At 33.7% G+C, this 72,089-nt stretch overlaps 5 protein-coding genes and 1 pseudogene across 9 annotated transcripts in view; 2 read left to right on the top strand and 4 right to left on the bottom strand.

Annotated features, from left to right (window-relative positions):
• LOC144559230 (nuclear receptor coactivator) overlaps nt 1-3,139 on the bottom strand; it is a 7,952-nt gene extending 4,813 nt beyond the window's left edge. Inside the window, exons 1-8 of one of the 3 annotated variants that reach the window (XM_078308230.1) lie at nt 2,852-3,139; nt 2,075-2,153; nt 1,908-1,972; nt 1,756-1,821; nt 1,555-1,635; nt 1,270-1,407; nt 1,072-1,170; nt 1-974 (exon numbers count right to left, since the gene is read on the bottom strand). The exon at nt 1-974 is cut by the window's left edge and continues 207 nt beyond it. In XM_078308230.1, coding sequence (XP_078164356.1) covers nt 1-974; nt 1,072-1,170; nt 1,270-1,407; nt 1,555-1,635; nt 1,756-1,821; nt 1,908-1,972; nt 2,075-2,153; nt 2,852-2,959 — 1,610 coding nt within the window. In that variant the 5' untranslated portion in view covers nt 2,960-3,139. Of the gene's footprint in view, nt 975-1,071; nt 1,171-1,269; nt 1,408-1,554; nt 1,636-1,755; nt 1,822-1,907; nt 1,973-2,074; nt 2,154-2,782 lie in introns of all 3 variants that reach the window. The other 2 variants (XM_078308229.1, XM_078308231.1) reach the window with 2 other exon arrangements.
• Nucleotides 3,140-32,393: 29,254 nt separating this feature from the next.
• LOC144559231 (Phosphoinositide phosphatase family protein) lies at nt 32,394-39,921 on the top strand. Of its 2 annotated transcripts, XM_078308232.1 has the most exons (15): nt 32,394-32,788; nt 33,127-33,331; nt 33,700-33,865; nt 34,474-34,696; nt 35,067-35,143; nt 35,569-35,756; nt 36,049-36,143; nt 36,336-36,469; nt 36,551-36,658; nt 36,796-37,180; nt 37,404-37,525; nt 37,975-38,088; nt 38,209-38,388; nt 39,010-39,229; nt 39,319-39,921. In XM_078308232.1, the coding sequence occupies exons 1-15, from the start codon at nt 32,738-32,740 to the stop codon at nt 39,436-39,438; spliced, it is 2,388 nt and encodes a 795-aa protein (XP_078164358.1). In that variant the 5' UTR covers nt 32,394-32,737; the 3' UTR covers nt 39,439-39,921. The 2 variants fall into 2 exon arrangements, with proteins under 2 accessions (XP_078164358.1, XP_078164359.1); XM_078308233.1 differs by lacking the exons at nt 32,394-32,788; nt 33,127-33,331; nt 33,700-33,865 and adding an exon at nt 34,071-34,245.
• A 2,498-nt stretch (nt 39,922-42,419) lies between these two features.
• Nucleotides 42,420-44,657, bottom strand: P40 (40s ribosomal protein SA). The gene is made up of 5 exons (XM_078308234.1): nt 44,371-44,657; nt 43,654-43,916; nt 43,248-43,445; nt 42,942-43,152; nt 42,420-42,806 (listed from the first exon to the last, which is right to left on the bottom strand). Exons 1-5 carry the CDS (start codon nt 44,504-44,506, stop codon nt 42,679-42,681), a joined length of 936 nt encoding a protein of 311 aa, XP_078164360.1. The 5' UTR covers nt 44,507-44,657; the 3' UTR covers nt 42,420-42,678.
• Nucleotides 44,658-46,346: 1,689 nt separating this feature from the next.
• EIF3K (eukaryotic translation initiation factor 3K) lies at nt 46,347-49,752 on the bottom strand. Its single transcript, XM_078308235.1, has 8 exons — nt 49,516-49,752; nt 49,163-49,219; nt 49,019-49,069; nt 48,868-48,930; nt 48,573-48,623; nt 48,405-48,471; nt 48,237-48,319; nt 46,347-46,705 (listed from the first exon to the last, which is right to left on the bottom strand). Exons 1-8 carry the CDS (start codon nt 49,624-49,626, stop codon nt 46,502-46,504), a joined length of 687 nt encoding a protein of 228 aa, XP_078164361.1. The 5' UTR covers nt 49,627-49,752; the 3' UTR covers nt 46,347-46,501.
• Nucleotides 49,753-55,534: 5,782 nt separating this feature from the next.
• Nucleotides 55,535-56,868, top strand: LOC144559918 (exopolygalacturonase pseudogene; annotated as a pseudogene). The gene is made up of 3 exons (XR_013513292.1): nt 55,535-55,714; nt 55,869-56,390; nt 56,644-56,868. The product of XR_013513292.1 is annotated as an exopolygalacturonase pseudogene (transcript).
• Nucleotides 56,869-60,438: 3,570 nt separating this feature from the next.
• On the bottom strand, nt 60,439-64,649 carry LOC144559917 (uncharacterized). Its single transcript, XM_078309086.1, has 5 exons — nt 64,512-64,649; nt 62,798-64,148; nt 62,234-62,671; nt 61,933-62,127; nt 60,439-60,447 (listed from the first exon to the last, which is right to left on the bottom strand). The coding sequence occupies exons 2-5, from the start codon at nt 63,833-63,835 to the stop codon at nt 60,439-60,441; spliced, it is 1,680 nt and encodes a 559-aa protein (XP_078165212.1). The 5' UTR covers nt 63,836-64,148; nt 64,512-64,649.
• Between the last annotated feature and the right edge of the window lie 7,440 nt (nt 64,650-72,089).

The raw sequence follows: 72,089 nt of genomic DNA, 5'->3' as shown, positions 1-72,089 counted from the left end.
ACAGACTTCCGCTTCGGGGCTGTTCCTGTACCGGTGTTCTGACTGGCTGTCATCTTCGCATCCTTCTGTTGCGTCATAGCATTAACATTAGCCATGCCAAGAGCTGTGCCAAACTGGTTGCCTCCCATCGAACCCCCACTTGAGAGCTCTCCAACTGACTTGGAGGAGACTGGAGACTGTGGAACTCGTGGGCTGTTGGTCATCTTCCTTTTCGGGACAGCATTTGGCTGCCACTGCAAGCTGGCAAGGTTACTCATGGGGCCTGAGTTGGGGTCCTGGTTGAATTGTTCATCCTTTGTAACACTGGCTCCACCATATCTCATTCCCTGGATGTAGTGTTGGCCAGGCAAAGAGGACATCCCAGAGGTGGGACTTGGATCCTGATTCGGGAAGCGTTGGCTGCTCAAAGCAGCAGCATAATGTTGTAACTGCGGGTTGAGGCCTGCCATTTGAGTTGCCCTGATTTGGTGCTGTTGTTGTGATATATCATCCATTCCAATTGACTGTCTTATTTTCTTCATATCAGGACCAGGCATCTGAGATTCTATCATCTCTCTCTTGATAGTTAGTGGAGCATTGAACCCGCTTACTGAATCTAGATAGCCGCCTTGTGAGTTCTGACCGAAATTGGAAGAAGGACCCTGATAATTCATCGTCTGTTGAGAGTTGTTCATCGGTTGAGAAGAGAGACGAGGCAGTCCCACTCTTGCGGGCTCTTGAGAGACATTGCTGCTCTGTCTGAACATGTGTGCACCACCAGGCATTGGTATATTGTTCTGCGTAATATTATTGTTGTCTTGAGGTATTGGAGCTGTTGCCATGCTACCTGGTACATTTTGGGGTTGCATAGCAGGATGGTGCTCAGGTATAGCTCTGTCAATGCATATCTTCTTCCCATGGGACTTATTGTTGGTGGTCACTATCAATTCAGGCCCATCTTGTGACCTTCTCTTCCTACCTAACCCTAGATCGAGCTGCCAAAAGAACAGAGAAAATAAGCCTTAGTTTTATTTATATGTAAATCCACTTAACATGCAAAAAGAAGCAAATGCAAATGATGAACAGGTTTACCTTATTAGGTATGGGGTCAGTACAGAGGCGATCCAGCTTGGGAGAAGGGTCAAGGCATAGTCCTGGTTTCATGGCTTTCACAATGCGTGACTCCATTTCCTGTACAACCAAACAATAATTCAATATAGTTTCATTAAAGAATAAAGAGGCATAGATTGCTCATTTAATTTAAATCTGTGTATAGAGATAAATGCTGACCAATATATTACTGTATGTCCAAGAGTCATCAGAGATAACGTTTATGTCTTTCACAACATTTTCTAGATGCATCCTTAGCCGCACTTTATGTATCGTGGGGGCAGATCCTTGCTCAGTTACACTCCTATAATCCTTCACCTACAAATCATTAAATCAAATACAATATAAGGAGAATATAGAGGAAAAAAACTCTTTATTTATTTCACTTGCTTGACATGTTCATTGTTGGGCGGCTGTTATTATGACAACAAAAATTGAAGTACCATAAAATAATATATTGCTAACCTCACAGATAACAGAGCCATTGTAATACTTGCTAGGTATATCATCTAGTACATCTCCTGGCAACCACCCATCCTCAATTGCCTTGTTTAAACAATAATTGCAACAAGATAAAAAATTATGACAGATCTATGATATAAACATCAATGCTCAAAAGTGCTTCACAAACTAGTACATGCAAAATATTTGACAATTAATACTTACAGAAAATAATTTCCTTGATTCCCTATCATAAGGGTGCAAGCTTCTCCCATTCCGGCCACTATCCAGCTACATAATTTTCATATTGCACTCAATTTTACAAATTTTAAACTGCAGAAACATATATAACAACAAAAGAGCATTAACATATATACCTCATTAGGCTTCCCTATAAGATATCCATCACGGAAAATGCTCAGCGAAAAAGACACCTCCATATCTGTCACAAATTCACACAGTAGAGAAATATCAGGTAACAAATCTAGTTTAAATCTACAAAATTCTTATTAAGTGTAAAATTTACCGTAAGTTATGTACGTACCTTCTGATATGGAAGCTGCAGAACTGTTAGATGGAATTGAGATGCCGGCTCGACTTTCTTTGGCCATGCCATCCTGCTCCTGCATCAAAAAATAAAGGCTTTATTTACACTCCCAAATATATATCTTGTTCTATAATAAACAACCTATGGGATATAAAATTTTGCACCATCAGTAAGTTCTGCAGATTGTACTGCAAGAGAAAACCTAAATCGATCAAATATTCAAAATCCATGTAATAACTGAGAAACAAAGGCACAAACTTTACAGTAACCAATCAATGAAATTATAACCTTCTTTGAATTTATATTTAAATCATACCCAATTATACAAAAAGAGAAGACCTCTTTTAACCAAAACAACAAAATTTATAATAACTAGTATTTACTTGCACTTGCACCTATACCCACAATTACAACCTCAAGCAACAGAGTAAATTATTTGAAAGCTAACCATGAAGATCACAGAATATATACATAAACAAAGAAAAAGACCAAAGATACCATCCTTTGTTGTTAGGGTTAGTGAAAACAAGGTCTTTGGAGCTTCGAATTATATAAATCTAAACCAAGCAAGAGCTGCGGTAACAAAAAGCCTTAAACCCCACCAGTAGCTGCTTGATTATTAAAATAAGCACTAATAAAACAAAACAAAAAAAATCCAATTGAAAGCAATTACATCGTTAATGTCAACCGCAAACAAAAACGTACAAAGATTCCCAATACACGCAAAGCACAGGGTGTCTTTTCGAACAAAATTCGAAGTTCGAGAGGACTCACCATCGACTCCTGCCCTGTTGGACCGGACTCGTCGTCTTCCTCTGACAGTGGGACCGGCTTGGGCCGGTACCGCGTGCCGATCTTGGAGACTTTAAACGAAACCCCCATTTTTTAGCTATTGGTCTATTGTGATTCGAAGTATGAACCGATCCTACCGATCTCCAACCTTACTTCGAGGGGAAATTAGGGCTTTCTTGCTTCTCCTCTCTCTCTCTCTCTCTCTCTCTCTCCGGAGAAGTAGAGAGCGCTCAGCAGGATGACGTTTTCCTATTTTCGACACTGGAGTCCGGACCTACGCGAAATACCAAACCTAGTTTTTCTATTGTGTTCGATTTTTGCACAAATGACCCTATCATTTCGTAATCATTATAAAAACGGACACATCTAGGTTAAAATTTGGGAAGCGTATCCTCTGCGGAGTCGTTCCGTGCGGAGCTGTGCGGAGCTGTGCGGAGCTGTGCGGAGCTGTGCGGAGCTGTGCGGAGCTGTGCGGAGCTTTTAATTTGGTCTGTTCGTTTCGGATCAGATTAAAAGCTCCGCAAATTTTGAGAAATTTTTTTTCAATTCGGGCAAGATCTGATCTGTTCAGTCCGATCTGAAACTAACAGACCAGATTAAAAGCTCCACAGGGAACGACTCCGCAAAGATACTATTCCTAAAATTTGCTCTGTCTGGATTAACCTTAGTTCCTTAATTCAACCAAACACTATTTTCTTAGTCCGGACTCCGGATTAAAATTTATTCTGTCTGAATTAAGTTATTTTGTTCATATTCTTAAGGCATTAATTATATTAGATGAAACCTCTTTAGCATTTTTTCTTGTCTTTTTAGCATATTTTCTTAATCCGACTTTATCAAACAAGTACTCCTTAGCTCCACTTTAAAATTAATCTCACCGCATGTGTCAAACACCCCCTTACAGTTTCTGAAATTCGGTCTCCTATTGCATTTCCCGTTTCTTACATTGGAATTGGAATGATGAATTTTTGCATAAGCTAGTTGAGGTTGAAGATTGTTATTATCTTCTTAAAAGAATGTTCTTATTATTTATAAGGGATGTTCTTACTATCATTAGTTTGGAATATTAATGTTCAATTAACATCATCCTAGTACCTTTCAGTGCCGGTTTACAACGATGGTTATTGAGAAAAAATTAAAATGCTAGGAGGCATCGGAAAAAAATTCCGCTCTGTATTCTATATTCATGTGCATTTTATTAACAGAATCAATTGCTCGGAAGCATCGAAAACAAATTCTGCTCTATATTCATGTGCACTTTATTAACATAATTAATTGTTGGATCGATCTGTTCATCTTTTGCACCAAGGACCTCGATCTTTTTAGTAATATGAGGTTAAGATGGATGTCATAAGTCATTGTTTGGTTGTCAAGTCAAAATCTCTAATATTGGCCTATAGGCATTGTTTCTCTATACTTTGGGAAATAGATGCATGATTTTAGAAATTGATTAAAGAAATATGCTCTTAATGAGCGACGTCGTAAGTCATCGACCTAATAAATTACATTTTTCTTCGATTAATTTCCAAAATCAAGTGTAAAACTTGTTTTAAAGTGCAACGGTATGATACCTATAGAAAAATAATTTGGTGAATAGCATCATAACGAAATTCGACTAAATTATTTTGGTAAATAATAAAATGGCACTGTTAAAATTGTTTGGTAAAAAATTTCATCAAAATATTTGTACAATCTCTGTTATGTATGCCTCTTATAGTCTCATCTCATCATATATTTTCATCAGGCTTAATATAGCAGGATGTTAGGAATAGTAGGCCATGTTTGACAGGCTATATTAAGGAGGAAGAATTAGTATTTTAGTATAGGGTATTTTAGGATATGTCATTTATAATAGAGAAGGGTTCAAATGCCTCCATTTTTTGTGCCTCTATCATGCCTCCATTTTTAAAAACTTTAATAACTCAAAATTTAAATCTTAAAATTCAAAATAAAACTGTCAGATATAAAATATTGTTGGGGTTTCACGGTGCTAACCAAAACTCGTTTAGGCTTAAGTTGCGGAATGACCGTAGAACAAAAATTTCTACGGCCAACTTAAGCTCAGGATTAAACGGGGTATGTCAGGAAACTTTCCAAGGCGGTCCACCTTCAGTATTCCTTTGGCATCAAAACCCAATTTAATCCTTTTACAGATCTACTCCATGATTGATTTCTAAAACTTTAATCTACTTACCAATTAAATAGATTAATATAGCATATTTATACCTTGTTTCCAAATCACAGTTGGAATGCAGACCGAGCGAGTAGAGCCTCACCAGGGAAGGAATCGACTCGGAGTATCACACGTGTGATACCTCTATCGGTTATCCACCAGGACTAACCGGAGAGCGGTTTATTTCTTCTGCCAGAAATACCGTAAACCGCGAAATTCTGCAAAAACACTATTCACGGGGAAAAGACGAAAACCCGTAAACACGAATTTTCGATTGCTCAGTTTCATCAATATGCAAAACTGACATACCACTAAATTCGGTAAAACACTATTCATCAATCCCGTAAATATATTCTACAACAACCCGCAAGATTATACGTCAAGTACGTATAACTTTCTTTTCTCAACCGAAACACTATTTGGGAGAGAAACCGAGAAAGAGAGAAAATACCGATCCGTTTCGACACGAAACGGTACGAATGAATTAGCGATTTTTCTCTCTACATGCACCCCTCTATTTATAGGCTTTTGAGGAGGTTCGCAAAAGACCGAAATACCCCTCAACATATGTCTATTTACAAGATATGCCATTGAATGGATAAGGATGACATGTCATGTGGATAAGATCGATGACGTGTCATGTGGATAGGATCGATGACGTGTCATCTGGATAGGATCGATGACATGTCATGCGGATAAGCACGAATCTGAAAAAGACCCGAATGCCCTCGGCCCGAATACAAATAATATTCGTATAATTATTCTGAACAATTATATATATTTTTCTTGCGGTTGTTATTTCGGTAATTTATACAACGTGTCCTGCACATTTATAAATTAACCGGTTAACTTTTATACAACGTGTCACACACATTTATAAATTAACCAATGTTTTTGCTTGTTATTTTTACATAACATTTATAATTTAATTATAACACGTATAATTAATTATAACCATCTTACTATTGATCATAACCAATTTATAATCAATCACAATAAGATTCTCCGATTAACTCCTATATGGTGTGACCCAATAGGATCTGTGTTATGTTGGTAAATAGAGTTAAAACTGTTTTAACTTCTATAATCATGGGTGGCATCTGGCAACACATCATGACCATCCAATTACACAGATGATGCTGTACAGTACAATATCACGATCCAGTAAACAATTTACTTATGTATGTTCTTCTGTCTCATAGCTATCAGATTAGTTTCAAGATAGATGTGTGTCATCCTTGCTAACTGAATCTTTTCTTGATCTTGAGCAGATTATCAAATATAATTACTCTTGTAATTATACCGCTAGCAGATAATCTTACTCTATCAAGGGGCCCAGTGATGCCATAGCTCGTATAGAGATACGAGGGACAAATAGTATTCTTGGTAAAATATCACTTCCTCAGCTAAGCTATACATATGGAAAAGCTACCGTTATGACTGCTTTTTACGGACAACGGTAGATAACAATCACACATACATATTTCTCAGTGGGAACGATAAATACCTCATACTGTAGAACGTGACACTAAATGAAAACATAAATGACACGAACACAATTCTATTTAATGTTTCATTCGGGGTCTGTCAAATACCATGTTCCTATAACATGTATCTATGTGATTAAAATGACATCTCGTGTCAGGTGGTTTGTAAAACTTAACCATCTTTTAATCCACATACTAACCTTATCGCGGTAATTAGTGTTCCTGCTAATTACCTTGGTCAGTGACTTTTTAAGAGTATATATTATCTATATTATGGAGTTTCACAATTTCAGTCATGAACTCGAAATGATCCATAAATTCAATAATACTCAAGGCAACAAAATGATATTAATCATCCAATTCATGAACAAAGCTTTATGATAAATTATCGTATTATTGACTTCTAGATTATTACACTAACAAATACATCATTTTATCTATGCACGTGTAAAAAATTATGGTATTTCAACTTTGTTTTGGTTGTCATCTTGAGCTTGTAAAAATGTATACTAATGTGGATAATTTCTATACGTTGATTTTTTAATTTATTGATTCACATAAAAGCAAAATCAAAATGTGATAATTTTTTATGGGCACATAGATCACATCTAACGGTTTTATTTTGACGTTTAAGTTTTAAACTTTGAGTTATTTAAGTTTTTTTAAAAATAAAGGTATGATGGAGGCACAAAAATTGGAGGTATTTGAACCCTCCTCTTTATAATATCTCTTTTTAGAGATTTATGTTGTTATAAATTATGTCATTTATATTCTATGTAAGAATAAAGTTTAAAAAATATAATTAAACTTTCTCATAATATTATTTCTCTTGTTTCTTTTAACTCTCCTCCGTAGAAACAATCTCGTTACTATGCAATTTCATTATTGTGCCATTTGGCATTGTTGTTTGCACCTTTACCAAGCTACTCTAAATAGGCCCAGTTTTTATAGGTCGCTTTGCCTGAAGTTATACAATAAATGAGACCCTGTCAATTCCGGGCTAAAATTGCTATCACTGGGCCATGAAATAACGGTCAATTAGACCCAACTCAACAGCCTTTTGTTATCTTTTTATAGCCTACAATGAAAAAAATGCAGGCTTCTATCTCTTTTATAATTATAATTTTTTTATTTAATCCTGAGAACATGATTTCAATATTAATAGCTGTAGCCAATATTAATTACACTCACGCACAAATGATTGGAGGTAAAATCTTAGTAAGAAATGATTGACTTGGCCTGATTTGAGGTAGCAACCCCCCCCCCCTCCCATCCTCTCTATCCTCTCGACTCCAATCGATTGCATAAATTGAAAATGACTCAAACCAGAAAGTTTTTTTTTTTTGGAAAAAAGGTCGAAAAACCCGTTTTATGTTAATGAAACAAAATTTAAATTATAGTAGCGGAAATGTTTGTTTTAGAGATGTTAAGTGCGAAAGATTGCCCACTTAACACCATTACTGTTGTCTCCAAACATAGACCAAAATGACAGCAACACAAAAACAGTATTAGTTCTAACCAACAAAAGAGGAAATGCTAGCACTAAGTTTTTATGTAAGAGAGCTGGAGGTATATCTATTATAGCAAAATGTAATTTGTTAATTGTCTTCATGAGGCTTGACTTTATCCCTCTTCTTCTGGAGCTGCATATCCTTCTGGCAAGGGTAACTCTTCTCCAGGAGACACTGAGCAAAGTGGGATCTCATCCAAATGCGTAGCTTCTTTAACCTTCTTGGAAAAAAAAAAGATTATGAGTAAAATAAAATTCCTTGATGTTTTAAAAAACTGGAGAGACTAATCAGCATCAAAACTGAAAACACACAAAAATGCACTCACTACAGCTACTTTGTGTGGCTCTTCAAATCACCAAGGGGCATCTTGGGCCCTTCCAAATCAACCTTTATAGGCCTATCCAGTTTTGGGCCGAATGTTATGTAAGTCTTCTCCAGTTGTTTACAACTGGATTTGTCCATTACCTCCAGCAACTAAACAGTTTTGCTCTATTTGATGATTGACTGTAGATTTGGATAAAACTTTAAGAGAGAATGGAGGTGGTCATCAACTGATCATGAAATCAGGCAAGTGGTGCAGTAGTACCTACATCAACCTGTGATCGGGTCGTTATCGAATCCAAACACCACACATACTATTCAACTTTTTGTTTGTTTCAGGTGGAACCTGTATCTTTCACAACTTAACGAGATTGATGCCATGAATATGTGGTTGAAGACTTGAGGCGATGAGTTTGAGACACGTAACTTGATCAGGACTAAGAAATGTGTTTATCAGGAGGAAAAGGTTTAGCATGTCAGCACTCAATTTTTTGAGCTTTAGATAATGCATGTGCTACCAAATTTCCTTTTAAAAAAAAAATAAAAAAAGACATTTTTTTAAGGCCTTACATTTCACCAAGTAATATATTTCCTAAATATATTAAAAGGCATTTATATGTCATTCAATAAAACTGGATCACGATTATTAGATGGCAGGAAAACTAAAAGGAACTAAGTTTGTTGTCAGGTAATATTTCTTAAGGTTGATAAGCGATCAGTTCCTGCCAATAATATAATGATAAAATTCGTACGAATGCCTCTGGGTTACATGGAAATGGTAATATTGAAAAGAAAATAAAATATGCACTAACAAGCCAAATGCTTAGAAGCCATAATATTTTTAAAAAAGTAGTAATTTTGGATTTATTTCTTGCTTTCTCCGCCTCTTCCATCATCAGATTACTAATTGACTTAAAACGTAAGGAGAAAAATGACAATTGTATATTTGTTAGCATTAGCAAGCTTCGCATGCCACGGCAGATATTAATTTTGCCCATCAGAGAAATTTAATGAACTGATTTCAATTAAAACTATAGTGATTAAAATCAGAAATATAAGTGATAATTAATTTTCAAGGTTATTCACAGTACAAACCTTCGCAATGAAATCTGTTTCGGATCTGGAACACAGTCTAATACGAAAAGGACATTAAAGTGCCAAACACGTTTGATTATTTTATTTATAAATTTGTTATTTTTTTTCTTACTATTTATTCAAGTCAATTTTAGGTTGCTTTCCAACGATCAAGGAAAGGATAAGCATCACTCCGAACACCAATTCAATTTTTTGTCCCTACCCGTGTGATACCACCAAGTAATTAACTAGAAATTGATTTTAAATTATTCTTGGCCTTGCAAAATTCTCGCAAGTCATTATGGCGCGGATTTTAACTTTTATTGCATATCGTAGTCAACTATTTTTTTTTTTTTTTGTTGGTGAGAGAATTGAGATCATAGGAAGCCGCCTACTCGTTACACGAGTTACTTCGCTATATATATATATATATATATTTTTATGATGTGCCATTTTTTCTATACATATGAAAATAATTGTGATATATTAATTTTGTTTGATTGTTATTGAGAGGTTACAAAATAGACTGTAGATAATTTTATAATGTTGTTTTTTAAATTTATTAATTCGTATAAAAAATGTAACAAGTTTTTATATGTATATAGAGAAAATAATAAAATTACATATATAACAGTTATATTTTGACACTTAAGTTTTGAAATTCTTTATTAGTAGAAAAATAAATAATAGAGATATGATGAAGGCACAAAAAAACAAAAATGTTTGAATTCTTTTTAAATGATGATGAAACTTTATATATTTTAAAAAAAAATGTGATTTTTTAGTACACAATTGCACATAAAACACGGTTTTGTTGTATTTGGGAAAGTAATTAATACTTCCATATATTTAAAAAATGTGATTCTTCAGTGCACATAAAACACAACTTTGTTGTATGATTTGTATCTGAGAAAGCAAGTATTTCCGTATATTAAAAAAAAAGGTGATTCGTTAGTGCACTTAAAACACAGCTTTGTTGTATTTGAGAAAGTAAACATTTATGTATATTTAAAAGAAGTGTAATTTTTTAGTGCACATAAAACACAGCTTTGCGGGTTGGGAAAATAAATATTTCGCCAGCCCCGGTTTTCATCTTCCTAATTTTATAACTTGTTTTCGTTGCTTGTTTTTTCACATTACTCAGTAATAAAAAAATTATGTACTAGAAAATATACATAAAAGTTTATATAAAATTTTATTAATTTTAGAAATGAGGACTGTCTGCTTACAATTTCTCTTCTTCTCACTAAGTGAAAGGGCAATTCAAAAATAGGATATATTTTTTTATTCTTAGGCAATATATTCAATCATCTGTGAATATTGGTGTATTGTATTTCAAATCCAAGACATTGTTGGCAAACTAAAAAGGTTTCACAGACATTGATTCCGGTTTTTCTAATATTGCAACTAAATTTTGGATTTCATTTTAATTTTATCATTTTTGTATTACTAAATTAAAGAAATTTTGCCTTCTTGTCATGTCATTTTCATTAAATTCTTCTTGCAACATTTTGAAAGTGTTTAGTTTTATTTTCTAGGGCAACGTGGTTCTTGCTTTAATTAAGTGAAAGAGATTTTTTTCCCACTTTATCCTATTTTATGAATAGGTATTGGGTTTTCATCTTTTATCTCAGAGGCATAATTATTGTTTGTTTGGTACTTTGGTTGAACGATTTTGACAATTATCTCCAGTTTTATGTTAAGTTTTTTGGAAAACCTTTGCTGATCGAGGTTGCGAAGTCACAATGAGGAATTGAACTCTTGATCTTTAAGTAATCAACAGCTCTAGAATTTTTTTCTAGCCAACTACGCTACCTCTCTTTTCTCTTTATGTTACTTAAAGATGCTTAGAGAATTTGTTATTGAGGTTTGCCATTTGAAAAGTTTGTCAGCAGACATTGGTGGCGCCATTTTCCGGCCCCGGGATTTGAATTCATATCATCTCCGCTAACATAATATTTCTTTTTGAATCCAAATTGTCCAATCAGAATTCACACGAATATTGAAGAAGTTTTGTGCAATTCACTTCGGATCAAATTTGCCCAAATACTGATCAGACGGTCTAGATCTAAATAGAAATATCATGTTACCTCAGAGAATATGGACTCCCATGATTGTAGGAAAAGGAGTTTTGGACCGTCAGATTTGAATTGTATGGATCGGATGGGTTTTCATGGGTGATCTAGATTTAAAAGAACGTTCTATGAGCTAACATCAGTGATGAAAAAATGAATGTCTCGTCGAATTTTCATGACATCAAATTTGAATAACAAGATGTCAAGATCCTCTAATTTCGAATGCATATATAAATAAATTTACAAATTATAAATTATAAATAAATTTTCATGACATCAAGTACTAGGCAGGAAACAATTGATTTACAAATTTCGAATCTGCTACTAGAAAACAATAAATAAATCTTACAATTACAAATTTTTTATTTTAACGAGGTTTTAATATATCTTAAATTTACCGATTGAGTTTTAAAATTAATATTTGAAACTGTAACACCGATTAATACTATAACACTAGCTTAACTCTAGTGGGATTTTTGTTAGAGAGATTCAACATTTATAAAAGATCTCTAAACACGGAAGACATTGTATTTTTTTTTTATTATTCAAAGCCCGTAGGCGATATTATTTCATGAAAGCAATTACATTGGTTCCTATTTTGTCTAATTTACATTGTATTTTGCCGCTTGATCAGAGATTGATCCTTACCTCTAGTGTATTGTGTAAACTTAATTTACAGTGCTTGATCATTTTATTGATGAAACTTAACTAAAGATGATTAATTACAAAAAATGCACAATTACTTTCGTTTTCAGTTATTTTAACTATGCAATTTTTTCCTGTGACTGAAGCTCTAATTGAGAATGTTTAAATAAAACTTTTTTATGTTTGAGTAAAGATTAGAGGTCAAACTATCTAATTATTTAATATCTACAATAATTTTTTTTCATTTGCTTTCGAATCTGTGATCTTTCACACACAGAGTATTGCTCTTGCTACTAGACAAAAGGTTGATTCTATGCTTGAATGGAATTTCGAATTTGGAAAGGCAATTTTCTTTTTAGTTCAGAATTTTTCTTTAGTTTGATGTTTTGTCAAACTGATGATTTTGACACAACAAATATGCAAATATTTATGTATTTGCACTGCTCTTTCAAAGATTACGTGTTTTGCGCGTAAGAATGTAGCTAGGGATTTATTAATCGATGAATTAGAATTTAAATCATGCGTGGAACATCAATTTATAAAATAGGGGCTTCACCCCTATTATTATTTCAGAAAAATCATGCGTCGAACTGAGGCCAAATCAAAACGTGTCATATACTCACATATACAACCATGTACCGCAAACATTTTTTGATTTGTAAGATGGTGGAGGGTTTGATGGAATTTTTGAATAAGCTATATATGATGTGTACGTATACGTTAGAACGATCTGGCTATCTTTATTATATTTTATACGATATAAAAAAGAGAAGGGTCAAATGATTTTTTTTACCTTCGTCATGCTTCTATTTAAAAATAAATGACAAAAATTATAAATTTATATGTTATCATACATAATATTGTTAGATGTGATATGTATTATTTTCTCTATATACACATAAAATATTATCACTTTTGATTAGGGGCAGATCTACTGTAGCATAGGGGGGGCAACCGCCCTCCTGGATTTCGAGTTTTAGTGGTGATCTATTGGTACTGATTGACTTTGTCCCTCTCTGGATTTTTTTGCCCCTCCCCCCCGGATGTTCAAATTGTAATTTGAATTAAATTTAGTGTTAAAATCAAAATAAATTTCTTGAATTATGATTGGTAATATTAATTATAAGTTATAGGATCATAAATTATAAGTTAGAGTGTTGAAAAATATAAGTTAAAATATTATTTTTTTATCGAGTACCCAATTAGTTAATGGGTTTAAACCCGATTCGATATTTTCTTTTACCCCCCTGACGAAAATTCTAGATCCGCCCTTGCTTTTGATTTTGAGTTTATATGAATCAATAAGTTGAAAAATCAAAGTTCAAAATTTATTCACATCGCTGTATTTTGGCAAATTCTTAAAACTAATTAAAACAAAGTTGAAATGTCACAATCTTTTACGTATACATAGTGAAAATGATGTTGATCATATTTAACAGTTTCATTTTGATATTTTAAGCTTTAAATTTTAAATTTTAAGTTATTGTAGTTCTAAACTTGAAAACATAATGTAGACACAAAAAATAAAAATATTTAAACACTCCTCTATACAAAATAACGACACACACTCTAAAATTCCTAAGATATAACAAACTAATTATATATATGTATATTTTATTATTTTAATCTTTTGATTAAATACGATAGGTTCAAATCTATATATAGCTTTTTACTCTTAAAAGAACAACAGTAGACCAAAGTTAGAAAATTATATATTCTTAATGTAACTTATATTTTTGAAAAAGAATATGCATATATAAGAATTCAATAATTACAATATTATATGTATTATGGATAGTGAGTACATACAAAATAACAAAATCTTTTAAGCCATCTGTATGTGAACACGCATAAATATTTATATGGTTGTGCATTTTATTAATCAAATCTTTTTTTAAACAAGAAGAGAATTTAAATACTTTCATTTTAATCCTTCGTTAAATATTTACTTTTTACATCCTGTTTCAGAGTAAAGGAATGGAAGGTAAAGAATAGAAGGGAATAAAATGAAATAGAAAGGAAGATTAACATATTTAACTTTTTCGTGTTTGGATGATTAATGAGAGAAAATAAATTTAATTTTCCTTTCCGTCTTATTTCTTGTTTGGTTGATTAAAATTTAGAAGGTTAATGAGAAATTCGGTGACTGTTGTAGATTTGAGGAAAAAAATATTTTATGAGAATTATATATGTAAGATGTAGGATTGGACATTTGTGTTATTTTTTCTAAAAATATCAATGTTATCAGAATCGGACCGGATGTCGACCCGAAAAATCTTCGGTTTCACGGTTCACTAGTTGGACAGGTGGGTCGGTCGGTTAGACCGCTGGTATTTTAAATATTTATATATTATACGATATATGTACTATTTTAAATATAAGCAGGTTTCATATAATGAAAATTCAAACATACACATTAACGTACTATAAATTTTTTTTTATCAAAAATAAAGTAATTTTTTTAAGAAGAGAAAATACAGCAGTCCATTCTAAATTTATTTGATAAGTTTACTAAAACTAATAAGATATATAAATTTAGGATTTTAGTATCACATTTTATAAAAATATATAAATATATTTAGAGAAGTTTAAATTTATATATAATCTTAAATAAGTTCATGTTTTTCAATAAAAAAAAATTTAGTGCTTTGAAGAACAAATCTCATAAAATATAAATAATAAAATTAATAATCATTATTTCAAGGTATATTTATATTATTATATGTATATGAATAATTACAGGGCCTTTGTATTTCATTAGGATTTTATAATATTTAAAACATAAAGGACCTATTAGAGAGAAAAAAAAAATATGCTGTTGGAACCTATTAGAGATGATAAAAAAAAAATTACTCTTATTTTCACACTTTTAGTCTTGGGAACACGTAACTTTATGAGTCCTAGAAATATGTGACTTAAAAAGTTACTTTCACACTCACATGACCTCTTTCTCATTGGATGCACGTGAAAAAAAATGTACAAGTGTAAACCGGTTTTTTTTTAACAAATTGGTTTGCGGTTTCCAATAAAAACCGGTTAATTAAGCTAGTTTTTTCGGTTCAACTACATAAACGATCCAACAACAGAATCAAACCGGACATGTGATCGGTTCCGGGTTTTTTCGGTTAAACCGTTGGTCCGGTCCGGTTCTGATAACACTGAAAAATATTCATAACAAAATTTCTTTCCATCCGTTACACTCCAATTTGAGAGGAAAACCGATTCTATTAATTATAATGATACAAAATTAAACATTTCACCTCCGACATAACTTTATCAACCAAACATGATTCTACGAAAAGTTTTTATTCCTTTCCATTCCCTCCCTCCCTCTACTCTCCATCCAAACAAGGTGTTAAAGTCTTTATAACAAAAAAAATTAATAATACAAAAAAAAACTATGAAATATGATTTATTTTACTTTTCACATGTATTTCAAAAGATATTATATTGTAGTTTTGATTTGATAGAATCAGGCTTCTAAATAGCTAGCTATAGCGGCGCTATAGCTTTTCCGGACCATAAACGCTAAGATATGAGATAAAATTGCGCTAACTCAGCTACGGCCGCTATAGCTATAATAGCTGACCGCTATTACCGCTATATGAGACCCGCTATAGCTACCGCTATGCTACAAGGTTTTTTTTTTGGAATTTATATGGACTTCTGTACTTCTATTTTTATTTCTAATGCTACATGGTCTTCTACGATAAGTATACTAAACCAAACTATATGCTTCTATTTTTATTTGTGATTTATTCTATCATTCTATATTGAGAAATATTCAAATACTAATTCTTCATTTTGATTACTCTTTTTATAGTATTCATTTGTAAAATTATTATCGTTCGTTTCAATTGAAAGCTGATTTTGATTATTATTATAATTATAAAATGTTTAAATATGTATATTGACTTCATTTACCTTATAAAATTAATTGCTCTTTGTCTATTATAATATGTAATACCATGAAGTATAAACTATTAAATAATGTTACTTTTTAGATTTTTTTTCCTTCTTATTTGTGTAATTGATAAAAAATATAGACTTAGATTAGTTGTCATTTAGTTGTTACATCAATTCTCTAATATTGATTATGTTGATAATTAGTAGAAATATAGAATATAAAGTTTGAAAAGGAAAATCGCTATGTGTGATAGCTTCCGCTATAGCTACGCTATTCGCAATAACTTTTTTTTTTGTCTCCCCGCTATGCCGCTATAATCGATATTTAGAACCTTGGATAGAATCAAGAACTTGAAAATTCAACATCGCAACAATAGGTTTTTACTAACTCTTGATAATTAAAATTTATTAAAGAAAATGTATTTTTTCCTGTATTTAAAAAAAAAAGTAATATTGATCCGATATAATAATTTTATTTTAATATATAAGTTTTAATTTGGAGTTATTAATATTTAAAAAAATTTAAAAAAAATGAACAAGAAAGAAATGATTTTTTTTTAGAATAATTATATAAAACCCCTCACTCTCATCCCTCATCTCTTAAACAGATTTTAACTTCCATAAACTAACTTAACTAATTAGTTTAATTAAATTTATTCAAAACACTATAGTCTTCCAAGTTTAATTAAATTCATAGGTATAAATACTTGGAAGATAATAAATTAATACTTGCATGTCCAACTTGATATGACTATATGGGAGGACCACTCAAACTACAAGGGGGGAGAAGAATCATGCACGTTTTTAGAGGTGGATTTTTTTTTCAATGTCGTTCACATTTCTCATGATGTATGAGAAATTGTGCGAATCTAAAACCACGAACGTATTCTACGCAATTTTATCTTTCAAATGAGATCCATGATGACATACTTTCGGGTTCATCGTCACACAAGTATTTATACCTCATCGTGCAACTATTTATACCTATACTTTAAGTATTTATCCCCAATCGTGGACCCCGCATCTCCGCATCAATACTCGTAAATACTTGTAATACTTGATATTAATACTTTTAAATGTCAGCAGTGTCATATATATGGAAAATACTAGGTATAAATACTTAAATGACGAGGTATAAATACTTGTGTGACGATGAGCTCAAAAGTATGTCATCATGGATCTCATTTGAAAGATAAAATTGCGTAGAAGACGTTCATGGTTTTAGATTCACAAAATTTCTTACAGATCGTGAAAAATATGAACAAGATTGAACAAATAAAATTGGAGGATAATGAGAAGATGAGAGTGGGGAACAATTATCAGAGTCCTTTTTTTAATCTTTCTCTTTAAACAATTATATACGTTTGACACGTATTGGATGAGTACAAGTATTATTATTAGATAAGTATTAGATAATTGATAAAATTGTCTTAGAAAAGTATGCATAACAGATAAGTATTCGATATGAGTGAGTCTATGGTACTATGCATATTACGGGTTGTTATTATGCTACGGCTCTATATTCTAGTTTTCAAAACTTAACGGTCGATCCGAACCGTTCATCTTGTTCTCCGTATTAATATGTGTTTGGAGACCAAATTTTACATTTTTTGAAATTTTTTTACTATTTTTTTAGATATTTAGAAAATCACTTGCTCTGAAAATTCTGGACCATCCAAAAACAGTGATTTTCAATAAATCTAAAAAAATAGTAAAAAAATTTCAAAAAATGTAAAATTTGGTCTCCAAACACATATTAATACGGAGAACAAGATGAACGGTTCGGATCGACCGTTAAGTTTTGAAAACTAGAATATAGAGCCGTAGTACGGTGCCAAATCATAATATGCATAGTACCATATACTCACTCATTCGATATAGATAAATTTGTCTTAGAAAAGTATTGTTAATAGCAATAGGCTGAAAGCCTCAATTTGACAGGTCAAATCCAACAAAAAAAAAAATTGAATCGTTATTAAGTGTTTCTGGATAAAAATTTGGAATGCTTATCCAACCTCGTTGGACTGGATATATTTTTTGTATAAAAAATTATTATTTTTATTAGGAGCAAGGAAGTTTTCCTCTTCTTGTAATTTTAATTTTTAAACAATCCAAACTCAAATATCTGGCAGTGGGGCCCGGAAATTACCGCCATATAACCTAGCAGCGGGACCTACAGACTTTCCGCATATTGCGTTTACGAGGTGGATAGCATTTGACAGTCAGCGATGGCTGAGCATCCCGTTTCAATCGAATCTGATTTCCCATTTCAGTTTTTATCCTTTTTTATAACTATTCGCGGTTCATTGAAATTTCCTCCAGCTGTGAAGCAAAAACCTTAAACGAACAAATTTTACGAATGTGCTTTGGCGGCCGTATATTCCTTGGGACGACGGAATCGTTTCCCCATTCCCCCAACTGATATATAAAATATTATTTGTTTGCATCATTGATCATTGCATGACAGAATAGTCTGCATTATTGGATTTCAAGGCTGCGAATCTGCGATTAGATTTTGTGGTATTGCTAGGGAGGCCAAATCTTTGCACCTGAACTGAAGCTGTTAAACTGCAAACCATTTTTTTTTTTTAAATTCCGGTTTAAATAACTTTTGTCTTTTTTAAGCATCCAACGAGAAAGAAGATCACATTCTCTGATTCTCACCTAAAACCTAGTGCCTAAACAGATGAATAGAATGTAACTTTTTAGATCTCATGCCTTCATTATCCAATTTATTTTCACTCCCACTGTACGAAAACCTTTTTCATTTTATTATTTTGAACTACACTATATCTAATTAACTTAGTTAATAAAGTAACACCTCAGATTTAAAATTAAAAAAATTAAAAAAATGTAATTTTTATTGAAGAACTTAGAACTTAATTGAGTTTTTATATGAACTTAAACTTATCTATATTTGCATTTTTTTTTTTTTTTTGGAATTTGCTATTGGAAGCTCTCAATTTCTATACTTTCAAAATTGCAGTAAACTTATCATATAAAAATTTAAAATGTTGGGACGTTATATTTTTCTCTTCTTAAAGCAAATATTTTATCATTTCTTGATAAAATAAGTAGTTTCATTATATTTGGATGAGAAAATTTTATTAATCTATACATTTTTTTTTTATAGTGTGATATGTACTAAAGAATTTTCACCATTTGAAAACATGATTATTTTTATAATAATAAACACATTTCATAAATATAAGTATTTAAAAAATCAGCGGTCGCGGTTGACTTATCGGTTCGACCAGTGAACCGTTGATCCGAAACTTTATCGATTCAATGTCCGGTCTGATTCTGATAACATTGGTTTAAATTATATTCATATTGTTATTTGTATCTGCAAATATTTGTATGTTAGATATATTTCAAAATTCGATTACGAATTAGATATTAATCGAATAAATTTATTACTGTATTTTGCGCCTACTACTTGGAAAACGAAAGTCAATATATAATTTTAATTTAAAACTAATTGTTACAAATACGCGTATTTAAATCAGATATTTGTTGGTCATACTCGATGACTTGTTTCATTCCAACTCTCGTCTTTCTCTGAAGCTTCAAGATTAAATATAGGCAAAGGCTCCGATTTTTTTATTTTTATCCAAAATTTAAATTAAATTTTAAAAATTAACCGAACCGCCTTTCAAATTTTAAAACTACCCAAACCGCTAAACGGTTAACCGGACCCTAGGTTCGGTTAACGGTTTAGCGGACCAAGGGTTCGGTTAACCGTTTAGCGGACCAAGGGTTCGGTTAACCGTTTAGCGGACCAAGGGTTTGGGTTCGGTTAACCGTTTAGCGGACCAAGGGTTCGGTTAACAGTTTAGCGGACCAACAGTATGGGTTCGGTTAGCCGTGAAGCGGAAATATTTGAACATCTGCTCTATAAATACCAGTCCGACGGAGAGATGAAACCTAAAAAAAAAAGTTTTGTTTGAGAGACGAACGGAAGAAAAGGAAAAAAAAAAAAACCGCTGTTTGAGATACGAACGGAAGAAAAGAAGAAAAAAGAAGGTAATTTTTTTTTATAATTAATTTGTAAATTATATAAGTTAATTTTTTAACTATCGATTTTTGAAATTTCGTCTGCTGGAGAAGAAGAAATTAAAATATGATCTCCAACCAAAATACAACATATTATAACCGTAATATTTGCATATATTATTGTTATTCAATATGTACCACAATTTTTTTTTTGACCAACTTGTGATAAATAAAATAAATTGGCAAATTGTTCATTATTGTTATAAAAAATATAAATCAAAAGTAATGGAGAAAGAATGTTACTTATTATTTAATTTATTATTTAATTTAATAACAAATTACGGATTCTTTTTTTTTTGAAAACTTGGTAGTAGCTACCAAGGTTCCAAAATAGTTTAGAATATGACAAAAAAATTCTAAAATGATTTAGAATTGTTTTAGGAATCCTTACGGAGCTCTGACTGTCTGATCAATCGGCTCTTCGATTCAGGTATTTTTTGTTTTTTATTTATTTTAATTGATAATATAATTAATTAGTTCATTTTAAACGGTTCAGAATATTGTCGAAATAATTTAGAATTTTTTAGAACATTCCAAAACGGTGTAGAATAATTTAGGAATATCCAAAATGGTCTAGAATAATTTAGAAAAATGTAAAATGATATAGAATAATTTTTAGAGGTCCAGACAAGTTTTAATTACTTATATGTTGTTATTTTTTAAATTGTAAAATGTAAAATGTAAAATGTAAAATGATATATTTTGTAAAATGATAAAGAACATCTTGACGCCGTGCGCCAACTCTCCAATCCCAGTCAATGCCTATACACAAACAGTTTCAATTTTAGCAATTAGGAGTCTTAAATAACTGAATCAACGAGGATAGCAATTAAAAATATTTACAGTTCGAGTGACAAGTGGTCCGTTGGGAATGTATCCACTCGGCCCGTGCTCTGCTCTGGGGAGCCAATTCGTACGATCCATTCCTTCCACGTGCTGACTAAACAGATAGACAGATGCCATACATCCCTTCTGGTACCACTTGCGATAACGCGGAAGGTCGTTTTGGTCAAACGAGCGACCTTCTCTGATTACTTGCGCCTCATATGCAGTAGCCAACTGAACATATTCCACGTGTCTTGTGGCCCAGGACTCGTTCTTCTTTGAGCCCAACATCAACCTGTTCATAATTTTATAAGAACTTAACACCCAAAGATAAGTAACATAAATAAGGAAATTGACGGTGAGTAAACCTTACTTGTGCAACTCAACATGCGTGTGCCTATTCAATGGTTCTGGCACCGGAATCTCTTGAAACAATCCGAATTGGCGCATGCAGCGATCCGGATAGGTATGCTCAACGATCCAATAAAATAACAGTGGACCGCGATACAAGTAGTAGGGCTGATAAATTTATCAAGAATGTGAGTTATAATTTATAAATACGGTAACACATAACTAAATAAATAACTAGATTGAAACATACCCTTCCCTGCTGGGTCACTGTCGGAAGCTTGCTGTAGACCCTCCCATACGGCTCCCAATTCATATGATCCTCCGTCAAACTCTGAAACTGGCCCCGCGGGATACGTGCACCCTGGGTCTTGTAGTGGGAGGATGACACGTATTTGTGCGGACAACACCATTTGTACGCAAAAGATGCGCATGTATCAAGCGATGGAGCGCCCCAGGTAGGTTCCCAGTTTTTAGTTTGAGGCTCAGGCCGGAGAACTGGAAAGCGGGTCCACGACCAGTGCTGGAGAAGCATCACTGGACCATACATAGATCCTCTCCCGGGCTCGGTAGCGATACATAGATGCCGATACAGATATGCAAGAACTGCTCCACCCCAATTGTACTGTACCGGCGTGTCCAAATCCACAATTAGATCAAGATACCACAACGGTATCCCGTCCCCGCCACTGTCTGGGTACAAACTGGACGACATCAGGTCCAAGATATATGCACGGACATACCTAGCAAAATTCAAGACAAGGTGAGTACATTATTGATAGGCTAAAGAACGGATAAATTGATATATATATATACTTACCACTTCAGCGTCTGCTCGTCGCGTTCTACTGGTAGATTCTCAAATAGTTCACGAAACTTAGATTTGAGGAAAGTCAACTCCATGCTTTTTTCATTTCTCTCAGACCCCCGTTTTTTCAAAAGATCACTCTGCTCATGCTCTTTGATTCCTAACAATTCGAAGAGCCTGCCTTTTGCATTCCTCCCGTCTGTAGTCCCCGTCACTGGGACTCCCGTAATGGGCAAACCCCATAAACAGCTGACGTCCTCCAAAGTAACTGTAATTTATCAAATTAAAAAATATAAATTTCTTCATTTGAATTGTCAGTAAATTATCAAAAAGAACAGATTTATTTGAAATGGTTTCGAAGTTAATACCTGTCATCTCTCCGAAGGGAAGATGAAAGGTGTGTGTCTCGGGACGCCACCGCTCCACAAGTCCGTGTATCAGCGCCGCATCGATTTTTTTGTGAGGCATGCATGCGATCTGGTATAAACCCAATCGAATCAAGAATGGCGCGTATGCAGCGTGGTACGCGGTCATGCAACGGTAGTGCTTCACGTTTATAACCTCCTTTTTCTACATTACCGAAAATAAAAATTAGAAATTAAAACAAGATATTTCTGAACAAGTCAGAAAAAAAGAAATAAGTAATTGCTTACCTCCTCAGAAGCCTGACACACCCTGTGACTGGTATGCGGTATCCACAACAGATCACTAAAAGTATCCCGCGCCATAGGTACTTCATCATTGATTTCGTCTGCCATGCTACAAAATTAATTCAAAGTTAATTCATTATTTTCAAAAATTTTAAACTAATCTAAACCGTTTTGGATGTTTCTAATTATTTCTAAACTAATTTGGATTACCTAAATTTTCTAAACTATTTTACACTATTTTAAAATTTTCTAAATTATTCTAGACCGTTTTTGAACTTTTCTAAATTATTATCGACTATTTTGGAACTTTCTAAATTATTCGGGCACCACTTTAAAATTTTCTAAATTATTCTACACTATTTTACAACTTCCTAATTTATTTTTCACCATTTTGGTATTTTACAAATTACTCTAAACTATTTTGGAACTTTTCTAAATTATTCTACACTATTTTGGAAGTTTCTAAATTATTTTTCACCATTTTGGAATTTTACAAATTACTCTAAACCATTTTGGAAGTTTTCTAAATTATTCTAAACTATTTTGAATTTTCTAAATTATTTTTCACCATTTTGGAATTTTACAAATTACTCTATTTTGGAACTTTCTAATTTATTTTTCACCATTTTGGTATTTTACAAATTACTCTAAACTATTTTGGAACTTTTCTAAATTATTCTACACTATTTTGGAAGTTTCTAAGTTATTCGGGCAACACTTTAAAATTTTCTAAATTAATCTACACTATTTTGGAACTTCCTAAATTATTCTACACTATTTTGGAACTTTTCTAAATTATTCTACACTATTTTGCAACTTTCTAAATTATTCAGGCAACTATTTTAATTTTTTCTAAACGGAACTAAACCATTTCATAATAATCAAAATAATATTCCAAATAATATTCCAAACAAATTCTAAACAATCTTCAATATTCCAAACAATATTCCAAACAATCTTAAACAATATTTCAAATAATCTTAAACAATATTCCAAATAATTTCAAACAATCTAAACAATATTTCAAATAATTCTAAACAATCTAAACAATCCAAACAATATTCCAAATAATTCTAAACAATCTAAACAATCCAAACAATATTCCATGATTCTAAACAATCTAATCAATATTCTAAACTATTCTAATTAATATCATAAACTATTTTAATATTTTAAAAAAAAAAAAACCTGATTAGTCTCTGAAACTTCTTCTCTGCTCTTCTTCCCGCACTGATGCAACTCAGAAATGTTCTTCCCAAATGCAACACTCAACACTTAAATTCAAACTTAAATTCAGCAGCTCCACGTGTCGTCACCCCAGCACCCCAGCCTGCATGACCCCCACGTATAAAAAAAAAGAAAAAAAAAAACGTGGGTTCGGTTAACCAATAACCGGACCGACAATTTACAGCCACGTGGCGACACACCCTACATGACCCCCACGCGTCTAATCTAAAAAAAAAAAAAGGCTGGGTTCGGTTAACCAATAACCGGACCAGTCTTTCCGGTTGATAGCTAACCGAACCAAGCCAATCCGGTTCACAGTTAACCGAACCCGTCTTCATCTTTCCGCTAAACAGATAACCGGGTTTTTTGTGCTGGTCCGGTTAACCGTTAACCGGAAATTTGGTCCGGTTAACGGTTAACCGGTTTGGGTAGATTTCGAATTTCACCCCCAAACCGGTTGATTTTTGAAATTCAATTTAATTTTTGGATAAAAATAAAAAAATCGGCAAAGGCTTCTATGGACATAAGTACCTATTTGTAAAATGAACATATTTTTATTTTCAAAGTTCAAACAGTCGATCCAAACCGTTCATCTTGTTCTCCATATTAATATGTGCTTGGAGACCAAATTTTACATTTTTTTGATTTTTTTTTACTATTTATTAAGATGGGTACAAAATTCAATGGTCTGAATTTGATATTTTTTGTACCCATCATAATAAATAGTAAAAAAATTCAGAAAAATGTAAAATTTGGTCTCCAAGCACATATTAATATGTAGAACAAGATGAACGGTTCGGATCGACTGTTTGAACTTTGAAAATAAAAAGAGTGTTCATTTTACAAATAGGTTCTTATGTCCATAGAAGCATCACTCTTAAATATAAGATGCCTACGGCCCCTTTGCCAATATATATATATAGACACACACATTATATTTAAACAGAAGATGGCAACATCAAATATTTGTAATATAGACTGTTTTTAGAATATGCATTCAACCACAGCTATAAACTATAATAAGTTACAGACTAAAATAAAGTACAAATAATATAAGAAATATCTATTTTGAAGAGGTTCGAGCAGGGTGGAACATTGACATTGGAGAATTTTTTATTTATATAAAATATTATAAAGCAATAGAGAGAGAAAAAAAGTATACGAAAAAATTTGAGAAATTCTTTTGTATTCAAACTTAGGACCAGAAGAATTTCTCTCGATCCAAAGATTTCTTTTTTGATCAGGTTGTCTTGGATTCTCTATGAATCAGAAAAACTTTGGGCCTTCAATAAAAATATTGCCTTTAAATTCCTTGTTGTGATTGCCACAAAAAATCTCAGACAGCTTATTTTAAAAAAATATATATATATATCTTTTGAACCGGAATTTTGTTTGAGGAGGGTTCAAATGCCTCCATGTTTTTGTGCCTCCATCATGCCTCCATCTCTCTCCATTATTTTCAAAGTTCAAACAGTCGATCCGAACCGTTCAACCTAACCTCCATACTAAAATATGTTTGGAGACCAAATTTTATATTTTTAGGAATTTTTTTACTATTTTTTTGGATAGGTACAAAAATACTGTTTTTAGATGGTTCAGATTTACTGATTTTGTACCTATCTAAAAAAATAGTAAAAAAATTCCTAAAAATATAAAATTTGGTCTCCAAATATATTTTAGTATGGAGGTTAAGTTGAGCGGTTCGGATCGACTGTTTGAACTTTGAAAATAATGGAGAGAGATGGAGGCACAAAAACATGGAGGCATTTGAACCCTCCTCATTTTGTTTTGGTCCAAAGTTTAAAGGCAAAAAAATTACATCACTAGTGGACTAGTGGTACGAAATCAATCTCCCCGTACAAATTTTGGGAGATAAGGGCATTTTTGTAATTTTCTGGTATATCATTATATAAAAACCAGGTCATGTCAGACAGCGATTTATATAGTAAAGTTCTAATAATGTGCGATTTGAGGACACTTTAAATCTACACAGAATGAATGTGAAGTTTATGAACAATATATGAATGTAGAGCGGCGCTTTAGATTTTGCTTTAGAATATAAGAGAGGAAGAATGTAAATATTAGAGGAGAATAGTATTTATCTCTGTTCCTTGTTTTACTTCTATTTAAAAAGTACTTAATAATCTTCTTCTTCAAAAAAAAAAAGTACTTCATAAATAATTTTAAACGAGGAGGGATACACTTACAATATTCTATAGCTACAATATGTTATGATATAATTTTTCAAAGTTCAAACAGTTGATCCAAATTGTTAAACATGATCTATGTATTAAATTGTGCTTGGAGATCAATAAAAAGATTCAATAAAAAATGTAAAATTTGATCTCCAAACACATTTTAATGTAAAGATCACGTTGAATGGTTTATATTGACTATTTCGACTTTGAAAAATTATATTATAAAATATTGTAAGTGGATTCCTTTCTCTGTTTAAATATATATACTTAGCTAGTTTCTTTTAAGATACAATTATTGTCTTTTACACTTATATGATTACAATTGTCAAAGACAAGTCCATTGATTGCAAGTATGATATAGTTGGTGACGAGTCCACTTCGTACAATTACTAGGCACGACTTAAAATTTGTGATTATACAAGTGTTAAGAAAATACTCAAAGTATTTACATGAACAATAGTTTTGTTAAGAAAGAGAATTAGCTTTTGATCTAGTTAAAAAGACAATGCTTTCTGTATGGAATGTCGCATGTTTCAAATTCAAAAAGAACATTTTTTTGTAAATATTAAATAATTTAGTAACCTGATCTCCAATTTTTACTCAAAGAAAATATATATTTTTGCTAAAACACATTCACACGGTCACATTTTTTATGACTAAATGTTAAAAATAATTTAGTATTAAAAATTACTAACGCATGCATATTTACAAATACAACGTTTTTGTTAATTAAGAAAACTAACTAATAATCACCTATGCTGTTGTGTTCTCTTGGGTTTGAAAAAGACCCAAAAAAAAGGATGTTACTTTTGAGTTTGACATAGGTTTGTCCGTTTCTAATGCCTTTTGACATTGATGCCTGATGCCTCAAATCATAAATAATTTCCTTGTGTTTCATGAAACACATGAAACACACCTATGAACTGGTATAGAATGTGTGTTATATACCTCCAATCACAATCCTCATTTTGGCAACGCTCTAAGTGGCTGGCCTATCATATTAATAGCTTGATGATAATTTATTTTAATCCGGGCATGGGGTGAACATTAATTGCGAGAAAGTTGGGGGTTGTGTGCAAACTGCACGCATCAAGCGAATTGTGTTTGTATTAAAAAATAACTTCCTTACGTACATTATTTAAAAATCTGTTTGTATTGTGTTTTCACTTTTAAAATTTTAAAAGAAAACTATTAGATATGATTTATATTATTTTTTCTATGCTTGTATAAAAGATTATGAGATTTTAACTTTGTTTTGATTGAACATTTGAAAAAAAAAATTAGTATAAATAATTTTTGAACGTTGATTTTTTCACTATTGATTCATATAAAAGGAAAACTAAAAATTGACAATTCATTATGTACATATGATGAAAATAATATAAATCACATCTGTACGCTTTCATATTGGCATATAAGTTATAAAATTTTTGTTATTAGAATATAAAAAAATTAAGTCATAATAGAAACACCAAAAACGAAGGTATTAGAATCCTCTATTCAAAATATGACGAACTGTTTGAAATACGCATGAAGTTAATCACTATACCGTGTATAAGCGGTATTTGAATGCATTTGCATCCCTAAATTGTGAAATATTTCACGACCATTCATCATACTAGGAGACATATTACGCCCTTTTGAACATTATTATTTTCAATGTCCTTGTTAGTTTCGTAAATTTTATAGTATAAATTTGGTGTTTTCAAATAATTTCTATTTTCTTATTAATAATTTAATTTTGAATTTTTTTTTATGTCGGCAAATTGGTGATCTTGTTCTGTATCACAAGCAATGCATATGCATAATAATCACAAATTTTAGAATATTTTATAAAGATAAAAAATAAAATAATCAATGGTCGGTTGGGATTAATATTGTGCGTTGTTTTTTCCACTTGTTGATCTTGTCAAACATACTATAAACTTAATATAAATTTGGTAAAAATAACATATTTTAGATTTTTCTATAAAGATAAAAATAATATTATCAATGGTCGGTTGGGATTAACATTGCGCATCTGTTGTTTTCACTTGTTGAACTTGTCAAAATACTATATACTTAATATAAATTTGGTAAAAATAACATATTTTAGATTTTTCTATAAAGATAAAAATAAAATTATCAATGGTTGGTTAGGATTAATGTTGTGCATTGTTTTTTTTTTTTTTTCACTTGTTGGTCTTGTCAAACATACTATAAACTTAATATAAATTTGGTAAAAATAATATATATTAGATTTTTCTATAAAGATGAAAATAAAATAATCAATGGTCGGTTGGGATTAATACATACTTATTGAGGAAGTATTGTGTTTGTCAAATAAAATAACATCAATATTTCAATTTGACATGTGATATTTCAATCGTTGACAAAAAATATATTCGATTCCGCATATTTTCTGACCATCTCGTTTCGATTTAATTTGTGCCTTTTATACGACCTCTTCTGTAAATCTGAGATGCTCGGCTTTAATTCTTAAACATAGAGGCATTTCTAAAATTGAGGAGGGATCGGATTACACTATTTTTTTTGGTGACACCGGTTACACCCTATGTTTAGGAAGTTCAAACAGTCGATCCAAACCGTTCAACTTGTTGGATATGTTAAAATGTGCTTGCAGATCAAATTTTACATTGTTCTGAATTTTTTTACTATTTATTAAGATGGGTACAAAAATTCAACGGTCTGAATATAGCAATTTTTTTAAATACTTAATAAATAGTAAAAAAATTTCAAAAAATGTAAAATTTGATCTGCAATCACATTTTAACATATCCAACAAGTTGAACGGTTTGGATCAACTGTTTAGATTTTGAAAACTTTGAAAATGGAGAGTGTAACCGGTGTCACCAAAAAAATGGTGTAATCGGATCCCTCCTCTCTAAAATTTTCATTTATACGAAATTTGTTGCTTATTTTGTAACTTAAACTATCGCTTCTTTTACTATATTAATGTCATATTGAAAAATAAAAATTAATAATTGGGGGGGGGGGGTGTAAAATAACCTTTTTGTCAATTACGATTTTACATTTTTACTAATTAGAAATTCGACAGATAATAAATCAGTCGGTGTAATATATTAATATACAAGTATATATCTAACAATATTTTATAAAGACACAAAAATATGGTATAGCACTTGTGACCTGTTCTAATAAAAAAAATATCCGGGATATATAAATCATTATATTAAATAAATTCAACTTTGGAACCAGCAAATTGCGTAGATATTCAGCTAAAACAGATATTTGCGATTAATATTATTTTAATACATGCATGTACCAAATTAAAACCACTGGCGTATTAGAAACATTGAATAATTCCATTAATCGGCTTGAAAGCGCTCTCCGTACCAACATCGAGATTAAAAAAATTGGCGTAAGAAAGTTCAGAGACTCCATTTCAGTATTTCACCGGGATCCAATTATTCGGCTAAAAAAATGAAAATTGTGTTTAACGGGTCTAACTCAGGGTCTCAGGCAGGAAATTATCCTTCTGGTTCTAATTGGGGGTGTTTATTGGATCTGATTTTATAGATTTAAACTCGAACCGAGAAAAATCAGATTACAACGGTTTGGTTTTTCTGGTTAAATGGATTAATTCGGTTTGTTTTTTAAAAACTGATTTAATTATTTGGTTCGGTTTAGAATTTTTAAAATTAATTTGATCGAACCAATCAAAATTTTTTAACCCGTTAACCATCCAAATCAAATATTAAAATAATTCAAAGTCTACAACATAATATATAATGCTTGGTTTGATTTAAAACCCGTTAAATCGAATCAAACAAAACTTTCAAATCCATCGTAAAAGGTATCCAAGAAATTAACAAAAATAATTTATTTTTATAATTAATTTTGTATTTTGTTTCAACCGAATGAACTTAAATTTAGTTTGGTTTATTTGGTTCGATTTTAATTCGGTTGATAGGTTTCTTCAGTTATATTTTTGAAAACGGGATAAGATTTTAGTTTGCCTATTTTATGCCACGTGTACAAGATAAGTTACCCGGAATGTGGTGTAAAATTTTATGTAGCGGGTAAAATGATATATCTATCTCGTGACCCGGTACGCGAGATACTACATAATAGCAGTATTGGAGTACGGTAGAACCGAATTGGTTGTGTGCTGACATTAAAAAATTTGGGTTCTCTTCTTGAAACATTGCTTCCCAGAAAGCGCCCATTTGTTTGCACTTGCCGTTAGTAAAATCATGTGATTACAGTGGGCAATTGGCCACCAGTTATTCTAAAAATAAGAAATACCATGTGATAAACACACCAGAACTTTTTACAAAATGCGCCTTGCGCACTATAATGATTTTGGACGAATCTCAATGCAAATCTGACGCTCAAGTATGATTTTGGATGACCGTTTGACAAAATCCAATTCCTTCTCTTTATTTAAAAAAAGGCGTACAAAATTATAAAAAATTCGGGTGCGTTTGGATGCTCAAAGAATAGAGCTATTCTCAGAATAGCGGAGCTATTCTTAGAAGAGAGTCATCCAAACGTGAAACGAAGATTAAGAATAGCTCCGGATTAGCTCTATTCCGCTATTCCGTGAAAACGTTGGGTTAGCGATTTAGCACCCGCAAGAATAGCGATTTAGCACCCGCAAGAATAGCGATTTAGCACCCGCTGGCCTTTGCTATTCCTAACATACAATCCAAACAACATTTCTACAAATCCGGAATAGCCAAAGTTAGTGCTATTCTTGAATTTCTTGGGTTAGCACTATTCTCAATCACTAATCCAAAAATCGCTATTCTTGAGCTATTCCTTGCACGATCCAAACGTACCCGCGCATGCAGCATGTAAGAGTTAGTTGCTAGGCGATGTTTGGTTGAGGCTTAAAATTTAGGAAGTCTGAATTAGTTATTTTCATTTAGACCAACTTAAACTATTCATGTTTGATTGAAGTTTAAAGCTATATTATGTTTTAAACTATTTTTGTTTCGTTAGATTTTAGTTGCTTAAAGTATGGTTTGAATCGTTTTTGTGTTGTTTTTACTTCCATCAGTGATAGAAAAATTATATAGGTCTAGCAGCCTTTTTTTTAGCTTATCATATCCATTAATTTTTTTTTTGGATTTTTTTTTTAATTTTTGACTTACTGTACTGTACTTGATTGTCCTGCAAAAATTGAACAAAGAAAACTGAAATAACCAGATTGCAAAACAAAATATATAAAACTGATACCAGTTCAAACAAGCACTGACTGTACCAGCTTATAATTGCAATATAGTAGTATAAACTTACAAGTTTCATTGTTAATGCGAGGAATGAGAAATATAATTTAGCTTTATAAAATATTATATTCTAACTGCTCGTACGCACGCACATATAAAAAAACCATTGCCAGTTTTCCTATGATCAGTAAATAGATTCTCAACTTGCTTAATTTTCCTTTATCTCAACGATCAATTTGTTTTTTTTTATTATTAGAGATAAATTTTTCATTGAGATATAATATTAGTAAATAATCAAAGGATGTGATATTATCACCCACAACAATAAAAATATTCATAACATATATGTAATTTCTATTTTAGACGATAAATATATAAAATTATATCTATATATAGCGCGTCTGTAAATAAAATATAAATTAATAAAAATGTATGAGGTGACTTTATCGTTTAAATTGATTATCATTTTTAGCACTTCTATTTTTTCAATTATATAAATTAAAGATTTAAATAGTGTTTATTGTGTCATAGCGAAATGGCTAAAAAAGCAACGCTATTGTCATATTGTACCGCTATAGCGCCATAGCTTTTATGATTCGAAAGTGCTACGCTATAGCACGCTATTTAGAACACTGATATAAACCAATCTCTCAAAACATTTTCAAATAAACCCTGAATTAAGAGAAAATAGCATCTATCATTTTGTAAATGTAACAAAATTCAATCTACCTGCTAAGTGCTAATATCCATCAACTGTAGAATTTACCTATTTTGTTTGTATTTACGTTAAAAAAATAAAAAATTAACGGAAAGAACAGCTATTCCAGGGCCTCCCAACCGTCTGTTTGGTTGAAGCCTTCAAGGATTCCGTTCACAATTTCGCTTTATTCCGAGGCTGTTAACGGAAAGAACAGCTGTGAGACCTTGTCAAATTATTAGTTGCTAAAATCGTCTAATTTGAGCACCAAGATTATAAAACTGTAACAAAAAATGATTTAATAATTTAGAAAATCAGAATAAGTCTCTATTCTCCGTTGCGTGGGGTTTTTGTGGTCTCAAGGCCAAGGGTAGACTCAAAACGCCTGTGGTCTCTTTCACCATATCATTTCCGTATTTAGTTTCCCATTTTTATGCCTACACTATTTATATTGTCCTCCTCCCATTAAAATTTCCCCCATTTAAACAAAGAACAGAGAGAGAACGAGAGTATCAATTTGAATTCCCGATTTGGTTTCTCTTTAATTTTGAAAACGGAAAGGCGGTGAGAGTATTGAATAATCGTCTTTGATTTGATTTGGGCAGAGAGCACTACGCCGCCTGCTGCTTTGGCTGAAACCTTCGAATTTTGATTTTTTTGGATCTGACAAGGATGGCGTGCGACGAAATTCTCCAGAAATTCAAGCTGTATGAAACTCGATCGGTAAGAATTAAGTTTGATTTAACTGGTGGATTTCATTGTGTTTTTGTTTTATCTGGTTGAGCATTGCTAAACAGATCGTTAGCACAGAAGCTGAATTCTATTACTTTATTTTTATAGAACGGGTTTTAATCTGTTTTTAGCACACACATTCACCTCATCTCTCTTGAGAAAAAGTTTCGCAGGTTGTATCCGTTGATTGACCTTTGCAATTAAACTGGTGGCAATAATTTGTTTCTCAAACTCGTAGACTGCTTATAGTTTGTTGCTTCTCAAAATTATTTTTGGCAATTGATTTTACAAATCTCATGACCATCTTTTATTCTATATTCTCTGTGCAGAATTTTTATTTGGTGGGATGTAACAAAGCTAGAACCATATGGCGTGTATTAAAAATAGACAGGCTTGAAGCTCATGAGCTGAGCATATATGAAGATAAAACAGTCTATTCCGAGGCCGAGTGCTATGAGTTGTTGAAGCGAATTCATGACGGTAATAAGCCGACTGGGGGTCTGAAATTCGTCACAAAATGCTACGGAATTGTTGGTTAGTATTCTTTTTTTTCGAAAAAATAATCATGAAAGTCAAACCTGACAGGGAATGCATGAACTGTCCCCAGGTTGTGATTTATCGAAATGACTACTTGTCATCCTTTTGCAATGTTGGCAACTTACATATTATTCTTTTTTACCAATTTTATATTCCAACATTGTGTTGTCTGAGTTTTGTTGGGTGTGAGTGTCTCAAAATAAAATTCTGCAGCTCAACAAGTATGGATTAATTGAGCGCTTCTTTTATATTGCAGCTCCTAATCTGTGCCGGTTTCCTTTAATAAAACCAATAAATTAGAAATAAAGCTCCAAAAGAGACTCTTATTGTAAGACTATTAAGACTTTCTATTTTCCTTCTTACAGGATTTGTGAGATTTTTGGGTCCGTACTACATGCTGTTAATTACAAAAAGGAGACAAGTCGGTAAAATATGTGGCCATACTGTGTATGCAGTTTCGAAGAGTGAAATAATTACACTGCCAAGCCCGATAGTGCGATCCAATATGGCTTATTCTAAGGATGAAAACAGGTCTTTTTTCATTTTTTCATGTATCAAGAGAAATGTCTGTGTACAATTTTTTGTGCTTGTAGCAGTAGTCTTATATATCAATTGCAAAGTAAATCATTTGTTGGCTTTTTGTATAGAGAGGTCTTATAGTAAAATTCAACTTTCTCATGAGCATGAGCATAATTTTTTAGCTTCCATCCTTATTCCTTTTGTATTTTCCTTTTGTTTCCTTTACTCGAAGTGTTGGTCTCTTGATTTTGTCTAGAAAATATATGTGGGTTAAATTTGTGCTCTGTTTGTTCATTGTAAGTATAAATATATATAGAGTGTAGATAAAATTTATGAAATTCAAACAGTTGTGGGGCCGACATGACAAGATTGGTAACTTCCATTGTACCGAGGTACAATCTTTAGATTAATTTTTTAATGCTCATTTTTCATTTTGTTAAGCCGCTACACCAGAGGTATACCCTTGTTAGTTCCTTTCAATTTGTTTTGATTGATAAATTGCATCTACTTATTTTGTTTGCTTATATTATTATATTACAGTTTCTATAGTTTTCAGTAAAACATATACAAAGAGCCAATCTTATGTCCCTTTTTTCTTTTTACAAAAATAAAATAAACAGATACAAGAGGCTTCTATGTACAGTGGATCTCACAAAAGACTTCTTCTTCAGCTACTCGTACAACATAATGCGAAGTTTGCAAAAAAACATATGTGAAGAAAGATCAGGACAGGTTTTGTACGAGACCATGTTTGTTTGGAATGAGTTCTTATCGAGAAGCATCCGACATCTTCTAAAAAATACAACATGGACTGTTGCTTTGGTTCATGGTTTTTTCAAACAGGTATTACTTTAAATTTAATGTTTTTGTTTATATTTCCTCCCTATCTTTGAGGAAATACTATATATGGAATTAATATCACAAAAAGGAGTTTATAAGCTGTAGCAAAGCCATACTGAATAACAATTATAAAAGTAGGAGCTCTAGATAAACAATAAAAAAATTATGTTGCTACGAGGGCAGCTGGTTATGAATGGACCATGCTGGTAGAACTTTGGTAGATTATGAGATACATATTATATGTATTGTTTGTACAATTTTTGCATTGTTGATGTTGTCTTTTGATGCAATACTGCATTTGCGTCTCTTCAATTATTACTTTTTGCTTGGTTGCAGTTTTGAGGACTTAATACTTGAATGTTGTTATTTTCAGTCAAATTTTTCAGTATCGGGGAAGAATTTCAGGTTAACACTTATTGCTCGGCGGTCGCGCCATTTTGCTGGAACCAGGTTTGTATCTTAGTTATTTTACTATATTGAGAAGTAAAATTATCCAATCACCCCTTAAACCCTAGTATTCTAAGCCCTGTTAAATACAAACTTTCTGTTTGAGGATACACCTCTAAAGTATTACATGGAAGTTTGCAATGTCCTGTAGGGACAAAAGTGGAAGATTGTTGGTTCTGCTGTATTAAATACAACAACAACAAAGCCTTTAGTCCCAAACAAGTTGGGGTAGGTTAGAAATGAAACCCAAACTGTGAGGTTTCATTTCCATTAAAAAGCTGCTTTTTTTATGTTGGCTCGCCACACTTATCACAACCCTTCTCCTTTTCCCTGGCTTGGGACAGGCTCTGTAGAAACTACATAGGCGGAGTTTTCTACTGTATTAAATGCTAGCTAATATTTATAATGTTTTTACTATTAAAATCTAGGTATCTCAAACGCGGGGTAAATGAGAAAGGACGGGTGGCAAATGATGTGGAGACAGAGCAGATAGTTTTTGAGGATACACTTGATGAGATCCCGACGCAGATAACGTCTGTTGTACAAAATCGGGGATCTATACCGTTAATGTGGTCCCAAGAAACATCCAAACTCAACATTCGACCTGATATAATTTGTAAGTTTATTTTTTGTTCTCAGATGTTAACTTAAGTTTACGCCTTGGTTATTACTTGTTGTACCAGTATATGCTATCAAATGTTAGCGCAGATTGGAAAACCTCAAGGTGAATGGGTTGAAATACTGAAGAAATAAGAAAAAAGGAAACCAAAAGATCACTTTTCACATAATCCAAAGTTGGGTTGGAATGAAGCTTTTATATATGGTAGTAGAGTAATATACAGATCTACTCATGCATCCTGTCATCTCCTTTTTCTTTTATAAAAATAAAAATAAAAACTGTATTTCAGTGCAAAAGGACAGTGAATACAAAGCGATGCGACTTCATTTTGACAACCTTGTTATGAGATACGGACGGCCAATAATTATTCTGAACTTGATCAAGGTTAGCTGATTTTACTGCTATATCCTTGTTTTGAATGCCTTTGATGTGTATAATTGATTTACTTTTGGCATGCCTGCACTTTAAAGATGAAATATTGTGTTGAGCGTCCAATTTTTTGTTCTTCTGTCACTTCAACTGATGATACTGAAATCTTTCCCTTATTTCTTCCTTTCCATTTTTTATAATTTTTAGACAAAAGAGAAGAAACCGCGTGAATCATTACTTAGAGCTGAGTTTGCAAAGTCAATTCATGTGATAAACAAGGATTTACCTGAAGAAGAACGTTTACGCTTCTTGCACTGGGATCTATCCAAGCATGCTAGGAGGTAGGTTATGATTGTTTTCATTTTAAAATATTTCTCAGAAAAATTACATCTGAAAAGTTTATGTCATCTGTTGATTTTTAGAGAAGGGAATGCATTGGCGGCATTGGAAAGGGTGGCGAGTAATGCTTTAGATTTGACAGGCATCTTCCATTGTGAGATAACCCCTGAAGCACCTACCCCTGATTCAAGGTACATTTCTTTCCACCATTTGGATAATAATAGTGAAGGGTACTGGAATACAAAAGCACGTTTTATGTCTTTTTTTTTATATTTTTTCACGTACAGTTTCTCAAACTTTTCATATTATAATAATAATTTGTATGCAGTGATCAAACTTTTGGGGAGTCATCTGGAGACAATAAGACATCTACTGATGCCACAGTCCCCACTGTCAATAACTGCACAGAAATCAAGACCGAGAACACTGAAGAATCTGAGGCTGGATCTTCTGGAAGCAAACTTGTCATGAAGCCTATTAAACGCCAGAAAGGAGTACTTCGTACCAACTGCATTGACTGTCTCGACCGCACCAATGTGGCCCAATATGCATATGGCCTTATTGCATTGGGACGCCAACTTCATTTCTTGGGGCTAATTGATGACCCCCGAGTCGACCTAGATGCACCACTTGCAAACTATTTAATGGATTTTTATGAGAAAATGGGTGATACCCTTGCTTTTCAATACGGTGGGTCTGCCGCTCATAATAAGGTATGAATCTATATCAGACGAATGGTATTGTTAAACTAGCCCCTGATATTTGTAATATGTTAAGCCCCATTCACTTGAGCTCCTATGGTTCTCTTGGGCTTTTGGTAATGTTTATTTTTTGTTGATGGTAAAACTAAGGCTTAATTTTGACCAGATCACCAAATTATAAAAAAACTGAAATCTAGATTACAAGTTTAAAGAATTTGTTAAATTATGAAAATAGATATTTTGTGAAAGGAGAGGTCAGTGGAGACCGGCAACTCAGTCTCAGGAGTTTCTCCGAACCATCCAGCGATACTACAGTAATGCATACTTAGATTTTGAGAAGCAAGATGCCATTAATGTGTAAGTTATCTTTATTTAGGTTCTGATTAATTACCTTAGGTTTTGCAAACTGTATCTAATGTTTCCTTGTATTTTAAACTCCTACTTCCTTCGGGAAGCTTTGCAAAATAACTGCAGTCTTGAAATTAATATATGGGTATTTTTTGCTATGTATTTTTTAATTAATTCAAGTATGTTGGACAGCATAACAATTCAGCTTGATTAACTTTAGGAAGCTTTGCAGGGCATGCTGGAAAACACAGCACTTTGTTCAAGTAACTTTAGAAAAGACGCGGACATTTTTTGCTTATTTAATATTGATTTACTGTCAGGCATTAATTTTAATATATTGAAAAATATATAAATATGATAAGATATTGCTTGTACTTTCAAAGAAGGACCCTACTTTTGTAGCGCTGCAATTATATAACTAATGCAATATGTAAATATGTTTATTAATAAAATTGCAGCTTCTTGGGGCACTTCCTGCCACAACAAGGTAAACCGGCATTATGGGAGCTTGATTCAGACCAACATTATAATCTTGGCCGACGTGGGCATTCTTTTACTGATGAATTTGTCAGGTTGTCCATGTAATAGAAATTCCGAAATTACTGTTTGCCTCTTGCAATTTTCAATATCTTTCAGTAGATAACTTGCATCGAATTTCGTGCTATTTACGCTCTTTTTTTGGTCTTTAACAGATCGTTTATCAAAAGGTCCCTTTCAGACGGTAATATTTTGACTGAGGATAGTGAGCCTGTCTCCACAAACAATGGAGGAGGGACTGAGAATGTTGTCATAGGGTTGCATCATCTACCGAGTGAAGAAATATCTGAGTCTGCCCCTGAAATTGATACTGAAAATGAGCTATCTTACTCTAGGTTTGTTTTTGCATTATCTATTACCATTACAACAACAACAACAACAACATCAACCAAGCCTTTAGTCCCAAACAAGTTGGGGTAGACTAGAAATGAAACCCAATTGTAGTCACAAGGTGAAGTATGTAGTAATAAAATAATAATAAAAATAATAATAGTAGTAGAAGTAATACTAATAGTAATAATACTAGTAATATACTAATTATATTATGCCTACACTATAGATCGTAGGGTGCCAAAGTCCTCATTATCTATTACCATTCATTGAAATTATTTTTTATGTTTTCTTTTCCTCATTTGGTTCTATTAATTTTCTTTATGATATTGGCTTGTGATAGATTTTGCCAAAGCATGTCTTCCGAACCTCAAACCCTGCTCCTGAACCTAGAAAAAATGGTAGTAGAAGAGATGGTCAAATTTCTATTTTCTTTTTTCAACTGATCTCCTAAGTTACTATTTGGATATGGTTGGATCCAGATTTACCCTCTTTCATGCTGTACTAGCATTGATGTAATTTTAAAATATGGGTGGCTATTTTTGGTTTCCTGAGTTTGAAGCCTTATATTTTTGACATGCCTTCTCACATATTTTTTTTATTTTTTTTATCAAATATGCTTTTAGGTTCTACCCGACATTGCCAGGTAGGCAGCTATTCCCAGAGAGTGGGCATGTATTACTGAACGGGCCAAGTCTTGATGAATCGCACGCGTCAAATTTCTTGGACCTCGACTGGCTCTCCTCCTCTGGCAACTCCTGCGAAGATGAGTTTTGTGAAAGATCCTCGATAATAAATTCCACTCCAGGGACTACCTCCATGGATAATGTAGTTGTCACAGATACGGTAAGTTAAAACCATGATTATTACTGTACCACTCCTTACTCTTATTTTGTTGGTTTTACTTCAACTGTCGTTTTTACTTTATTTAACAGGAAAAGGATGAAGCCAGCTCGGACCAGTTGCAAAATAGTTCTAGAAGTTTGAATCCAGTTGATGAATTTTCCCACAGCTTTGGACGGTGGGTTGCTGGTGGTGGCTTATTATGCTTCTGATGCTGGTGGGCGATTAATTTATTCCCAACCAAACCGAAACTCACAAGCAACAAGAAGTCGTGAAAATAGGTTTTTCAAAACAAAGGAGCTAGAAAAAAAAGAAAGCAAAACAAAGAAAGATGCGATGAAAGGACTGATGACATTCTGCGTAAGCAGTGACAACCTCTGTCAATGTCATCATAATCTGAAAAAAAAAAAAAGAGATTTCAATACCTATGGTACTAATGTGACCATAGTCGTGATAATATATAGAAAGGGTATAGAAATGAGATTTGATTCTTTTTAGCCTGGTTCCATTTTTCCAGTATTTTTTTCCCACTCAAATAAAACTAATATAACCCCTGTAAATATTAGTGTATTTATACATAGTAAGTTGGTTGGTTGATGATTTGTGAAGAGATTTTTTTTTTTACTAAGATTATTTCTCGAGCTGTCTCAGAAATATAAATGTGTTGTAGAATATTTAATCGGTCTTTATTGATTGTACAATTTATTTTATAATTTTTATATTTGTCTGGGCTTAGTAAAAAAAATATCAAAAGATTATTGACATTATCACAAAATCTGTTTAAGATTGTGTTTGTGTTGTTTGTAAAGACGAGAAGAATATTTTGACAATATTAATAACATAATTTAAAATTTCCAACAGGCATCAAAGGCAGATCGGTTTGATCTTTTATGATTAATAAAATTAATAGAGGTCAATATGTAAAAGTGATGAATAAATAAGAGTAAGGTTTGGGTGCTATAGATAGTATGAGATCATTTGTGTTATTGCTTCAAAATTCTATTGTATAAACTTCAAACTTCGATTTAAGTAGCTCGATAAATTGGTTATATAATGAATGTGTCGAATACCAATTTTTACTATTTTTGAGATTTTTTTTACTATTTTTTATGATTTATGAAATATGACAAAAAATAACTTAAAAAATAAAAGGAACTTGTCAATATTTTAGGCTAATATTTTTCATCTTTCATAAATCATAAAAAATAGTAAAAAATGGTATTCTACAAGTTTGTTATATAATCAATTTACTGAGCTAATTAAATCGAAGTTTGAAATTTATACGATAGATTTTTGAGACCGTAGCACGGATGGCCTTATGCTGTCCCATAGCACACAAGCCTTAATAAGAATAATAAGTCATGAGCTTATAGTAAATAATTAGCACTTATGTAGTTCTTCTATTGTAATAGAATACGAGTGAGTCTATGGTACTATGCATATTACGATTTGGCACCATACTACGGCTTTATATTTGAGTTTTCAAATCCTAACGGTCGATCCGAACCGTTCATCTTGTTCTCCATATTAATATGTGTTTGGAGACCAAATTTTACATTTTTTGAAATTTTTTTACTATTTTTTAGATTTATTGAAAATCACTGTTTTTGGATGGTCCAGAATTTTCAGATCAAGTGATTTTCTAAATATCTAAAAAAATAGTAAAAAAATTTCAAAAAATGTAAAATTTGGTCTCCAAACACATATTAATATGGAGAACAAGATGAACGGTTCGGATCGACCGTTAGGATTTGAAAACTCGAATATAAAGCCGTAGCACGGTAACAACCCGTGATATGCATAGTACCATAGACTCACTCATAGAATACTGTCTATTGTTGTTTTTTACTCTATATCATCTGATCATTATCTGTCGCATGAAACACTGCATAGATTTGGATATGCTTATTTTAACTTAAAAAATAAATACTTAAAAAAAAAACTAAAAAAAAAGATAAATTTTAGTCCTTCAATTGATACTAAGCATAGATATTGATATAGGTTGAACAACATAGAACGATCTGAATGAGTGTTGAAAAACTTAAAATTCTTGAATATTTGTGTGGATTTTTTTATTTTTATTGAATATACATTGTTCCGACTTCCGATACTGGGCAAACATTTAAGTCCGTCTGGCAGAGCCAGTAATAACTTGAGTTTCACTGGACCCAACGACATTTTCCTCAGTGAATTTATAATTACTTCAACATATTTGACTAACCTGGAATACGGTAGTTTCATTATCATTTTCATACCAAAGTTTGCACTAGGGGACACTTAAAGTTTTAATCGGTCAAGACGAATGCCACGTGTCATAAATTGTCACTATTTTAATCAGTCAACATAAATGTCATGGATCATAAATTAGTCATTAATTTTAATTTGCTTCAATCTAAATTATTAGAAACTTTTAACAACAATTTATCTTAAAAAACATGGCAGCATTTTCCTTTAATGATAGTATGTTACTTATTATGTATCAATTCTCATAGAATTTAGATATTATTTGATGTCTCATCAGCCCTTAAATACGAACCTTACAAATTTCTCGTTATTCGAAGAATAATAAAACTTTATTAAATTTCTCCATTTTTCATGTATATGATGTTAACGAAGTTCAAATTATATATTACTTGTCCGAATTCAAAATTATTAGTTCTTTTTGTGCTTGTTTGAGGAAATGCAATTGAATATCTGCGGGGGAAAAGGAAATGTCATTTGTAAAACAAATATGTTCTTATGAATGAAAGAAAAGGCATAGGGCAGTAAAAATTCAACACATCATTAAACCGTTACATTTTAATGGAATAACGCATTAAAATACGAGAGAAATGGAAGTCCAATAACCAATTCAGATATGATTGTCAAATTACAATATTTCATTTCAAGCACGTGTAATTAACAAAATGAAAAATGGTCGAATACTTGAATTTATTGACGAGGGAATAATTTAATAATTCAATATCCGACTCCAAATGAGCAGAGATTCAGAGAGCTAATCAACACTCAACAGCTTAGTATGACGAATCCATGCCAACCCATTACTCTTTATAACTCAAAAGACAGTGCATGGTAGATATACTACTAATTGTTATACAGTTGTATCTGTAAATCCAAACCGTATTTATTAATTTTAACAATAATCTTAGGGAGAAAATCACAGACAAATAAGCAACACAACCAAAGCACTTACCAAGTAAATTCTAATTAAATAAATCCAGAAGAGGTAACGCAGAGCTTAACTTCAACAAATACAAAATAACAGCTTTTAACTAACGGTTGCACCAAAGATAACTAACATTAATTACCTCAACCCACCAAAATGAACTTTTAAGCCCAGAGAAACAAAAAACAACAACAGCAATAACAGTTCACTTCTGTTTGACCCCTAGAGTGAAAAACAACCCTAATAAACAGCATCAAAATTTAATTCCCCATTCAAAATTTACTCCCTACTCCCAGGAGGCACCGTTAGGTGGTGCAACTTGTTGCTCCCAACCAGTGGCTACTACTGGAGCGCTGGCAGTGTCCACGACCGGTGGGGGTGGAGCAACATGATCCCATCCTCCTTCAACTGGAGCTGTCCATTTCAATAACAAAACATACCAAATCAGGGCATGCAAATCATGATACAGATTAGGATCTCTATCAAATTGTTTTAGTTTAACACAGTCAAAAGCCCAAAAAAATATACAATCAAGAACGAGGGACTAACCAGTAGCAGGGGTCCAGGTGGTTTCGGTGGGGGGGACAGGTGCATCTGCTGCCCAATTGGTGTCAGCAGCCGCCCATTCGTGGCCTCCTGCAGCAGGGAAGTCAGCGCTGGCAGTGTACTCTGCTGCTGGGTACTCAATGGTAGCAGCAGGCTGCTCCTCCTCTTCATGCTCCTTTGCCTCCTCTGGATCTCTATAGAAGAACAAATCCACCTACCACACGGCAATAAAACACTATGTTGTCACATTTCTGATAAAAATACACGAGGAAAGAAAAATATACAAGTATACAAGGTATGGAAACTCACCATGACCTCCCATTTCTGGCCAATGGGGATGGTGCCCCTCATGGAGAGAACCATGCGAGCCAGGAGCCAGAAGAGGCAACCAATGCTGTGCTTTCCCTTGTTGTTTGCTGGGATGCCAATGTCAACGTACCTCATTGGAGAGTCAGTGTCACAGAAAGCAATGGACGGGATGTTACCCAGAGCAGACTCCTTGATGGGCTGCATTTTAATATTTCATCAAGATATGTTGTATGCAAGTAAGCAGCAGTGAGAAATATTTTCACAATTAATTATATAGAGGTTCTCTTAGCATAAAACATATGTTTACAACTAGCTTATCAATGTAACTTGCAATTAATCAAATTGCAATATCTTAAAAAAGATGTAATTATCTGCAAGTAAAATAATCTTCAAAGGAGAAATTTACTTGGTGGTCGGTGCGGGGGTCGGTGAGGATAAGGAGACGGGGCTCACTGAAGGAGGTCTGGAGCTGATTTGTGAATGTACCGGGTGTGTGCCTTCCTGCAATTGGGTGAGCCCCAGTGTATTGCGCAAACTTCAAGACAGCCCTCTGACCGTATGGCCTGGCAGATTGCACAATAATGTCTTGGGGATTCTCAATTGCAACAATGACTCTAGCTGCCAACATCAGCTTCTCCCAAGTCTTACCCAGGTTGATGATATAGATACCTGAGCAAATCAAATCGTTGTTAATTGGTTATAAAAATTCAACGGTGTCATGAGGTCATTTTTCATCATACAAGGTGGTTTTCCTAATATGTGACAACTGAAGAACTAAGAGACTTGAACTTAATCATCAGATATTATGGGAAAATGCTTCATACTTGAAAATTATACATTCAAATACACTAGAACAAGTATTTGAAGTCCTGAATTTAATTGTTGCATCATTAGTATTTACATTTTCCACCTATTTAAATACGATACTATTGCCCTGGATGCAGAACAAAACCGTAATTTATCAATGGATTATCTACATCGATGTCACTAAGCCTACCAATTTCTACAGACGAGATGTAAGAGACATCGAATACCCACAGATCTGGCTAAAATAGATTAAACATAAATGGGAATGAAACTGTATTTACGACATCAAGGGGATCAAATCGTATAAGAAAGCTACCATCAGTACGGCGCTGGAAGACGTAACGCTCCATCTGGAAATCGCAATTCTTCGTGCCGAGATGCACATCGGCCGCAAGCATCATCTGTATGTCTTGCTCCTTCTGGGTCAAAACACGAGCCGCCGCAGTCGCCATGATTGCTTTCTAGTATTTCGAGCGAGAAATGGAAGCACTGAGCGAAGAGAAGAGAAGATCAGATAAGAGAGAAACCCTACGGCGCACGAAGAAGAGGAGGCTGAAATGGGTCAGAGGCTGGTTTTATGTGAGGTTTCGTAAACCCTAGCCCAAGGAAATTACTTGTTTGTCCTCGGCTAATTTCTGGTTGTGACGAGGATTTTGAGTTTGGGCTGGGCCAGATATTTACTTGGAGCTCTTATTTAACAATTGTGAAACTGTGGGCTGGGTTCGTGTTTCATGTTTTAGAGGTCTTTTTCTGTTATTTCAGGATGAGTCATTCAGAATCTATTTTAGTTTGAATTTCATTAAGTAGAAGGATAAATACAACAATTTAGCATATTACAAGAAACAGAAAGAAATAATACAAAGTTATCATAGCAGTACTAATTTCCAGTTACCTGAACAAAAAAAGGCATATCATATCATGAGAAAGAAGAAATGCAAAGCCCAATAAATTACAATTTAGCTGTATAGTTCACCTCCAACACTTTATGTTGTCCGCGATGGATCATAGTGAAGATAAAAAGGGAGTTTCTCCTATAAATTAAAGCTTTTAATTTTGTTCATTAAATTCTGTAATTTGTGCATGTGTCAAAATTTTCAGCCTCTTACAAAATAAAATTATACTACATTAAATTTTTCAACCTTTCAATTTCAATTTTCTAGTTCCGCCTTTGATATTACCATAAGAACTTGCGCCACACTGAGGTTCTTGTATCACTCTGTCAGCAAGTATGCGCGGAGCAAGAGCTTCACCTGGAAATATCCGAGCATTCTTCTCCTATTACAGAAGCCAGCAAACACAAAGGAAGAGGATCCTTTATTGTTTTATCTTGTTTGTTGCTGCATTCCAGATCTTATCTAAAGACCTGTATACAAACTGGACAGAGGAAGAAGAAATGCAAAGCCAAGACCGGTTTTGGTATTTTGGACGTGATATGGTGCGTCGATATTATGTTCTGGTATTTCCACTGCCATCTCTCTTGTACAAAAGCAATTTGGTCCTGGTCGATTAAAAAAATAGTAAGACCCTTTGCAGTTTATCTACAAGAACTTTGGAAAACAACCCAGGTATCAAATCAATGACACTAATTGCCCAGCAGTCACTTACCGATTCCGGCATCTTGCATTTAGGTACCGTCGCCACATTTGCCTGGGTCATATAATAAGGGTCAAGCGCATGACAACACAGCTCTTCAAAATGATATAAAATGCCATTCTTTAAAATATGCAAGCATTTTTGTATGAACTTGTAGGGTAGACCGGTCCAGGCGTGGAGAATTTGTTTTTTACTAGGCGGGTAGCCGGGTAACCACCTATTTCTATCTAAGTCCATTGAAGGGTCTTGAAGCAGTAGGTATTTAGATAATCTGGGATATCTTCATTTTCATCAAATAATTAGAACAATGCCGGTTGAAAAAACAAACGTATCACATAAATTAATCTAACCGGAATCTCCTGTAACAGTCTGCAGGCAACAGTCTTACCAAAATCATTCATTCCAAGAGTCCAGAAATCGTTCTTTTGTGGGTGCCCCTGCCTGTTCATTGCGTGTGTGTGTGTGCAGGGGATGAAAATGGAGCAATACTTGTTCATGTAAAATACAGTTGACTATGTTGAAACTTTTTTGCCACCAAATCCAGCACAATAAGGTAACTGACAAGTACCTTTTCACTCGAGAACTCCCACACACACACACAGTGACACAAGTGAATATACCCTTCTTTTAAGCAACCATTCTAGGTATGCAATGATTTATAATTTAATAATTTTAAATCAGCAATACATAAAGCAAAAATTTCTGAATGCCATTAAGCTTTGTCAGGTGCACTGCTCCACTAATAGATATAACCAAGATAATAAAACACTCCAACAAAACCCAGTAAATATTACAGTGCATCAAACAAAATTGAAGTACAACATAAAATTTCTACGAACTCTGTCCCAGCTAAATTAACTAAGATCCGTAAAAATGCGAGTGATATGCTCAAAAGAAACGCTATCAGATGGGTTCTTCTTGAGCTCAGGATGGTTGAATTCGTTGGGGGGAAGCAAAATAAGCTGTGAACGCCCTTGACTTTTCTCTATCACCCAACCAGAGTTCGCCACATGGTATTCCAGGAACTTGTCCAGTGACAGCCCTTCCATGTTTATTGCCTGTTTTAAGCATCAAAAGACAAACAATGTATTAAAAGGGGAATGATCTTCTGTCAACTCTCTCGTAGCTAAGGTACTTTCTATTTAAAATTAAATCAATTTCTAATATTGCTTTTTTCACGGAAAACTTTATAGTTATACTGCTCTTGTTCTAAGTGCTTTAGAGAAATATTGACACAATAAACAGTTTATTTGGGAAAAGAAGAAACCAAAGTTGTGTCCAGAAGGAATTAAGTACATAATTTAAATTCACAGAAGAAGAAAAAAATAACTTCTCAAGCTTTTGTAGAACTATTAAAACAAGGCAACTTTAAGAATTGGGAATTTTATTACCTCCCATTTACTCCTAGCAAATAACGCTGATATTTTTTTTAATATCCAACATTAAATATAAATTATCAAATCTGACCAGCTTGGATGGATATTTTTAAAAGTGCCCAGACCGGCCAAAGTTTGGACGGCCTGTTTTTTTTTTGAGCGAATTCGAAGTGGATACATGTAAAATAATTGCCCAGGTTTCAAGACTTCTATTAGGAAGTTTTCAAATTTAGAAGTTAATGATAGTGGTAGATTATTATTACCAACAAATTTACTCACGGCAACTAATAAAATGATCATTAATGTAAAAAAGTATATATAAATATTTTCTATAATTCAGATAGTTTGCAAATAAAATTTGGCGTAATGAAAAACTTAATTTATCATGAATGAATTGAGCGATTTGAAAAATTAATTATTTACATTTATCAATACTTCTTTAATAATTAAGTAATTGTCAAATTTTATAAGATTTAAATATTCTGTCTATGTAGACAACAGAGAATATTTTTCCAAGTTTACTTTTTATTTTTAAAACTACTTTATTGACAGTTCCATAATTAAATAAATATAAATATAATTATTGGTATATTTCTTCGCTTGATTATCCTAATAGGTCTCCCAATTTATCATGAAGACCAAGACAGTTTGTAAATCAGACTTAGTGATGATTTGGATGAAAACAAAGAAAATGCAAAAATGGGCAAAGATCGATGAAACCCAAAATGGCATCTTTCCATGTCAAAATGCAAGCCTTTATAAAAAACTAAATGAAAAGAAAAAAACAAAGATACCTCCAGCTCACAAAACACTCCAGTTTACACGTATCCACTTCGAATTCGCTCGTTTACACGTGTAATCTTCCAGTTAGAAAAAAAAGGCCGGCCAACCTTTGGCAGGTCCTATTAAAAATGGCCAGCCAAAGTTTGGCCGGTCTGGGCACTTTTAAAATTATCCAGCCAAGCTGGCCAGATTTGATAATTTTTATTTAATGTTGGATATTAAAAAATATCGGGAAATAAAGTTATGTCCAATATACCCTTTAATTCACCATTTGCTTCGAAAGTTACCTACACTACCCTTCCAACCTCCTTCCCTTCTTCCATAATGCTCTCTGTGCAAACTTCAGAGAGAAAGAAAGGAAGCTTGTAGGGTTCAGATGTTTTCTATAGGTCCAATATAATAATTTGTATATAGATAATCAAAACTATACCTCAGCAAGGACAGCTCTAGGCACCTTTTGGTATGTCAAAGAGAGGACATGGATTGCATATGCCTGGATTGCTTGCTCAAAGCCTTTAGAATTAAAAAAAAAAAAAATCATTAAATAGGACATTTTGCAAATTCAAGTTTATGTAAAATTGAAATGAAGGGCATGTACCAGGAACAGCTTCGAGTACACTGCGGTTTTTTGCAGCCTCATCCCAAAACTGACGGAACCGGGCAGTCTACAGTAAAAACAGTGATAAACATATAAATTTAGGGGAATAAACAAGGTCACCTAGTTGGTTCTCCAGGAAAAAAAAAAATCAACGGAAAAGTTCAATACCTCCAGATAGTGAGAGAGAACAATCAAGGTCTTAAATTGCTCCTCCATTTGCTGAAATATTTAGTAGTGATAATCAGGATATACAGTTAAAGTATTAAAGTTTCAAATTACTGAGGTTTCGAACAATTTCAAATAAAAAATAATCATCAATTACAATGAACAGACCCAAGTATAATGTCATTCTCGTATGTAACAAAAAATTAAGCTCATTTTCCAAATCAATAAATGGAAAATAAGTTTACATAATATCATCTTTGTTCATATTCTTAAACTTATATATACCATAGATCCATACCACTTGTTCAGGGATTAAGAACAAGCAGAGGCTAAAATCTTGGGCTGGCATTTCCATGAGAGCCTATCACGAAAAAACATACAAAAGTAAGCACTACGCAACAATATACTTCAAACAATAATTTGTGGTACTTCTAAGATTCTGAGCTTACTTTGATCAGTATACGGGCCACAATTGGAGTGCTCATTCTTTCAGGCTCAAACTACAAAAGAGATACATTTCAGTTATTGAGGAAAAAGATATATATATTTCAAAGTAAACATATACTCAACAAAAACTTAGGGTTAAGCTGCACCTGATAGAGCCGAAGAAGGCAGAGGTTTGCATCCAAGCTGTATTTCTGAGATGAAACCTGAATAGAGAATGATAATTGACCACAGGTTAAGTAAAACTGAAGAAGTTCTCATTTCAGAACAAACTGGAATTCAATTTATACAACGTGCACGACAAAGATTCTAGAAACAGATATTACAAAACCTACTAGAACAGTACCAACGAGATGAGCTGGATGATCAAGCCTCAGATAAAAATTGATTTCAGAAATACAAAATAATTATTTTAAGATATATATGGATGAGTATAGAGATGCGCAACACAAACGAACTGATCATTTTATCGCGAATTTGAGGCAAGGAAGGAAACGAAAACCTGTTCATTGACATAGTTCTCTAGATCGGAGAGAATGTCGGGGTTGTAAGGATTCACCGCCACCAGCTGCTCCACCGTGTACGAAACCTGCTGCGGAGCCTCCTTCGTCATTTTGCTTCTCTCTTTCTCTCCCGATTGATTAGAAACCCTAGAAAGCACGCACAATACGAACAAGGGGAAGTTAGCAAATGGGCCTGAAGTGAAAAATAATCCAAGCTCCAGTGTTACTATTACGAGAACAACAATTGATGGATAATGGGCCGGGCTGGTTGATTAGTATATCTTGCAATATTTCTACATGCATAAGGATATCTAGTGTAAACAAAGGATTATTCCGTATGGGCCGTATCTGTTATATACTTATATCTCCACATTAGAAATACTAAATAGTGAAATTTCAGAATTTTAATAAAAGGACGAAAAAGAATAGAAGAGATTTATGTTAAAGGAGAAAGATGAAAAAGGACGAATAAATATATTTTCTAAAAGTATAAGGGTTAAAAAAGTCAACAAAAATAAAAGAAAATACTGAATGAAAGTTCGTTAAATGTAGAAGTGCTTTAAATGAATGAATAATTATAAGGAACCCCCTACTCTCATCTCCCATTTTTCCCGCACTCTCTTTCTTCCTTAACTGTCATATATCTCCTCACTAATTTTCCTAAAAATTTCCTTTTATCCCCGCATTAAATTAGACTGTCATTTAATACCAATCCCCGCATTAATTATGCATTCCTCTAATAACAATTCTCGCATTAATTATTCCTTTAAAAACAATCTCTGCATTAATTATACTGTTATCTAATAACAATTCCCGTTAATAAATGCTTATCTGTTAATTGATGTTCAAAAAAATATTTATCATTATTTCTGAGAAGTATTTACCATTGTAACATAGAGTATTTATCCATGTAACATAGAGTATTTATCATTATGTCTGAGAATATTTATCATTGATGTTTTACTGTAAATTGCAATTATATCTGAGAAGTATTTATCTATGTAATACAAAGTATTTATCCATGTAACATAAAATATTTATCATTATGCATGAGGGTATTTATCATTGATGTTTTACTGAAAGTTGCAAGTATGCATGAGAAGTATTTATCCATGTAACATAAAGTATTTATCATTATGTCTCAGAGTATTTATCATTGGGCGAGGGGATTGTTTATTTAATGGTCTTCAGTTGTGCGGGGACGATTCAAAAAAAAGAAAATTTTGTGCGGGGACAATTAATGGATTGATTTATTCTTTCATAAATAGAGATCATTGCATAGGGTTTAATACCTGACAAATTCAAGTTAAATACTTTGATGTTTCAAGTTAAATACTAACAGTTTTTTAAACGCTCATTAATGATTGAGCGGTCCCCCCATGTTTAATGGTCCCCAGTTGTGCGGGGACGATTAAAAAAAAAGGAAATTTTGTGCGGGGACAATTAATAGATTGATTTATTTTTTCATAAATAGAGATCACTGCAGAGGGTTTAATACCTGACAAACTCAAGGTAAATACTTTGATGCTTCAAGTTAAATACCCGTAATTTTTTAAACGCTCATTTATGATTGAGCGGTTCCCCCATGATTTTTTTGGCAGTATCTGCGGGGATAAATGCGGGGATAGACCTGCGGAAATTGTTATCATGATCTTTAAATGAATACACAAGACGGTAGTAAGGAGAGAAGAATATTTTTTCTTCTATCAAAAATCTTCTTTGATTTGACGCAAAAAAAAAAAAAAAAAAAAAAAAAAAAAAAAAAATCTTCTTTGATCTATTTTTGGACTACCAATTTCTTAACGAAAATGCGCATCATGTATTTATGAATTTATTGAAGAGTGAAATTCACGATCCACCTTTTAACTTAAAAGCTAAAGTAATATGTTGATTATATAAAAATAGATGATTTACTAGAAAGAGAAAATAATTTTTCATTGCCAACGTTTATTTTTATTTTTAATGTTAGTAGCTTTAAATGTTTAATAACAATTTCATTGATAAAAAAATACTTATAACGATTATAACGAGTTAAATGACCCCTCATTCTTAAATTTACTATTTTTATTCTTACGACTTCTTTTAAATTATTATAATATTCTATTCCTACTTAAACTATTTCTAATAATAAGAAAAACTACACTCTTAAATCTCTCTACTATCTTAATCTCCATTTTTCCGACAACTAAATTTGCTCATCGCCGCGCTCCGATCAAGATAGAGATAGAGACTCTATATTCCGAGTTCCGAGCTCTGACGATACTGCACTCTCAGCTTCAATCGACTCCGCTCAGCTCTATTTCTTCTCCTTTCTCTCATTCTCCTATCTGCTCGAGAAAATAGAGCCAAATAAAAGAAGGGATGATATTATTGTTGGAGATGGGACCAATAAAAAATGGGAATAGTGAAATGGAGGGTGGAGGAGGTTGGTGGCTGCTCTAGGTTTGACTTCTCTTTCCTTTAAAATTGTTTTTTAAAGAGCGAAAGTTGGGTTCCGTCAATATTTTTCGAAAAGTTACATTTGTTCAACCAACGTCCATTTTTTTTAAGTTCAAACTTTAATTTGTTAATGAGAATAATGCCAACAAGTGTGAGTTATACACAAATATAAAGTTTGGACTTAACATAAAATATTTGACCATGAGTTTTTTTTTTCCCTGAGAACTTGGCAGAAGCCGCTAAGGTAATTTGCACTAAAGATTAACACCATATTTGGATGGAGAGTAGAGGAAGGGGAGGTAAAAAATAGAAGGGAATGAAATGAAATTGAAAGAAAAATTAACGTATTTAACATTTTTGTGGTTGAATTTCTCTTATATTATTCGTTTGATTGATTAAAATTTAGAAGTTTAATGAGAAATTTGGTGGATGTTGTAAGATTGTGACAAAAAACTTGCATGAGAATTACATAGATAAGATATATGGTTAGACATTTGTGTTATTTTTTCTAAAATATTTATAATAAAATTTATCTCAATCTGTTACACTCCAATTTTGAAGGGAAACTGATTATGTTGATTATTATAATACAAGGTTAAACCTTTAACGTTCTGTACCCTTCACCCTCGATATAATTTTGTCAACCAAACACGATTAGATGAAAAATTCTTTTCTTTTCCTCATTCCCTCCCTTCCTCTACTCTCCATCAAACAAGGTGTAAATGACAATGAGGTACTTCCAATTGTGAGTTTCACACATCTTTGTTTTATAAATGTCAATAATGTAAAAACACAATTTTTTGTTAGGAGTTAAAGAGGGTCTGAAGGACCGTGTAATTCTTATGTACATATATAAACCCTTTTTTTTTTTATTTAATACATTTTTGTTAGTGGCCCCGGCCATTAACCTTAAAAATAAATAACGTAAAAACTCAAATTTATGTACATAATTTGACATATTATATTTATACATAATTTGACATTATCAAGGGCAAACATTATATATTTTTTATTTTGTTTATTGCGAAACTTAAATTTATATAGACTTAATATTCATAATTGAAAGAAAATTTGAATTTAGAAGTATGAATCATATGTATAATTCATTTAGTTATTTTCTTTGAAAGTATCACACTTGTTGATACTTTTGCACAATGATAAGTCAGGATAAGTGACAATTAATCTTACTAAAAAGTGTAACGTGACTGTGTTGTCATTTAACATAACCATCCAGGTAGCATATATAGTTATAGATTAATTAAATAACTGTACAATATGGCTGATTTAGTAAACAAAATGGTGACTAAATACATATAGGAAAAATTCCGTCAAGTACTGTACAGGACTGAATGGCTTAATTGATTGGCAGCAATATATTGTCAAATCTTAAAGGTCAATTTGCAGTAATTTTCGAATTAAGATATGGACCTTTATTAAGTATGATCTTTTAAATTTGAATTTACTAAAAAAGAGAGCAAAATGAGACATATTTTATCACTCGCATTTTCGCTTCATATGACTAAATAAAAGAAGTTTTAATTAATGCACCTATATAGCAAATTTTAATTCAGACAAATATTGTCCAATATTAATATAAACTTGTTTCGTAGTTCTTTAAATTTAGAACTCTATATTTAGAGATTGGGTTTATGATGACATGTGCACATTTTAATATATAAAAACCACTGCAGAACCTCTCGTGTATCAGTTCCTTCCTTGCATACAGTGTCTCTCTTCTGTTAAATTTCCTTCCTCACTCGGTTAGTTAATTGTTTGTAATTTTCACAATTTGTGAAAGACACATTTTTCTTGGTTAAGTTTTAATTGACTTATCTCACTGTCAAATGCTCGATGAAAAGTGATTTAAATTACTTTGTATAAATAAATTACTTAATATTTAGAAATTCTTCCAGCTCGCAGATATTTTTACTTTGCAAAAATGAATTACTTTGATTTAAGTTCTTCATACTCGGCTTTGTTCAAATTCGATAAAATATGTACCTCACAAACAATATTAGATTTTTTGACAATGCATTGGTTTTTTTTTTTTTTTTTTTAATGTTAGTGGCTTTTGACAATGTATTGATAAAGCAATTGTTCTTCGTACTCGTACAGCATTAATTATTTTGGACGAAAATATTCTTGACAAAATGTATTTTTTTTTTTTTTTGAGATTGCTTTTGACAATGTATTGTTGAAACTATATCTTTTTGGATGCAAAATACATTGTTGTGTCATAATATTTCTAACTTCTTTTGCTTCACAATTATGTGATCATACCTACTTAACGTTAGAGACCATCCTGATCAAATATGTATTGCATCTATTCCAAATTGTAATAAAACAATGAGGAGGGTTCAAATGCCTCCATGTTTTTGTGCCTCCATCATGCCTCCATCTCTCTCTATCGTTTTCAAAGTTCAAACAGTCGATCCGAACCGCTCAACCTAACCTCCATACTAAAATATGTTTGGAGACCAAATTTTATATTTTTAGGAATTTTTTTACTATTTTTTTAGATAGGTACAAAAATACTATTTTTAGATGGTTCAGATTTACTGATTTTTGTACATATCTAAAAAAATAGTAAAAAAATTCCTAAAAATATAAAATTTGGTCTCCAAACATATTTTAGTATGGAGGTTAGGTTGAGCGGTTCGGATCGACTGTTTGAACTTTAAAAATAATAGAGAGAGATGGAGGCATGATAGAGGCACAAAAACATGGAGGCATTTGAACCCTCCTCTAAAACAATACAAGCTAGAATACATATATCACAACTTGATAATTAGGACCAAACAAAATTCATTATTACAAAGTTGAAGTTTGATAGGTCATTATCAAAATTAGAAATCAACAACTCAATATTAAAGCAACTATTTTAAATAAACACAATAGTAACAAGTAATCATTGCATCAGAAAATGAGGCAAGAATCTCTGAAGATTTTGGCACTAGTTTGTGTCCAGTTATGTGTATTTAATGTGACCGCCAGACGGATGGCCCCGGAAACCTCCAGTATTGATGTTCGTAATTATGGCGCACACGCGGATGGCGTTACTGATGATAGCAGGGTAGTTTTTTTTTTCTTATTTTTGCAGTTTATTAAAATTCATGAACTTCAATCTGTGAAATTTCTTTAATGTAATTGGTTAATTTGAAATAATAGCCAGTTAATTCTAACCTACACATGCAATTCATTTAAATTGTTTCAGAAATTTAAATAATAATATTGTAACCATGTCAGGCCTTCTTGGAAGCATGGGGAGTGGCATGCGCATCGAGCGGTGATGTCAAGCTGTTCATACCGCCCGGAACCTATTTTCTAAACCCAGTCAAGTTCAGTGGTCCTTGCCAAAATGCCAATACACTCACTGTCTATCAAGAGGTAATAGAGCCTTATGCAGAGACAATACAAATTATAGTATTGAAGATTTGATCAAAGGAATTTGATTTATTGATTACGAAGAAGAATTTTGTTATCAGATTTCTGCAATGCTGATAATATAAATAAACATAGAATTTAATTGAAGGATATTAATTAGTAATTAATTATGAAGATTACTGATTAATCGATGCAATGCAGGGATATATAAAGGCGTCAACTGACCCGAGCAAGTATGTGTCAGGAAATGATTGGGTGGAATTTGGGTACATGAATGGTTTGAGATTGACCGGAGGTGGGACCTTCGATGGTCAGGGCAACATCTCTTGGAGCTATGAATGCTCTAAGATGAAGCATTGCAGACTTCACCCTGCTGTAAGTGTCTGGCTCATGGATGCACAAGTTAAAATATAATATACTTCTATTTTGGTTTGAGAAAAATAGAGGAACAAATGATCTCTTATCTTGTCAGTTAGAAATTTCAAATTTGTATATTTTGAATAGATGATTTATTATTTCTTTTTTTCAGCAAGTAAAGTTTGTCCATTTAGACGACACGATTTTGTACAAGGTGAACTCGGTAAACCCGAAGCATTTTCACTTCAAGGTATTACAGTGCCAGAACTTTCGTGCCAGCAATATGCGCATTGAAGCTCCAGAAGACAGCCCCAACACAGACGGCATCCACATCGGGCGTAGCTCTGGTGTCATCATCCATGACGCCTTGATTGGCACTGGTGACGATTGCATCTCAATTGGACATGGCAACACTGATATCCTCATCTCAAACATCTGGTGCGGGCCCGGTCATGGCATCAGCGTTGGCAGCCTAGGTAAGTACCCAAATGAAGGGGATGTACGGGGTCTAGTGGTCAGGGACAGCTTCATCACTAACACCATGAACGGAGTGCGCATAAAGACGTGGCAGGACTCCCCCAGTTTTAGCTCGGTCACCAACATAACCTTTGAGAACATCCGCGTGAAAAATGTCAAGAATCCTATCTTTATTGATCAAACTTACTGTCCCCATAACCTCTGCAATGATGAATCCGTACGCAAAACTCTTTTATCTATTTTTTTTAATATAATGAGGGTATTTTCCACCAATTTCGTATTGAAACCAAATGATTTTTTTTTTTTTTTTATCTAGTTATGAATCTGTCATTTTACTCTTTAGGATGTCTGTCTGAATTTTCCTATTTACCTAACAAATTAGGCACATATATATAATTATATATAAATATATACATGGCTATAGTTTTGAATTAATGCATGTGAATTTTGGTGTATGTGTAATCAATCAGGACCCTTCCCGTGTGAGAATAAGCGATGTATACTTCAAGAAAATAAATGGCACATCGGTGTCGCCTGTTGCTGTGATTCTCAACTGTAGTCCGGAGACTCCATGCCAGAATATCAATTTTGAAGATATTATCCTTGATTATGTCGGCGAGGAGCTGCCTATCGGTATCTGCCGATATGCCGATACAAGTTTCTCTGGTCCTATGCTTCCTTTACCCTGCAACTAACTCTTCCTTATTCTCTTTTTGCTCAGTCTTTAATAGATTTTGTTTCATGAAATCTTTAATAGGAATGTTTTTAGAGATGTTTCTTCGTGTGTTGCAACCTCTTAGGTGTAGAAGAGATCATGAAAATGCGGTAAAATTGTAGCATGGTAATTAACTTATAGCTAGGATATAATAGAGAGATACTGTTCTCCATACTTAGCATGTATTTTTTTGGTTAGAAATGTCTTACCTGACAATTATTTAGACCGAAATTAATAAGTTAATTTCTGAAATTTAATATGGATGAAACCATTCTTTCTATATATGCAGTCAGTTAATCTTTTAAGGTTGGGATTGAAAAGTTGCAACCTATATAAGTAGTGCAGTTTGGGTGTGTGATTAATGATTTGAAAACGCATATAAGCCCTAAATTCGATAAACTGTAAAGGAAAGAAATGAGAGAAAAAGGGGCCGTTACACCGACTAACAGTTGTTTTTAACTTGTTCATGTGGATATTAGTAGAGATATGGTTACTATTATTGCGCACATTTGACATTCAAGTGACATGAGAAAAGATTACAGCTAGCGTTGAGAAGAGCTTCTGTTGTTCTGCCTCATCAAACTAGTGGTAATTTCTATCTTGAATTTATTTCTATACATGAATCTTGATTCGGATAGGGATTGATTGATTGAAATTAAATTGAAACCCAACATCCTACTCGAGTTTCCAACACTTTTTTGGAGATCACTTCTAGTTGTAATTACTAGCGATGAACATGAGTAATGTGTATATTCAGATTATTTTAACAAGTAATTTTGTATTTCCTTGTTACTTACAAAAATAGTGAGTTTAATTACAATATAGTAATTAAGACAAATTTTTTCATTCCAAATTGTAGATTCGAAATTCTATATCGACTGAGATCTGTACAGCCCTTTCTTAAATAACAGCGTTTTACATAGTTCACATAATATTCATGCAGATTGAAAAAGTTCATATATGTTGTCGGCTGTATTCGTTTATGAAAAGAAAACCTAACAGAAAGTTACCTTTCAGCCATTTTACACTCCCTATGTATGTAATTGCGAGGGAAAATGCATATCACATATTCCAAGAATTTAATAATATATCATAGACCAGCATTTTGAATAACAGAATTAACGCAACAAAAAGACTCCCAATCAAATTACATGAAAACAAAATAGATCTCTATCTCTCCATTAATTTGATGAAAATATTATTGACCAAATCAACTAGACTGTATCTCTGATGCGCAGGATTTAGAGATGCTGGCATGAGTCTTATCAGGAACTTATGTCTAATTGCCAGTTATCTGCTTCACCTAATATTGGAAATTGGAGGTCGAAACCTAGTGGCATCTATTGGGTCCATTACTTTTATGGTTGGTAATTTTGGTGTCATATTCATGATTATTTCAGTAAAAAAAAATGGTGTATTAAGTTGGGATGTTAAGATCATCTGAAAATTTGTGAATTCTTAGTAAAACGATTACTGATAAAAGATAGTATGAGGCATGTCTGTGTTTCCGATTGTACTAATAAAATGCAAATTTTGTAAAATGAAACGATAGTAAAAGACGCGGACAAAACTTGAAATGATTTTTAATTATATCTCACTGTAATCTACAAAATATTAATCTATTGCATCCAATGACTATATTTTCCTGAAAACAAAAATATATATTTAATTAATTAATAGAGTAGAACAATGGTGTTCTTAAGTTCACCAAGTTGGTGAACTCAAGTCTAAAACCTGTCAAATCGATTTTAAATGATGAATTTGAACCGTTGAAACTCGTCTACCTTACGAGTGATGTGTCTACATGTGAAAATTTTAAACATTCAAATTAATTTAGTATAAAGTTAATCAGTCAAAATTAGAAGGTTAATAAATTAATTTTAATGCATTTATTTTTTGAACTTTTTTTTGACCACTTGACTTTATACTAAATTAATTTGAATGTTTAAAATTTTCACATGTAAACGTATCACTCGTAAAGTAGGTGGATTTCAACAGTTTGGATTCGTCATTTAAAGTCAATTTGATGAATTTTAGACTTGAGTTCACTAAAGAGCTCAGTAAACTTAAGAACACCCTAGTTCTACTCTAATTAATAATATAAAGCTCTATTTCAATCAAAAGTCGATGTTTTTAATATAATAAATTGTTCGGTCCACACTTTCAAATGATAAATAAAGAGTGAGTCTATGGTACTGTGCATAGTACATATTAGTCCGTAATACAGATCAATATTTTAGTTTTCAAAATTCTAACGATAAAATGAATTGTACAACATGATCCCCATATGAATATGTACTTGCGAATTGAATTTTATATTTTTTTAGAATTTTTTTACTATTTTTTAAGATAGGAAATCACTTGATCTGAAAATTTGGTACCATCCAAAAACAATGATTTTCTATCTATCTTAAAAAATAGTAAAAAAAATTCAAAAAAGTATAAAATTATGTATGAAGATACATAGTCATATGAGAATCATATTGAACGGGTTGGATCGATCGTTAGAATTTTAAAAACAAAGATATTGATCCGTTTCTCATATTGAACGGTTTGGATCGATCGTTAGAATTTTAAAAACAAAGATATTGATCCGTACAGACAAATCCATACTATGCATATATAGTACCATAGACTCATTCATAAATAAATATTGTAATTAAAGTTAATTAAGACAATGAATGGTCTATGCAATGCAATATAATACATGGCAATTCGAATTAAATAGTATTATATAGGCTATAATTTTTGTGACCTTTCTATTAGGAATTTCGTGTAATACCGGAAATATATAACATAGGGATGCAAATGAGTTACCTCCAATTCGTGCTCAACTTATTTAATAAATAAGCGAGTCAACTTGAGTTAGGATGTTAATAACGAGTTGTAAAACCAACTCGAGTTCAGTTCATTACCAACTCGAGTTGGCACACAACTCATTTGATCAGTCAATTTTCTTAGTTATAGTACATACTAGTAAGAGTTTATCTAAACAAAAACAATTCCAATGATTTAGTAAGAATTTATCTAAACACAAACAATTCAAATATAATTAACAAAACAACTAACAAAATAAAAAAAAATCCAAACAACATTTTAGGAGTTATTTAGAAGGGCATGGGATTTATTGTCACGAATTTTGTATAACTTGAGTTGTAATGAGCTAGTTGGGGTATGCTCAAACTTAGCTCATTTATTAAACGAGTCAGACAACTCGAGTTGGAACTGACTCAAATTGTAAATGAGCGAATTAAAGCGAGCAGTTGGCGAATGAGTTATGAGCGAGTTATATTAAGTGATTTTGTACAACCCTAATATAACATGTCATTTTCAGAAAAGACTATTTTTTTTCTTATATATAAAACGTAATCCCCTCAATTTCTTTAGAAATTATTTTTCTAAATAGATTTTCGCATTTGACAAAACTTGTCATCGCTGAATTAAGTGATCAAATATATATTCTAGTATTGATTGTTAAATACAAAGAAGAAAGTTTGTGACGATATTTCTAGTTTGAAATTCGTATTCTCTGTCGCTGCGGCCATTTTTATTAATATCCCTGAAAAAAAAGAAAATTTTAAAAATAACCCTGTTCCTCATTTTTTTTTAAATATGCCCTGACCGCCTGGACCAGGGGCGGCCCAAAACACCAAGTGAGGCGCCCCAGGGCCCGGCGGCCCATACCCCAAGTGAGGCGCCACCCCCTGGGGCGCCCCATTAGTAATTTGGTTTTTTTTTTTTTTTTTTTTGAGAAATCTTAGTATTTTGATTTGAATAATTTTGTTGAAAAAAGTGTTGGGTTTATGTATATGTGTATGTCAAAAAATAAAATATTATGTATATGTGTATGTGTATGCCAAAAAATATAATATTTGATATATTTACGAAGTGATGTCGTAAATTTTTATAACTTTAATTTTTATTTTTATTTCTTTGGTGAACTATATGTATAATATACACACATACACATACACATACACATATACACATACATATATACACATACACATACAAAAAAACTCACACATACACATACACATACACATACACATACACATACACATACACATACATATACATATACATACACACATACACATACACATACACATACACATACACATATACCAAATAAATCAATTCGCATAAGCAAAATAGCAAGTTTATCTGCCACCACGTCTGAATAAACCTAACAAACGACTAGTTCTTCTGGTACCAGTGGCAGGTGCGGCATTACTTGTAGAGGCTTGGCTACTAGATGATTGGCTTACAGGAGGAGGGGGTTGTGTTCTACCGGTTGCTTCAGCGACAACTCTGGCATTTTCTCTTTCGTTGTGTTCGTTTATTGCATCTAAATGTAACAATGCAATTCAGTTAGTAATATAATTAAAGCATAAATAAATTTTGTACAATTCTACGTACCTGCCCTGCGCCTGTTGGAAACAGAACGGCGAGCCCGATTTCCCGACGGTCGCCTACCACCCATCTCGTCCATGGTCATTACAATACGCTTGTGTCTCCTCCTTCCCTTTCTTATCCATCCTTCTGAAGGTAATATTCTATCTCCGACATATGTAGGCCACTCATGCTGATCAGGATAAGAATGGAAAGATCCACCCCAAGTGGAAGCAAGGTAATCGGTACGGTACATGTCAGCAACATAGTGATCCTCACAGTAGTTCCTCACTCGGCATACCGCCATCACGTGACTGCAGGGTATGTGACTTAGCTGGGGTCCTTGGCATGTACAGGTTACCGCCCTGGCATCTCCGAATTTAACCACGTACTTGCAAGCCCTCTTGACAAACGCCATAGTGCCGTCTGGTTTACGGGTGGTAGGAACGTACTCATTTGGATTTTGCACTTCGAATTCTGTTCCATCGTTACCCATCGGGATCACGGTCATGGTTGCACCTTTGTCTCTGTGTCGTCTTAGTTTCTCCTCCACCCTTGTTGAAAATGACTGGTTCATCCTTATTAATTCTGCGGCCTTAGCACGCCGTTCCTGAAACCAGGCATTTAACTTGTAGAATGTGTCCTCTACAATTGCAGCCACAGGCAACATCCGGCTCTGCTTGAATACTGCATTCAGCGACTCGGATCCGTTGGTGGTCATAATTCCCCAACGCCAACCTCCATCCCGGGATTGATATATTTTCTCGTATGCTGGATCTTCGTTGACATCTCGGGGATTATTTTTCCCCACCTTCATTAAGTAGAGATTTGCCTTTGGCATGTACTACATAGAAAATAAGGAAATAGAATAATGTAAGTAAACAATTGTAGTAAAAAAAATTGTTTTCTTAAAGTACAATAATATATGTAAACAATTGAAATGCATGTACCCTTGCAAAACTGCTAGTCATCTCTACCACCCTTCTCGGCTTTTTCTTTCTGCAATTCCATCTAAATGTATCAGTAACCCACGTGTCGCCTCCGGTTGCCTTGGAAAGGTTCTCCGCAACGTGTTGCATACACAACCTGTGCACACACTGGCCAGTACGTGTTGACCAACCGTAATCTTCACGATCAAAAACATATTTTATTCCTTTGTGCTGGTCTGATATCACACAGAAAAACTTCCCTTCCCCAATCACCCGTCTTCTTAAAAACTGCATAAAGAATCCCCAGTTCTCGCCGTCCTCTTTACGAACAATTGCAAACGCCAAAGGCAACAGCTGGTTCTCAGCATCATATGCGCATGCTATGAGTAGTCTCCCCTCGTAACGGCCAGACATGAAGCATGCATCAATGCTGATAACAGGTCTGATGTATGGCACAGCCTGGATACAAGGACCAAAAGCCCATGCTATGCCCTTGAATTGTTTAGCTCCCTCTATTAGTACACCGTCTTTATCAAAAAAAGGGCCATGCCATCGCTCATACACGGTGCCGACATTTGTACTTGCCATGGCCTGGAGCAATGGTGCCAGATAGCCATATGAGTCCTTCCAACTACCAAATATCCTGCAAATCGCAAGTTCACGACCTCTCCACAGCCTGTTGTATTTTGGGATTACATATTTGTATTTGTGTCTGACGGTCATAGCCACCGCCTTGATGCTCATCGATGGATCCAACTTAATGTCCTCCTCAATTGCATCGGCAATTAGTGATGCTGTCAGATTTGAATGGTCTGTCCTTGTGGACGCAGACTTGCATGTATGAGGTGGTTCGCACTTCTTAATCATCCATGCTTCCCCTGAACCCGCAGGGGTTGCAAAAAGGCGGAACTCGCAGTGCGGGTGAGTTGAACAAAGCACAACTAACCTTGTTCGGTCCCTTTTGTGTATTATACATTCCCAGTTGCCGTGAACATGAGTCTCATATATTTTCTTTACAAGCTCGTCTACGCTGGTATAAACTTGCCCTGCGGCAAGTTCTTTGTTGTATACAACACGAGGACCAAAGAAACTAATGTCTGCCTCTTCGAAAGCTGTGGTGTCGTTGAATGTGGCAACCGGATGCTTATTCCCCCGACCTCTAATCGGGAATTTTTCTGCCCTGGACAACCCTGCTACATTTGCATCACCATCTGATAAGTCATCATCTTCCCAAACCCCTTGGTATTCATCCCCCGTTTCCATTTCTCTTTCTGGTACGGCATCAATAGCATCAACATCAACATCAACATCATTTCGATTAACGGGTACCGGTCCTGACTCTGGCATAGTTGGAAATCTAGGGATTATGGGTGTCTGTCTGGGTGGTAGTGGTAACTCTTCAGTATTTTCTGGGGAGTTGTGGTACCCCTGGTTGTCATTACCGGGGCTGTGATACTCCTGGTGGTACCCCTGGTTGTCATAAGGGGATTGCTGGTGGTACTCCTGGTGGTCATAAGGGGAGTGCTGATGGTACCCCTGGTTGTCATAACCTGAAGGTCCAGCCCCAGCCGAACTTGAAGGTCCAGCCCTCGTGCGGGGAACCCTCTTCGAATATATGTCCATTACCGGGACCCCACAAGCTACAAATTGAGTATACACAACTCTCCACAAATTGGCATCTGTTATTGGAAACTTAACAAAGTAAGGTCTACCCCCCCCCCCCACGTGAGTTGTCAATCCGTGTAGCCAACTCTATTTCATACCTGTTGGGGTTTACAGATGTCTTTTCGTATATTAGCTGCTTCAGTTCCTCAAATGTGGTATTTTCATTAATCTCGAAGCCAAATGCGACTTCTTTCGTGTAATGCACGCCATCTTCATCCCTTTCTAGCTTGCCGCCGACATACAGTGCAACTAACATCTCTTCTTTAACAAACTACATTTTAAAAAAAAAATTTACAAGTATTACATGACATAATAATGGGTACATTAATAAATGACTAATTGAAAAATAAATAAACAAAATTAAAAAAAATTACAATTTTTCTACAGTAGGTGTACAGCAATTGCTACAGTAATTGTACAGTACGCTGCAGTAAATACCAACAATAATGTACAGTACGATACAGTACAGGTCAACAGTAAATGTACAGTACGCTACAGTAAATGTCAACAGTAATGTACAGTACGCTACAGTAAGTGCAACAGTAAATTTGGAACAGTAATTACTAATTATTATAATTATAATTACTAATTATTATAATTATAATTACTAATTATTATAATTAAAAAAACATACCTATTTTCCCCAGTTATCGCCTCCAGAGAAGGTCTGAGATCGGGAAGTGACAGAGGCAGAAAATGCGTTTAAATCACAGGACTAGTGGGGCGCCCCAGGGGGTGGCGCCTCACTTAAGGTATGGGCCGCCGGGCCCTGGGGCGCCTCACTAGCTGTTTTGGGCCGCCCCAGGACCAGGCGGTCAGGGCATGTATGAAAAAAAATTAGAGAGAGGGGCATTTTTAAAATTTTCTATTTTTTTAAGAATATTAATAAAAATGGCCGCTGTCGCTGTATGCCCGTATATATCTTTACAAAATTATATCTGCCCAAGAAAACTGACAACTTATGGTGTCTACTATGTATCAATAGAATTTGTTTGAAGACATGACATTCATCTTTTTTTGTTCACATAAAAATAAAAATAAAGGTCAATTGACTATGATATTCAAATTTGATGATTTGTACTGATTTTTACCCGAATTTTTTATTAATATCCAAATTTAATATTAAATTTAAAAAAATAACCGCATCAGCAACGTTTCTCGAAATATACCCTTTCCGGAAATTTTTTTTTCCGGAAACAGAGGCTACTTCCGGAAAAAAATTTTCCGGAAACGGGCTATTTCCGGAAATTTTTTTTTCCGGAAACGGGCTATTTCCGGAAAATTTTTTTACGGAAACAAGCTCTTTCCGGAAATTTTTTTTTACGGAAACAGAGGTGGACTACAAAGGGCGCTAGCGCCCTCCACCCGTCCCCATCAGCCATCAGCGTTTTTTGAAGGTAATTTTTATTTATTTAATTTATTTAATTTATTTAATTTTAAATGGTTTAAAATAATGTCCAAATAATTTAGGAAATACCAAATGGTCTATAATTGTTTAGAAATTACCGAAATAGTCTAGAATTGTTTAGAAATTACCGAAATGGTGTAGAATAATTTAAAAAATACCGAAATGGTGTAGAATAATTTAGAAAAATACCCAAATAGTGTAGAATAATTTTGAGAAATACCAAAATAGTGTAGAATAATTTAGAAAATACCGAAATAGTCTAGAATTATTTAGAAAATACCAAAATAGTGTAGAATAATTTAAAAAATACCAACATAGTCTAGAATAATTTAGAAAATACCAAATGGTGTAGAAAATTACCTTAGTAATATAGAAAATTGTCCGATTAATTTAATTTTTTTTTAGGAATCTCTTTTCCTTTCGGGTACCTTTCGGAGCTCTGATTGTCTGATCGATCGGATCTGCGATTCAGGTTTTTACATTTGAATTTTTTTAATTTTAATTTAAAATATAATTAATGAGTTCATTTTAATGGTTTAGAATATTGTCTGATTAATTTAGAAAATACCAAAATGATGTACAATAATTTACAAAAATACCAAAATGATGTAGAATAATTTGAAAAAATTTAAGGTGATTTACAATATTGTTCGAATTTTGTAGTATGGCAGACCCAGTACTTAAGCATAGATTTAGCCCCCTGTTGTGGATAGTTCACGGTAATCACAGGATATCTGAGGCGTCTAAGGAGGTAAACATTTACTTATTTCATTTTTCATAACTCTGTAAGTAATCAAATAAATATTGTAATTAATTTTTTTTCTTATTTTAGAGTAAAGAGATTTTAAACGTGAGACATTATCGGCACAAATGCGAGTATAATGAGAGGTACGCACCATTTTTAATTCGAATGGGCTTATATCAGCTCGCGACATTGCCCGATATCGCCCTCGATGCGGCCCTCATTCATGGACTTGTCGAGCGGTGGCGTCCGGAGACGCACACTTTTCATCTTCCATTCGGAGAGATGACAGGTATTAACTAATTTAAATATTTTTTTTTGATTCCTTACTGACAAGTCAAATATATTACAGTTTCTCTGGAGGATGTGAGTTGTCTATGGGGTTTGCCTATTACGGGGGAGCCGATAACGGGATTTACAAACTCGGCGAGTTTTCAAGGCCGACTGTATGAGTTGCTGGGGGCGAAAGATGATGAAGTGAAGGGGTTCATGAAGAAGAGGGGAAATGATACGTACGACATGCTTATCGCCAAAAAAGCTGTCCGTGAGCGCTTCAAAACATTACCAACAGATTCGAACGAAGAACAATTGAAATGGTTAGTATTTTTTTATTTACAACCTTATTCGTATTTTATATTTTTTAATAATGTACTCACATTTTAAAATTGACGGTTAGGTATGTCCGTGGATTTCTCCTCGACATGCTAGGGAATACAATGTTTGCTGACAGTAGCGGGGACGGAATACCGCTGTGGTATCTCGGCATGATTGAAAACTTGGACGAGCCGAGAAAGTACAACTGGGGCGGAGCTGTTCTCGCTTATTTATATAGAAATCTATGCCTCGCATCCAGTCCTTCATGCAAAAGCATGAATGGTCCCACCATGCTTCTGCAACACTGGTCGTGGACCCGATTTCAAATTCATCGGCCGTTACCGGGATCTCAACCGAATTGGGGCGCAGAAACAGAAGATACATGTCCATCATTTGCTGACATGTGAAAAGGCCCACACAATTGGGAAAACTCGTCCCATGGTGCAACCTCCGGTCCAAGTATCCCTCGCGACCAGATTCAGAAACTGACGGATAACATGGTCAATTGGCAGCCATACGCATCTGTTTACCACAACCTTTCGAGAACAACCCGGGCGGATCAGGTACATTGTAGTAAAGTCATATTATTTCTTTCATTTATGTCATCACATTTATAATTTGTACCTAACATTGCAACTCTAAATTTGTCAGCCGTTCTACTTGTACCGCGGTCCTCTTATTTTTTATTGGATTGTTGAGCATCACAATCCTGATCGCTGCATGCGACAGTTCGGAAGATGGCAACAGATAGAGCCACCGCTTCCCCAGGATGCAGTCGAGCACCAAGAGCTGCACAAGTAATATTCGCAAATCATATGTGGTTTACTTATTTTAAAGTATTTATTTACTTATTTATTCTACTAATCTTGTAAACAGGTTGAAATCGGGCTCAAAGAGAAATGCCAACTGGGCGCAAGTGCACCGTCGGCATGTAAACGATGCAACACATTATGCAGATCATGTGTACGAAGTAGGTCGTCCGTGGGATATAAATGACCTCCTAAGATATCGTAAATGGTACCAGGAGAACTGCATGGCATCCGTCTACCTGTTTGGCCAGCACGTGGTGGGTATGGATCGTAATGTTCCGGTTTCAAGAGACGAACACTCCAAGTCTGGATACATTCCCAGCGGATCGACATTTGTTCGAAATGTAAACATTTCTAACTTTGAATTTTATGATTGTTTTATTATATATCATTTATTATACTCCGAATATACGTACAGGCTTTGCGTGGGATAGGAGAGTTAGCACATGGCACACGGGCATTTTTCACGAAGGGTCTCCGTGCAATTGGCAAGGGCAAGATGAGACTAGGTTGGTGCCTCTGCAGAGATAATGGTTATGGAGACCGTGCTATTGCCATGCTGGAGGATGCGGGGGTTCCACGTAATTGGGAGGAAATTCCATCCGACGATTCTTATCCTTTGGGAACGGAGCCGATACCACCAGGCCCTGTATTTGAAGGCCCAGATCCAGTGACGGGCTGGTTATATGATGGCTCACAATGGAGGGATTACATCCGTCCGGGAGAGTTCGCAGGGCATACTCTATCATCACGTGCCAATGCGCGCCAGGTATGAATTCAACTTACAAGCTGATTTAAAATTTAATTTGTAGATAAGAAAAACTATGTATGAATTGCAGGAGCAGACTTATGAGCATACTCAGGAGCAGACTGATGAGCAGAGTCATGAGCAGGCGTATGAGCAGACGCATGAGCAGGGGCAGGAGCAGGATATGAGTCATGCTGAATGGATGAATGTACTATTGGGCCCTCATACACTGGCCATTCACATTGGTTGCCTTTCGGTTCCCAATGTCCACTCCATGTTTGTGCCACTATTGACATACGGTACAAGGGGTTGACGTATAAATTTTCATTATATCTCATTTCACGGACAACGGCCATGAAATGAGAACAAGGTATGCCGGTCAATTGAGGCTTCTGACATTCACATTCAACCTTGTTGTTGTCCTTAACAACAACCCTATACCCGAAATCTCTACGAGTATACTCAAGTCTCGGCTGATTACGCCTTGCTGAAATTTTTTCACCCTTAACTAGGACCTCAAAAAGCCCATGACTTCCACGATAAGGAATCACAGTCATGTTCCTTCCTTTTCCAATACGCTTTTGCAATAACTTAGTTACCCTGTCGGACCACACCTGACCATGCTGACATGCCATTTGAGCTTTGTTCGATCGTTCAAAAAACCATTTATTTAATTTATAGAACGTATCCTCCACGACCGCTGCAACCGGTAATCGCCGACTAATTTTGAACACGGCGTTCAGTGACTCTGACCCATTTGTTGTCATTATCCCCCATCGGTGGCCTCCGTCCAAAGCTTTATACAACTTCTCTAGACATGGAAGCTCGTCTTCATCGTTAGGGTCCCTCTTACCCACCTTGTTATGGTAGTCGATAGCCTTCGGACAACCAATTTCAAAGTCTTGTAACATCTCCTGCAACCTCCTAGGTTTGCATTTGTTCACCCCAGCTATGAATCTGTCACTAACCTCTCTCTTACGGCCCACGTGCTTGTAGAGATTTTCGGCAACATGTTGGGAGCAATACCGATGCACACATTGATCGGTAGACTCATCCCATCCGAGATTTGGATCCTGAAACACGGCTTTAATTCCCAAATGTCTATCCGATATGACACAAAAGAATCGATTATCTCCAATTACTTCCAACCTTAACCATCTCATAAAAAAACCCCAGTTGTCAGCGCTTTCTTTCTCCACTATTGCAAAAGCCACTGGAAGCAATTGGTTTTCAGCATCGTACATACATGCCATTAGCAGCCTACCTTGGTACCGTCCCGACATGAAACATGCATCGATACTAATCACTGGTCTGAGGAACGGTATCGCTGCAATACACGCTCCAAATGCCCATGCCGCTCTGTGGAAATGCCTATCAGTTTCTTTCTCAATCGGTTTCGAGATCACACAATACTTAGTTCCTGGGTTGTTTCTCTTGATGGCTTCCAATAGTGGAATAAGCAAGTTGTACGAGTTCTCCCAACTCCCAAATAGATTTGCAATAGCAAGCTCACGGCCTCTCCATAATTTGTTGTACTTGGGGGTTACCTTATCATATTTCATCATAACGATATCTCGAATATGATTTATAGAAGAACACACGTCCCTTCTAATGGTCTTATCAATCGCAAGGGCAACCATCTCTGCTGTAAGCTGACAATGATCAGTACGTGTTGCCGATACTGTGCACGTATGGGGAAGTGCTTGTTTGGTAATAATCCAAGATTCTGAAAGACCGTTCTGCTTTGCGGACACCTTAAATTTACAAAAAACATCTCTGCACCCCACCTCGTAACGTCTAGGTTCGCTCCTAATAACCCTGCACTCACAATTATTTTCAAGATGAAACTCATTGATTGCTATCTTTAGAGCCGTTTTCGACTCAAAAAATACACCTTTAGCCAATGGATTATCTGTCATTTTTTTTTAGCTGCCGAAAAAATTGACATCCGCAAGCCGAAAACCGGATATGTCATTGAAACTGTCAACCGGATGTGTCATATTTTCCCGACCAGTAATCGGGTACTGTGATTGACGGGACTGTGGTTGTGAATGATTGGGCTGTCTGATATCATCATCGGAACCCGACGGCTCACCGGAGAGCATCTCATCTCCACTCGCCAAACTATCAGAATCAATTGCATCCACAGGTACATGCGAATAATCGCGTACATGTCTGCGGACCGCACTGGAACTGGGTCGGGATCTCATTGGTATATCCACAGAGTGCCGACCGGTACTAGGTCGGGATCTAACTGGTATTGGGTCTTGATCCGCATGATTATGACTGCTACTGGGTCGGGATATAACTGGTTGATCCACAGAGTTGCTACCGGTACTGGGTCCGGGTCTCATTCTTACATCCACAGAGTACCGACCGGTGCTAGGTCGGGATCTAACTGGTATTGGGTCGGGTTCCATAGGATTCTGACTGGTACTGGGTCGGGATCGAGGTTCAGGAATCTGACTAGTACAGTTCGGTTCCAATTCTACATATAACTCCATAATCTGGAACCTTTGTGAAAAAGACGACACAAATCCTAAAATCATTTCGAATGATTGTTGGTCCATTACCGGTACTAATTGATAGTCACGTTGTCCATCGGTGGACATATTAAACCTGGCTTGAATTTCCAGATTTGCTTGACTAGCATTGTACCCAACAAATTTATAAATCTCATTCTGAAGATAATCAAAATTGTGGTTCACGGTTATCGGTAATGAGTATTTAGCTCGGGTACTGTAATAGACCCCCTCATCACTATATTGGATTTCCCCTCCAGTATAAATTTTCGCACAAATAGTTGTCATTTTTAATTTCGATTGGTCTGACAATTTCAAAAATAACAACATATAATTAATTAAAAATTGTGTTGGCATTGGAAAAAATATTCTGGACAATTTTCAATAATTATTCTACACTATTTTCGAATTTCATAAATTAATAGGGCAACATTCTAAACTATATTGGAATTTCTAAAATTATTATAAACCATTTTGGAAGGTTGTAAACAATTCTAAATTTTCTGGACAATATTATAAAAAATAAAAAATATTTTGGAATGAAGTAATTAATTATAAATTAAATTAAATTAAAAATAACATAAAGAAAATATAATTACCTCAATCGAAAACCGGTCGATCTGACTGTCAGAGCTCCGTAAGGAATCCGAAAAGCAAAAAGTTCCTAAAACAATTCTAAATCATTTCAGAATTAATCATAATTATTTCAGAATTAATAAAATTATTTTAGAATTAATAAAATTTTTAAAATTATTATGCACCATTTTTAATTTTTTTCAATTAATATGACAATATTCAGAATTTAAATAATTTCAAATTAAATAGTTACATATTTAAATAATTACAAATTAAATACTTCTAAATTTAAATTATAAATAAAATAAATTTAAATTAAATTTAAATTATAAATAAATGAAATTAATATTATAAATTAATGAAATTAAAATTATATATTACTTAAATTTAAAATATAAATAAATTAAATTATAAATAATAAATTAATAAAATTCGAAATATAAATAAATTAAAACTTACTGTGAGAGAGCGGATGAAATGAAAGCGACGACATTCTGTGAATTTATAAACTGCATTTCCGGAAAAAAATTTTCCGGAAATTCCGTCTATTTCCGGAAAAAAATTTTACGGAAACAGGGACAGTTTCCGGAAATTTTTTTTCCGGATTTATCCAGTTTCCGGAAAAATTTTTTCCGGAAATTCGGTCTATTTCCGAAAAAATTTATTCCGGAAAGGGTATATGTCGAAAAACATGGCTGATACGGTTATTTTTTGAAATTTAATATTAAATTTGGATATTAATAAAAAATTTGGGATTTTTACTGTCATTTGATAAAATATTATTATATATAACTAATTTGATCTTATATAAAA

Source organism: Carex rostrata, chromosome 9, assembly GCF_964058835.1.
Source record: "Carex rostrata chromosome 9, lpCarRost1.2, whole genome shotgun sequence".
In the NCBI taxonomy this organism is placed as follows: Eukaryota; Viridiplantae; Streptophyta; class Magnoliopsida; order Poales; family Cyperaceae; genus Carex; species Carex rostrata.
This window is presented reverse-complemented; position numbering and strand designations above follow the sequence as displayed.

Excerpts from the sequence above, each read along its gene's own strand:
- LOC144559231 (XM_078308232.1), top strand. The coding sequence starts at position 32,738 with ATGGCGTGCGACGAAATTCTCCAGAAATTCAAGCTGTATGAAACTCGA. Across the intron at positions 37,181-37,403 it reads GGTCTGCCGCTCATAATAAG|ATATTTTGTGAAAGGAGAGG; the intron begins GTATGAATCTAT and ends TTATGAAAATAG. Across the intron at positions 38,389-39,009 it reads AATGAGCTATCTTACTCTAG|GTTCTACCCGACATTGCCAG; the intron begins GTTTGTTTTTGC and ends ATATGCTTTTAG.
- P40 (XM_078308234.1), bottom strand. The coding sequence starts at position 44,506 with ATGGCGACTGCGGCGGCTCGTGTTTTGACCCAGAAGGAGCAAGACATA. Across the intron at positions 43,917-44,370 it reads CTTCCAGCGCCGTACTGATG|GTATCTATATCATCAACCTG; the intron begins GTAGCTTTCTTA and ends TGATTTGCTCAG. Across the intron at positions 42,807-42,941 it reads CACCTGGACCCCTGCTACTG|CTCCAGTTGAAGGAGGATGG; the intron begins GTTAGTCCCTCG and ends TGAAATGGACAG.
- EIF3K (XM_078308235.1), bottom strand. The coding sequence starts at position 49,626 with ATGACGAAGGAGGCTCCGCAGCAGGTTTCGTACACGGTGGAGCAGCTG. Across the intron at positions 49,220-49,515 it reads AGAACTATGTCAATGAACAG|GTTTCATCTCAGAAATACAG; the intron begins GTTTTCGTTTCC and ends TTCTCTATTCAG. Across the intron at positions 48,931-49,018 it reads TGGCCCGTATACTGATCAAA|GCTCTCATGGAAATGCCAGC; the intron begins GTAAGCTCAGAA and ends TTTTCGTGATAG.
- LOC144559917 (XM_078309086.1), bottom strand. The coding sequence starts at position 63,835 with ATGGACATATATTCGAAGAGGGTTCCCCGCACGAGGGCTGGACCTTCA. Across the intron at positions 62,672-62,797 it reads CACCATTGCTCCAGGCCATG|GCTGTGCCATACATCAGACC; the intron begins GCAAGTACAAAT and ends CCTTGTATCCAG. Across the intron at positions 62,128-62,233 it reads TGACTAGCAGTTTTGCAAGG|TACATGCCAAAGGCAAATCT; the intron begins GTACATGCATTT and ends TTTTCTATGTAG.